General features: G+C 35.1%; 1 protein-coding gene and 1 long non-coding RNA gene across 2 annotated transcripts; one reads left to right on the top strand and one right to left on the bottom strand.

Moving 5' to 3' along the window:
• Positions 1–34,767: 34,767 nt before the first annotated feature.
• On the bottom strand, positions 34,768–36,273 carry LOC126976857 (uncharacterized). The gene is made up of 3 exons (XR_007731994.1): positions 36,124–36,273; positions 35,196–35,406; positions 34,768–35,025 (listed from the first exon to the last, which is right to left on the bottom strand). It is a non-coding gene; the product is annotated as an uncharacterized LOC126976857 (long non-coding RNA).
• An 8,971-nt stretch (positions 36,274–45,244) lies between these two features.
• LOC126976836 (NADH dehydrogenase [ubiquinone] flavoprotein 2, mitochondrial-like) lies at positions 45,245–57,927 on the top strand. Its single transcript, XM_050825460.1, has 6 exons — positions 45,245–45,377; positions 45,477–45,599; positions 54,055–54,242; positions 55,100–55,307; positions 57,093–57,169; positions 57,741–57,927. Exons 1-6 carry the CDS (start codon positions 45,324–45,326, stop codon positions 57,841–57,843), a joined length of 753 nt encoding a protein of 250 aa, XP_050681417.1. The 5' UTR covers positions 45,245–45,323; the 3' UTR covers positions 57,844–57,927.
• The last annotated feature ends 14,162 nt before the right edge of the window (positions 57,928–72,089 follow it).

Genomic DNA, 72,089 nt, shown 5'->3' with positions numbered 1-72,089 from the left:
TACATAATAAACTCAATAAATGGATGATATATTTGTTTCAGTACTACTTATCATACTATTGACTACTTTGGAAAGATCAATAAATAATTTTGAGTAAAAATTATTGAATTTCAATTATTTAAATGCTATCTGTTAAACATTGCTTGTTTTGTCTCTTCATATCATTAAAAGCTTTGATTAAAAAACAACATCTAAGCAAGAAAATCAAATGTGTAAATTTTAAGCCATTATAAATTATTAGACTTCTAGTAATTCCTCAAGAATATCAACCGGTATTTCAAGCAACAAGCCAAATATCAATAGTAATAGGATTATTTAATTCCGTTTTATTTATTACGTCACCTGCAATCCGCGTGAGATTAAGATGCCTGTTCCTGAATAGCTTTATGTCATGCTCCTTTGTTTCACCGTAGACTATCTATCATGAATATCCATAGACTTCTAGGCTATTACCCCGCTACCAGTATATCTTATATATAAAATTCTCGTGTCCCGGTGTTTGTTACCAAAATCCTCCGAAATCCTCCATCTCTTTTTCATACCCCTACATGATAAGGTTATACCCTTATATATTAGACCCAAAATATATTCTTTTATTTTTTATGACAACTTTTTTTATTTTTATTTTATTATATTTCAGCATTAAAAAATACATAAAACTTCAAATTTTCACCCGTCTACGATCAACACCTATTTTTTTATCGCGATTTTAATATTATTTTATTTCATCCACAGATTCGCAATAGAGTTGCAATATGTCAATCGAATATAATGATTATTGTAGCACGATACATTTTATATACGATATATTTGGAAGGTCTGAGTATCGGTGGTCATCAAATTTTTTTTTTAATTAATTTATATGGCAATACAACGTTTGCTGAGTCAGCTAGTATTGTATTGTAGCTATTATAGAAAATATGACGTAAGTCATTACAGATTTCCTAATAATTCGTACAAGTTGCTAAGATTTTAATTTGCAATTAAATATAATAAATCAGTGTTCAAGTCATATGGACAAAAAAAAATTGGATGAAAAAAATCCATAAAATGATTATAATTCGCTCTTAATTTACCAACTGTTTTAGAGCCAAATGGTATTACCCGCCGCAATGGTAAGCGTCGTGATGGAATGACGCTGGTAGCTTGGGCCCGTCCCAAAAAGTGTGATGTGATCAAAAGATCATCAAAGGCTGACTTACAAAGAAGTGCGTCCCATGCTTTTTTTGCATTTTAATTATGCAATTATATACATAATATACTCTTTTAAATTTGTCTGCAAATGGATTTGTACTGAATAACACGTCTTAGTTCTATCAAATATATTCGAATGCATCTCAAGTCTTAGTAAATAAACTTTGTCTCCTGATGAAGATCTTACACGATGAGCGTGCAAAAGTAACATGCCAAGTGGCTAGGAATAGCACTAAGAGGAAGGCAAAACTTAAAATACATTATATTCAACTAAATATAAAGTTCATTTTAACATAACAAGTTTAATTATAATAAAGTAAAACTACAAAGGAATGCATGACGTCACAACCCTAGAACGCGGTCAGCGCTCGCGACAAATACAAAGAACACTTTGCAGGGCAATTACACCATTTGTTCAAATGACTACAGTCGTCTTACAGATGAATAGAAAAACGAATGAGATGCTCGCTCTTTAATTCTATTAGTTTTTTTTTTTGTCTTTTAGTTGTGGCGTTAGTTAGACTTGTAATATCCTCAAATATATTTCATATTACTACTTGCCAGCAATATAAATATATTCTATGTAATATAAATTGATTAGACATAGGGAGGGACAAAAACATAACATTAAATTATTAAAACTTTCGTAAGACATTATTTACTTATTTAGTAATACGGCTTTACTCACGTTTTATTGGTGTGGGCACCGACTCGGGTACAAAATTTGTGTCTCGCAAGCTGCTGGAAGCCATAGAAATCGACCGTCGGCCTCATTTTAATACAGACAAGGGTTGGGCTCTGCCACCAACTTGGAAACGAGTGTTACAAAACGCATATCGCAATAAGACCCATAGTGCCGATGATCACGTAGTGGACATTGTGAGTACATTCTGTGCACCCGTGGACACCAATAGTGACACAGTGTCAGTGATACCGTGCTCGTCATCACTACAGGCGCCCCCCGCCTCGTCAAGTCAAGCACTACGAGCTCAAGTCCGCAGTAACAGATGGGACGTTATCGCGAACCCACTATACTCACCCTGATGAAGGACCTCCGAATGGTCCGAAACTAGTCGGACCACTTGTAAAACGTGAGTAAAGCCGTATTTACTAAATAAGTAAAAAACAAAACATATTGAAACTACACTTGGTAAACGTCATGAAGCTACATCAGTTCGTAAGGCTTTGACATAGAAAGAAGAACTGATAAGAAACTCCCAGCCCCTTTTACAAATCATTTAAGAACTTAGCCTATCTAATATCTAGAATATTATGATTACTCTGATAATACTTATTAAAGCATTGTCTACAGTTATAATAAGAAATTTATAAGAAAAGTGTGGGACACCACTAAAATTTTTGTCAGAACAGACACACCATTTGAATAAGAGTTAACTGAAAAATGTATTGTGTATTAACCAATATCATTCGTTTCAAGTTAGTGCAAAATTAATGAAACATTTAAAGAAGCTAAGAGTTCTGATGAGACCTTTTAGATTTACCTTCCGGCATCATTATCAAAATGTATCATATTCGATATGGTTTTATTAGAATGCATCAAAATTTGTTACTTAGATATAGACGCTTAACTATCCTGTCTAGAAGCAACTTGTGAAGTAATTATCTTTGAGTCAATTCCTTTAGTAGTCTCCTTTATCAGTTCCGCTTCAGCGATTGAGGATGTCTGTTTTGTTGTTATAAAAACGCTACATTCCATGTAATTCCTGAATCTCTGAGGTAACAAATATATTAAAATACAGAAAGTCCCGTATTATTTTGAAGCTCATTAAAGTATAAGGGTATAAAAAACAATATATAAAAAAGCATCATTAAAAAAATTGACACCCAAAAAAAATTATTTCAAATTAATTACACAGTTATAAGAAAAAGATTCTTCAAACGAAAAATCCTAAGCAAGGCTTTCGTTCAATATAAAATGGCTTGCAATATTATACTCCATACATTTTGTAAAAGATTTATACGACGGCGTTATTATTCACAATAGACCATTCAAAACTCGAACACTTTTATGAATAACCCTCTAAAATAATCGCTCGTAATTGTAAATTTTCCATTGTTATCTTTGTTTTTTAGTGAAACAAACATTATTTGTTGGACAATACAATAAATGAAAAATGCTGATCAATGCTTTTGCTCTTCAATAAATATAATCAATATTCCTAAATAATTGATTCAAATCTTAACATTTATTGTTATAATTGCCTGTTTCGTTGAAGGACTAACATTATGCTTGCACTTCGAAAAATTCCCATGTAAAAACATTCCTACAACATAGAAAATCTTTCCGGGCTTACCAACACGTAACTCATAGAACAAATTCAATTTCATAACAGACGCAGACAAATTTCTTTTAAATTTCCGTTCGCGCACGTTCCAATTCGTCTCAAATTATTTAAATTTCCCCTCATCTTGAGAATAAACGTTTTCAATCAACTTTTTTATAATAATATAAATGCTAAGCTACTCAGGATAATATAACATACTTGAAGCTGTAACATTTATAAAGTCTACGGTCAGTGTTGATAAGAGTTTTGAATTAAATGTTTACGCTAACTGCCAAAATAGTATTCAGATCCTTTGACCAACCAAAACAGAAGTTTTATGAGAACTATATTTGCTATCATCATCATCATCATCATCATCACCATCAGCCGGAAGATTTTTTTTTATGAAAATAAGGGACAAGACGAGCAGGATGTTCTGCTGATGGTAAATGATACGCACTACCCATAACAATGCAGTGCGGTTCAGGATTCTTGATAAACCCCAAAATTCTGAGCGACACTACAATAATTGCGCTCGTCACCTTGAGACATAAGATGTTAAGTCTCATTTGCCCAGTAATTTCACTAGCTACGGCGCCTTTCAGACCGAAACACAGTAATGTTTACACATACTGCTTCACGGCAGAAATAGGCGCCGTTGTGGTACCCATAATCTAGCCGGCTTCCTGTGCAAAGGAGCCTCCCACTGGTAAAGATGTCGATGGTTGGACAAAGGCCTACCCCAAAGATCTCAACGACGATCGTTCCTGCGCTGCCCTCATCCAACGTATTCCGGTTATCAGGACCAGATCATCGGTCCATCTTTTGAGGGGCCTTTCGTTATTAAATTATGCGCTGGCGGTGATGACACGCACAGTAGGACTGAAACTATTGTGTCACTATAGGTGCTCAATAAAGTGCTCACAAAGCCCACATTACAATCACTGACACTATTAGTCTTATTCCAAAATTCATTTAACAACACGAGTTACCAGCACCGATGTATGTATCGATGTATAGATGTATCTTAAGTAAAGCCGATTATAATAAATAATGTATTTTTTTATCATATTATTAGTTCATTGGCAAAGGTGGCAAGCACGACAAAAGTTAGACTGACATGTGTTGAAAAATGTTTACAAACCTTAGATTAAGAATTGGTCTCCGCTGCGCTCCAACTAGATACCGCAGGCGTGGTTGCAAAGTGCGGGAACTAATACTACGCCCATACGGGCGCACTCGAGCCAGTCTCGAACAATATGTGACGTTAACGTGCCACATGTTCTGTTAAACTTTACTAATAATCGAAACGGATAATGGGTATACTGTATCAAAAGCTGTAAAGTAATTTTTTTTTATTTACAAATTATTTATAAAAAGTAGTGTTTTTCTATACAAAAGTCAAATAAACTTTTTTCAATTAGGCTTAAATTAAGTGCTTTTGAATTCTCACTATAAATATTTCTATAAAATTACTGAATCGATAATGTTCGAAAAAAGTTGAGCTTCGGAGAGAAACATAGTTCAAAAAACTCAGCGGTTACTCCTTTCAATCAAATAGAGTATATTTTACAATTGCTGTAATATTATACAAAACAAATGAGTTTGTAATGTCCTGCTATTGCTGCATCCATTATATGAATCGTGTTTAAATTATATAAATTATTTCATAAAAACCAATAAATAATAAACTGTATAAATATAAATTTTAGTGTAGCATGCATCAACCTCTAGAGCTTGAATTCATTGTTTGTGTAAGGATGCTTCGTGAACATGATGATTATTATAACTGTCATAATTTGTAATTGCATCCAACAAATACAATGATTTATTAACTATAACAGTTCGACCTGGCACCACTGAAACTACTGGACAAATGAGACTTAACATCTCATGTCCCAAGGTGACGAGCACAATTGTAGTGCCATTCAGAATTTTTGGGTTTTTCAAGAATCCTGGGCGGCACTGCATTGTAATGGGCAGGGCGTATCAATTACCATAAGCTGAACGGAATGCTCGTCTCGTCACGTATTGCCATAAAAAAAACCCACAAGCCGCACCCGTATTCTAATCGATATTCGAGGTTCCGATTGAAAGCTCTATTAATATAAATTCGCGGGTAGAAGAAGAAGAAGGTATCTCCGAAGCTATTTTAATCATATAAGAACTTAGGTCGTATCTAAGATTTGTACAAATAGTTTTCCCGCTCTGAATGCGAACGTGCCAAGAATACAAATAGATAATAAAATAATAGAGAAAAGACCGAATACTTAAACCGTTGCAATTCAACAAATGTGCGATATAAACAATTGGTTCGGACAAGTACATTACTTCAGTAGTATCTCGTTATTGTAATCGAATCTAGCACGAAACTATAAAACATGTACGTAGGCTACGTACATGTTTTATATTTTACCAGATTATTTTTGGACTTTTATTAAGTTGTATTGGTATATTGGTATATCGCAAAGTACTATTTCTTATAATATAATTTTAAAATAAGTATCTAGTCGTTAAATTTTCACCGGGAGCAGTTGCGTTGCTCACGATGACGCGTAGGTAAACACGTCGTGTAAATTGCAAACGCATCACAACACTGTCGCCGCGATAGCCTTCACGCGATGACCCAGTTACTTGACTATGCAATATTGATAACGAAATGTCAACATTAATAGGGCGAAGTTCGTTATTGAATTATATTAAAGTAATGGATTCCAGACCAAAGAAAGATTCTCCGAACTCTAGATTAAGACTCACTACGAAAACGGAACATTTACTCTACAGACGTTTTACTGAAGAGAGAGACCAATGAGTAAAAATCCAGAGTCTTGTTAATAACTTACTTAGTTAAATAGAAATTCTTAAGCAGTAACTCAAATGTCTTGCTTAGACTAACAATAGCAATGCCATGGAGACTTCTGCTTTCCGCGTTCATTATAGCACGTATGAATAAGATATCCAGACAAACTGAATGGATTCTGAGAAACAAGGAAGAAGAAAAAATTGAACTACTCACCCGATCTACTCCAACGACGAAGAAAATAAAAACAATAAAGAAATACTAAAGAGAAACCACCTTCAATTATAGTGGCTAGTATTCAAAAACCAAGTAACCAAAACTTCATTGATTTTTTGCCAGTGAGTCAGACCATCGATAAATTTAGCATTAAGATGATATATGTTGATATAGATGCTTTACATCTGTATCTATTAATCTTTATTAATGCTTGCTGCGAACACTTGTACTTGGCATTCTTATGAAAAAAAACAACAGAAGCCAATAAGAGCTATGCGGAGAAGTTGCATTATAAATAGAAGCTAGCTAAAATAGCCAAGGAGCTACAGACAAAAGGATTTAATATGACTGAAGCAGTGAATAAGTTCAGTTGGAAAACGAAAGATCCACTAAAGATGTTCATTTGAAATTGAATTCTACAAATCATATAAAAGCATATTTTACGAATGCATTGATGAGGGTGTGTACCCTGACCTCATGAAATATAGCGTAGTTATACCTTTGTTTAAATCGGGCAGTTTGTTTGACCCTGCTGATTTCATGCCTACTTTGAGTCCTGTCTGTTTTTAGTGAAATTTTTAACTTTTGATTCAGTACCTTCAAATGCATTTTTGTAAATTATTGAACAATAATCAATTTGTTTTCACTAGGGGCTTATCAACAATTAATGCGAGTATTAGACTCATTGAACATATCTTTGACGCCTGGGAAGAGTCACAGGGTGAATTGGGCTTTTTTTTGTGATTTTTTCAAAGCATTTGACTGCATCTACCATGAAACTTTACTTACTTTACTCCTAAAATAAAAGCATTATGGAGTAAAAAATACAGCCATAAATTTGTTAAAATCATATTTAAGCGAAAGAGTTCAGATATTTAACGTAAGCGGCTATTGGTCTTCGGGCAAATCTGTAGGAATAGGTATTCGGCAGAGTTCTTAGATCAAGTGCATAGAATTTCCAATATCATAGAAAAACTTTAGAAAATAAAGAGTCTGCTCCATAGTATTTCTGGATGTGGCACAGGCTTTCGATAAAAATTGGCATGAAGGGCTTATTTATAAACTAAGAATGGCTTTACCAAAATCATTTGCAGATATTCTTGAATCTTTACTTATTAAATTAATTAATTAGCAATTGATATTTTAGGATTCGACAAGAAGATCTCTGTTCAGAAATTAAGGAGATAAAAGCTGGAGGTCCTTAAGGATGTCTATTAGTCTGGTCTATTAGGGCCTACTATACACAAATGACATTCCTGAAATAGAAAATAATGCTGTTGCAACCTTTGCTAATGATACTGATCTAATGGGCGTGGATAGTAACCATAAAGATGCAGCAGAGAAAGTTCAAATAGCAGTAAACACAGTACTTAAGTGGAATAAAAAATGGAGAATTAAATTTTATGAAAGTAAATCTATTCAAGTAAACTTTAGTAATAAGAAACCAGATTACGAGCCAATTTACATTAATAGGAAAATAGCACCATATGAAAATACAGATAATTATCTGAGCACTCTTGACACAATGCTCCGCTGGAAGGCTCACGTCAAGAAAAAAAGAGAACAATTAGAACTTCGTTTTAAAAATATATACTGCGTTTCTAGGACGACACTAAGATGTCAGTACAACATAAAGTTTTATTGCAAATGCAAGGCCTGTTAGATTGCTCTAGGGAATTTAATAATATTGTAAAAAAAAATAAAAAAACAAAAACATAATTTTAAAATATTTTCAGACAAATAGTAAAATCCTCTCCAATTACGAGTTTTTGTTTTAACACAAGACGATAACTTAATATACTCATAAGACTTATTATTAAGTTCTCTGATAACAGGTTATTATTGCAAAATTATTTTATTTAATTATTTACCATAAGAATAAGACAAAAGATATAGTTTATTATTTAAAAAAGTTATGAATTAAATTTATAAAATATATAACATTATAATTACTACCAAGAAAACTATATTATGCAGGCAAAGTAGGCAAAGACGAGGCAAAATTTGCAAATTATAGCACCATACATGCATGCACAAGATACATTTTTACTTCAGGGTTAATGTATCTCCGCACATAGTTTGTGTTTTGTACTAAAGTAAATTAGTGGGATTGTTACCCTATCTTAACTTTGGTATAGTAACTTCATTAGAATAAAGTAGAATCATCATACCTCTGATAGACGAACTTCATCGAACGAAATGCAATGCTAACACGGATTCGCCGTGCGGATGCACTCTAAACAGTAAATGGCCCGCGCCACTCTAAACAGTGTCCAAGACCTGTGACTGTGTGTGATAGTAGGGCTTTCCCCCAACTATCAGCAGCATCTTTTTCACTGCATCATCAATCACCTTCATTGATATATTTGCTTTTCTTTCCTCTCTAATATTTTAAGCCTGTCAGTGCAGCTTGAGTCATTTATAAAGCGAACTTACTACATGCAATTTTTGCTGGCCCGGATTCTATTAGTCTTACTCTCACTTCTACAACACATAAGTTAACTACGTAGTCGTCGTTACTAATCAAAATCAAAATAACTTTATTCATATAGGTCAAAGAAATGAGACTTATGCAAAGCTTCTCTTATTAACAGTCTATTGTTAGACGATATTTGATTTACATAATATCCTTCATGATCTGGATATCCAGCTTAATAAATTTCATTGCGCAATGGTACCTCTGGAGTTCGATATAAGATTTTATTCCAATTATTTTCCAATAAAAACACCATGTTATATTGAATCCATAACCAAAATTACAAATTATTTCACATATAGTATCATAATTTTCTTAGTTTAAATTTCTCGAGTTAAATAAATTATCACTCTTATTGTATCTATCAAAAAGAGTAAAGATTCGGAAAAAAACAATGTTACACTTAGGAATTGAACAAAGCTTTTGATACTCGTCTAACTCTTACCAATTACGGTGCGTGAGTTGAATTCCGATGATGGGATTAGACTATCAATGTCCGAACTTTGCGCTGGAACCCCTCAGCTTTCGTTGTTAATTTATAAAGCCTTTGCTTAGCTAAGCAATATAAGCTAAACAGGTAATATTGTGTGGGACTTAACGCTCGGCTTAAATAAGCAAAGGTTTGTATTCAAGAGACTATCACATAATTAAGAAAATCCAAATTGAAATGAGTGTAATTACTAATATTTTACAATAATTACGGTCTCGTTCTCACAAGTGAATTTATACTTTAAAAGTTTAATAAAATATTGCCTTAATAGCATAATAAAATTATGATTACTTATTTTTTATAAATTTACGTACTTAAAATTATTTTAAATTTTTTATACATTTAATATCATGTATTTTATTAGATACTAGCTCACCCGACAGACGTTGTTCTGTATATAATAAATAAAATAATGTTTTTTTAATGAATTTGTCGATAATATTTCATAACATCAAGAACTATTTCGTAAAGTATGCATCCTGTTGTTACAATGAAATTGTTTCACAGCAGAACTATCAAACCGTGCGTCAATATATTATTATCTCATCGAAAAAGTGTCCATGCAAAAAAAATATATGAAATAAGAATAAATGCTTTAGATTGTAAATCTCCCACAATGATAACAGCCACTTCGTCAATGGTGGGTGAAATAAACCTAGTTGTGTGTTCACCGGCGGGAGTTTTGTCAACTCGAATGACAATATTATGGCTGTTTGTTGTGACGAACTCGTTGCATTCTAAGCCTATATACTTCATTCACTCACTAAAGGGAGCAATTCTGACATAGAAATACGACTATTTTTTGATCTGTCTCTCTCTGGTCGTCATTGCGGTTACATAGGGTCATTCTAAACTATTCTTTCAATTTGATTTCTAAACGACGGGGGTCACATCAAAGGAAAAACAAAATTGTTGTTTTTATTTAATTTCATAGCATTTCAAGCATTTTAATATTTATTCACCTTTTAAACCTTCTTTGGACTTCCGGACAAATAATTCAAAACCAAAATTAGCCAAATCGGTCCAGCCGTTCTCGAGTTTTAGCGTGACTAACGAATAGAAATTCATTTATATAGATAGATTGCCTGTGCTTAGCTCTTAAATTTAAGTATGTATAGGTCTTTGCTTAAGCTTATGATAATGGTTTTGTGTATATCCACAGCACGTGTCGAATATTATTGTAAAGGGATGTCTTATAAAGGAGAATGTTTCTAAACATATTTGCCTGGCGAGGTATCAATGAGCGATGCCGCCTACATCTACATCGTGAATAAACGATCAGAGGTGTCATGATGCATACGAAATTTTTGCAAAGACAGAATACGAAATATCTAGCAAACAGAATCCGTAGTCGATGATAGTAGTTTATGTGACTGTACATAATGAAGGGCATTTAACATGAGTGATGGTTTCATGATAACATTATTATAACACATATCATAAGTCTCCATGATACATTCAGAAGCTCGTTATGCTTGCTTTATGTCTTCCGTGAAGCAGTAATGTGTAAGCACTGTGTTTCGGTCGGAAGGCCGCCGTAGCTAGTGAAATTACTGGGCAAATGAGACTTAACATGGTGACGACCTTGAGACATAAGATGTTAAGTCGCGCAGCTGTCGTGCCGCTCAGAATTTTTGGAGATTTTCAAGAATCCTGAACGGCACTGCATTGTAATGGGCAGGGCGTATCAATTACCATCAGCTGACCATTTTAAAAGAAGATATAATAAAAAAAACATCTTTTGATTTGATGTTTACCGAAACGACAAACATATTATAATTTAGTCCGTAATTTTTGGACCTTATTGTAAACTCTTAATAAATAATTAAACTTATGTTTTCGTTCTAGGTTTGACTAGGTACTATTTTAAAGGAGAAATGAATAAAACGACAACAAATGTTTATCACAATATATTGTATATGTAAAATCTCAATAATTGATTGTCAACTAGTTAAAATTACATTTTGTAATCCACTAATAATTTTTCAACTCAAACTTCTAAAGTAGGCCTAATACTAATTATAGGCTTGTAGACTTTAAAATGAAACATGATATTATATTGTAAGATAAGTTTTAAATTATTACTGTATAAATAAATGAATCAGATTATGAATAAACTGCGAAAAATACAAAGTTTTATAGTAGAGAAGGCCCCTCTTGCGACTAACTCTCCAACAAGTATTTAATTAAATCTCACTAGTCTCTGCAACTTTGTATACAATCTATTAAGCGGCGACCGCTTCGATGACATCTTTTAGCAATTATTATTTTATTTGCTAATCTTATCAATTTAAAATTTATTAAAGCAACACATATACAGGATGTAATGATTAAGTGTGACCAGATTCTGCAACTATTATAGATAATAAAAGACTTTAAACTGATATTGAAAGTACGTTATCTTACTAGTAAAATGTAAACAATATCTTTTTAAAAATAAAACTAGAAGTTTTAAAAATGTTGATATTAAATATTCCCTTCATTCAAATGAGATTTCGGCTACTCGCCTTGATTCATATTAGTAGATGGATATGGAATTTCTTATACGTATAAGAAGGGATATACTTTACTTTTAAATTGTAAGGCGCTAAGAAGTGCTTCTGTTTAGGGTTCAGATGAATCTATTTAACGGTACCCAAAGCACGTATTAATAATCATTTTGACTCAGGCAACGCTATCAAATAACTAATCAATGATCTAGCTCGAGGTGAGTTTTTAACAATAACATATAATGTGTTGGCAAATCACTAGGATTTGCCAACACTCATATTATTTGTGATTTCTTACTAAAATATTCACATTACTGTTAATTAATAAACTGTATCGTCCTTAGTAAATATTTTATATTTAAATGAAGTTGGTTGACTAGTGAGCGTACATATCTCCGGATGAAAACTAATTCTACTATTAATAGTTCTCAATGAATTGTGACATAATGTAGATAATATAATAATCAATTACTTGACTTGAGGTTTTCAATAATCGAAGTGTTACCTACCCATGTTCTTCAATGATTTTTAGAGTCTAAACCAAATAATCACATTTAAAACAGATTTTTTTTAAATCTTACCAATATACAGTAAATGTATTAGAGGTTTTTTTTATGACAGTAAGGAACGAGACGAGCAGAACGTTCAGCTGATGGTAATTGATATGCCCTGCCCACTACAATGCAATACCGCTAAGGATTCTTGTGAAATCCAAAAATTCTGAGCAGCACTACAATTGCGCTCGTCACCTGGAGACATACGATGTTAAGTCTCATTTGCCCAGTAATTTCACTAGCTACACGGCCCCCTTCAAGCCAAAACACAATAATGCTTACACATTACTGCTTTACTGCAGAAATAGGCGCCGTTGTGGTACCCATATTCTAGCCGGCACCTGTGCGAAGAGCCTCCCACTGGTAAATAAAATCTAACAAATCATCAAAACCATAATTTATTTATTTTATCACACATTTTCATTCCAATTTACCTAGACAACTGAACATCAAATAATAAAGGTGACCGGAAAAGCATGTATAAGATAAATTATTTCAACTTGACAAGTTTCCTTGAAAAAGGTAATTAATTAGAAGATTTTCGTTATGATAAATATTTTGTGCAGACTTCGCTTGCGGGCTAAAACAAGCGACAATCTGAAGTTCCCTCGAGGATAGTCAACGTTAATTAATCTCCGCATTTGTAGGTCTTTTGTAACTGGAACCTTTTAGCTTTGACCATATTTAGTTGTTTATATCAACATTTTCGTATTAAAACCTATAATTTTATATTCAAAAGCACTTTAAGTGTATGAATAAGAAAAATTGGGGTTCTCACTGACATAAATCTATTTAGATAAAATAATATTATAAAATATAGAAACCAGATTGGAAATATACTACTGTCTCGAAGCTACCGAACTCAAATTGGAATTTATATACTTTTTTGAAATCTTGAAAATAAGAGTGATTTTAGTGAATTTCTGATTGATTTCTTTATAGTCTTATGGAATTGGATACACTTCTGACTCTCTTTCGATAGTTTGATGATATGTGCAAGGAATATCGAACATGGCTTTAACTATTCTTCAAAACTCAGAAGCCAGAATTAATTAAACTGTTGTCAGAATTAAACCAGTTAGTGCTTTGAGTGATTGGTGGTGGTGGTGCCACCATTGATACAGTACAAAACGATGACTTTCTTAAACTTTGTATTATATTATCCATATTACGCTGTGTATGTTATCCTGATGCACCTAATAAAATTATATTTCAATCAGGAAACATGTTTCTTTTATAATAATACTGGATCACTTATCAATGAGTAATCATCCCAAAAGTAAACCCAACATCTTGACGACATTGTTTTAAGTAATTCTCTCGTCAGGTTAGCTATTCCTTCTCATATGTTTTGGCGTATCAGACAGTAAAGAGTCTCCCATTTTTTTTATTGTTTCAATAGAGTAGATGGTTCTATTCACACACCATCGCTTATTCGAATGTAAAAATTGCTTTATCGATAAAATTTCTTAAAGGAATACTATATCTTCTTATATACAAGATTCTCGTGTCCCGGTGTTTGTTAGCAAACTTCTACGAATTGGCTAAACCAATTTGTTTGAAAATTTGTGCGAATATCGGGCGAATATAGGTCTGAGAATCGGCCAACATCTATTTTTCATACCCCTAAATGATAAGGGTAGCCCACCCCTAAATACACTTTTTTAATTTTTTTGACAATTCTTTTTATTTTAATTTTATTATGATTCAGCCTACATCTTCAAATTTTCACTTTTCTATGATCAACCTCTGTTTTTCCGCTGTAGGGTTGTAAGATGGCAGTGGGATACAATAATAATAGTAAGATAAATTCTATGTTCGATATATATGGTAGGTCTGACAATCAGTCGTCATATATTTTTTATACCCCAAAAATTTCATTTATTGAATTTTTTTATTACTTTATATGGCACTACAAGGTTTGCTGGGTCAGCTAGTTTTTTCATATCAATTATCTTCTCTTTGGACTTCGCACATTTGTAGAATACTATCATTTAAAGACAACACAAGCTCTAATATGCATATATTATTCTACCAGACATTAATCTAAGTTTCCATCTAAGTGCAAAATCTAATTTCTACTTAGTAATATAATTAATAATAACTGCACTTTGATATTAATACAGTTGAAACAAGAGTGATTGAGTTGGAGCATCGTCAATAATTATTCAAAGATTAATATATTCTGAGAGTCTTATTATGAATAGTTTAAATGTAATATATTTTATACCATCGATATAAAAACTACTTATAACTTTTATTGAATATTTTAAAGGTACTTGCTTGTGCCAGATGTCAGTTCTTGTAAATTTAATTTAGAATTTTGTCGAAGACAACAGATTTAATGTGTCTAGGTTAAATTTCGTCTAAATCCTTTTGTGCATATTTTGATAATTGGTAGGAATAAAAATTGAATTTGTACTTTTATCTAGGTACATTTGATCATTGCAGGTTCACATTTTCAGGGAGAATAAACATGAAAAAACCTAATTTAAAAATACAGCTACAATTACTAGTATTTTAATGCTTTGAAAAGTATTTTATTTAATTAAATACTTAACTCGCGTATATCAAAGAAAATACCTTGCAAATTTTATTAATTAACTAAGTAGTAATTTAATAGCATTTAAGGAAATCCTTATGTAAATTAAAATTAATCACGTGAGTTCCATCCAAGTGCTTACAAGAGGTTTGTTTGCCGGGATAAAGTCGCGCAGCGATTGACTCAACGCGCGAGTGACGTAAGTATCTACTAAATAAAATTATCAAAATACTTGAAATACATATTTAATAATAGCGTTTGTTAATACGCTAAGTATGTAAAATATAAGTGTGAGTGTACTTATGTATGCACCCAAGAAGTTATACTTCTTTGTCCTAACGAAGCAAAAATCATTAAAATTATTAATTCCTCTTGCAGAATAGCACGTCTTCAGAAATAACAATTTTGTAGAAATCTTGCAAAGATGGCTTTGACAGTTAATTATTAAATTATGAATACAGCTGTATGGGCTTGAACCCTTTGTATGTCCTAATAATGGACGAACAAAAAACCAAAAAAAAAAAAAAAACGAATGACGCAAACGTCAGTAAAGTTTAGGAACGAACTTCAACCTGTTACTATTGTATTACATTTTTTCACAACGCGCCTAAAGAAATATAACTTTTTTTTGTAGGTGGATGAATGAGATCAACCTATTTGTTCTTTTTTATAGCAATCGGGCAAGAGATATGAATGGAAGTGATGAAGCAACCGCCCATGGTGTTCGCCAGAACCAGGGGGGGGGAGGTATTATTTGTAAGAGTTAACTTTAACCGCAAGTGCCGCGGTGATTTTAACTGGCGTGTATTGAGAGTTGATCAAGTACTTTATTATTTTACTTATCATCTTGCTTTTAGGCTTTACAAACTAGTAACGAAGGCTTTTAGTGCAAAGTTTGGACATTGGTAACATAATCCCGCCATTGGAATTCGTCTCACGCACTCTGATTATTCAGTTAGTTTAACATATATTGTTCATAGCTTGAGTGGTATTTGATTTTAACAGTAGGTAAATACGTTTTTTTTAGGTTGACTCGTGATCTATGGTACTGAATTTCTCCGATTAGACAGAACACGTTGCTTCGAAATCCTACATGTGATTTCATAATTTGTTCGGCTAATATTTATATTAATTAGTACCTGCAACAAAAAAATAAAAAGTGAGAATTCTATTAAAAAAAGAAAATAGTGTTTTTACATTATTTAATGTAAATGTCTCTGAACAAGTTCAAATCCTGTATTAAAGAAAAACTTGTAGAAATATCTTTTGACAATCTAAAAGATGATGTAAATGATTTTTCATTTACATACATAAAACCTAGATTTTTTTCATTCATTCAACAAAAAATTTTCTTCATCGCTAAGGTATTAAAATTACTTGTCTTTGTAATGCAAATATGAAATCCATGAATTCATTTTTTATTCATACATTTTTCTGCTCCAATACTTGCAGTGAGTTACTATCACATCACCCAATGAGTTCGAAGGTAGCTTTATTTTCTGACGTGAACGTAACTGGATCGTGCTTTAATCTTAGATCATTTACGGCCATTCCCTATATACTATCTACAGATAGAGATAAATGACAGCCTTCTACTGTCAGTAATTAGCTGTCAATAATCTGAAGCTGTTCCAATATACCCGATAAGTCATTCTTATCGCCTTATATTGGGACGCTTGAATTGCAATTTCCATAGAAACTTTTATCGCTGGTTAGCTATACGTCATCCCATTGACAGGCTGCGTTTAGGCTAAGGTGAGTTACTGTTGATAAGTGTATTGGGACAGAAAAGTCAACGATAGTTATGATTTTTATCTCAAGTATGCGACAATATATGCGACTGAATATTGGGGACGACCGTTATACGTCTAGATACACTATGACGGCTGTGAAAACGTCGAAAAAATAAGATTGACAGTTAACCTCTATTTACAAATAAGAGAATGCACAATACCTCTGGACAACTTATTCTGAAAGCTTCTTTTAAAGTTTGTACTTGATTTTATAAAACTTCAATTTTGAATAACATAAATCCACACTGACACAGGAATCTATTTCTATTTGATGACAAATGTTTTTGTACTGTTGTACATAGAATATAATCATATTTAAATAAATATTTCATTTTCCCCACGAGCAACACAATACAAATTCAACTTTAGGTACAGTAAATGGATACTGGACAATATTATAACAATGAATGTAATGCGTTAGACGGTGAAAAATGCTTTTTGAAATTTTTCATGAAATTAGAACGAAAGGTAAAAATGTAAACTTTTTGCGAAGTGATGGCTTAAAATACCATTGTTCCATAAAATAAATTACTCCTGCTATCGACGGACGAGTAAAAAAAGAAGGACTCCACACCGTGATATAAGCAATTGAAGCACCGTTATGCTAGTGTGTGCGCGGTTACGGGGGATACTAGTTACACAATTTTTTTCTTAAACAAATGATTTAAGTTTTCTTTAGTGTTGATTCCGCCAATATTTGTTTTTAAACAATTCGACACGTGTTTCGCCTCTACACGAGGCATCCTCAGGACGTATTGTCTCGCCAAAAACTTTTGGTGAACGTGTCGAATTGTTGAAAAACAAATATTGGCGAAATTAACACTAATGAAAACTTAAATCATTTGTATAATTATGGATTTCCGCAAAGTAACGCCTACTTCAATAAATTTTCAATTTTTTCTTCCTTAAATATTCATGTGGCCACAAATACTTATAAAGTATCATAATGGCCGCCTATCGGCCTGTAGTGTAAGTGTGTGCGTGGGGTGTATTTACACGTTAATCGACATGTTTTGGTGCTACACTGTTATGTAAGGTGACACGGAGTCCTTATTTTTTTTCTAGTCCGTGATGATATCTAATGAAATTTCATTGTTAAATTTCAAATGGTAAACGCATTCTTTGGGATCAGTATTAATATGTCGTGATAGCTTAAAAACAATGTAATAAGTGATGGTAAATAATTAATTTAACAATAACTGTTTTAGTAAAAAAAGTTATTTCAATTTCATATAAACGTATACGTATAATATTATTTTTTTGACATCTTCATGTAATTTGTTACTCTGTTATAAACTGTATAAATTCGTGTTTTTTTTTCTGATTATTTTGCAATTGTTTTTTCTCACATTATTGATATTTTAACTTACAAAGAAAGCATTTTAAGTTTTTTTTTTGTAATATCAACTAACTTGAAAAAAGTTTCTTGAAGCTTAGTGCTTATCGGCATTAAACAAGACATGCCCCAAGTTAATCCTTTAACTCTAGGTTAAAGAGAGTGACTCGATCAAAATGCTAGCTGTCTCAATTCACGGGGGAAAGTACACTGAATAAATAAATACATATAATGAAGGTTTTCAACCAGTGTGTGTTGCCAGTATAGACTTACGGTACGCAGACGTGTTCGCTAACTATTGGCCTGATGAAAAAGCTCATAGTCGCTAAGTGGGTAATGGCTATGCTCGCCAGTTTTTCTGCGAGATCGAATCAGGAATGAGGAGATCCGTAGGAGAACCAAAGTTACCGACATAGACCAAATGATTGCAAAACTGAAGTGACAGTGGGCAGGGCACATAGTTCGACAGACAGGTGGCCATTGGGACAGGCAGGTGCTGGGATAGTGACCACGTATCGGAAGAAACAGTATTGGTAGGCCCCCCACAGGATGGAATGACATTCATGGCCCATGAAATTGTCAAGATCGCCGGAATGCGTTGGATGAGATTAGCGCATAACCGATCATCGTGAACAATTTTGGGGAAGCCTTAGTCCAGCGGTGGACGTCTTCCGGCTGATATGATGATGATGAAGAAGTTTTATTAAAATTAGACAACGTCATAAAAAATAAATGAATTATGAACTTTTGGCACGACTGAGTACTTTAAAACAACGTATATAAAATTAAAAATTAATACTATTTGCGACGCCTATTTGATGCCATAACTTTTATGTTTAACATAGCGCCAACTTCAAAATCGAGTTCAGAATTTTCAGTAACATTTTCGCTATTAATAATAAAGCAAGTGTAAAGGAAACACAATTACTTTCGCAGAACTCTTATCCCAAATAACGACTGTTACTAATTTCTTTTTCCGATGTTAAAACAGTCATTTTTCATTTACGGCAACGCTTTGAACAAGAAATTTCGGTCTTCAACATAAAGTTTTGGCAATTTCCGTACTTGGTGACATTTTTTGTGACCCCTACTTTGTAGCCTGTCTTGAGAATAAAGTGTCGAGTTCTTGCCATTAGTTATTATTACAAAGCAAGCGATATGTTTTTTTTTATTTTATCCAAATTATTTTTTAAGTGTAAAGATAGAATTTAAATTTTGTCAATTTTTAGATAAATAAATAAAACTCTTGTGAATCATATCGTTTATCTATTATAACGGAATTTACCTTTATTTGTTTAAAAAAAATATATATTTTGTTGATGTTTTGTAAAAGACGAACTGCTAACTTTTTAAAAGTCACCACTATATTATAGAATCGTATTTATTATTGGTTTCCAACTAAAACTTGACACATTTATAATACCTTGCTTTTTATTTTCAAAATCCAAATACTGATGCACACACCCATATTTAATAACAAGAAAGCAACCGTGTAGACGTCAATCATTATTAAAACAGAGAGGCGAGATTATGATTGTCTAATTTGCTTAAAAATTAATTATTAATATTCAGGTCCACAGTCAACTTTTAATAGCTTTTATTATCAAAACAGCTTATTCTTTTCTTTCAATTTAATATTACTTCTTATACAATACTGCTTGCTATCAATTGAGAGACAATCTGCGATGAAATAGAAGTAAAAATTTTTGGAAATCAGTAATTTATAGAAAGCCTACCGAGGAATGTGTTCGTTAAGAACCAATAGAATCACTTAATTTAATAAGTCTCACACTAGTTCGTTTGTTTAACAGCTCTAGTAGAAATGGCTAAGCTGAACGAGATGTTCGTACAAAAGATATCCTTGCAATGACCACCTTCGTAGCGTATACATCATTCGCAGCGTTGGGCTTGCTCGCACATCTCATATGTAAACATTCATATTGTCTCACACGATCGATGCATACTGGCACTGCTCAACTTCCTCAGCATATCTATTGAAAATGCAGCCTTATGTGCTCACCTATACCCGAATGTTCTTATTTTGAACTCAAGTCATATCGATTAATTTCATAGTTTGGGGGTAGGTAATAGAAAGTTCCTAAAACACAACAACATCTATTAGCTCTGCTAGCGTCACTTACATCTCAATGATAAGGAAAGTGATACCATAGGTAAAGAAATTGATACTCTCAGTAAAACTTTTGGTCGACAAATTCGTATACGCTGCACTAAAAGTATCAGGAATGGAATATTTTCACTGTTCCTGTCATATTAATATCTTTTTAATTGAAAACTCCTTGGTTTTAAAAATCGAATACCATTTATTTATTTAAAAAAAGATTCTCGGTCTTGTCACAAGGTCTTGTCAAACTTGTTTAGTCGTTGAGAAAATGGAATTGACTCGAGAAAATTCTAGAGCGATGATTTATCTTTACTTTCGAAGTAGTTTAATACAAAAACAGTGTGTTGACCGGATGATTTCTGCATTTGGTGATGAAGCTCCATCCAAAACCACAATTTATCGGTAGTTTGCTGAATTTCAACGTGGACGTGTTAAGCTCAGTGATGATACCCGTCAAGGTCGTCCAAAAACTGCAGTCACCAAAGAAAATGTTGATGCTGTGCGTAAGCTGATGAAAATCGACATGTAACATACCGCGAAATTCAGGCAAATTTAGACATTGGCATGAGTCAAATACAAATAATCTTGCATGAACAATTAGGTGTAAAAATGTTGTTTTCCCGACGGATACCGCATTTGCTCTGTGAAGAGCAAAAAGCGGCTCGCGTTACTTGGTGCGTCAGAACTCTCGAAAGATGCCACGCAGGATCCTCAAATGCTGTATACAACATCGTATCAGGTGACGAATCCTGGATATACGCGTACGAACCCGAAACAAAAAACCAGTCACGAGTTTGGGTGTTCGAAAATGAGTTAAAGCCAACAAAAATTGTTAGTTCACGGAGTGTTGCGAAAAAAATTTGGCCACGTTTGTCGTCAAAACCGGCCATGTTGCAACTATTCCTCTTGAGGGACAAAGAACGGTTAATGCAGAATGGTATGCTAGCATTTGTTTGCCACAGGTCGTTTCTGAACTCCATAAAGAGAACTGCAACCGCCGCATCACCTCCATCACGACCTCGTTTTCTTGCTCTAAAAACTCTTTTGTCAGAAAAAATGTGTCAAATTTCGCGGAGAATACTTCGAAAAGCAATAAATACATTTTTAAATAGTAATGTTGTGTCACTTCCTTGATTCCCGAAATTTTCAGTGCCGCCCTCGTTAGTAACTAATGGAATTAATTAACTCATTTAAAAGTTGCATTCACAGATTTGGGACGACATGCACTGAATGGATATAGCATCATTTGACGGAAAGATAAAACAAGTTGTTTCGTAACTTGATAGCAAAGTTTGATGCAGAGAAATAATTGGCTATCAATAATTTCATGATAGCCGATGAAACCTATTGCCCAATGCGACGAAACTTTTCAAACAAAAGTTAAGTAAAAGCAAACTTATTCTTCCAGAGTCTAGGAAAATGGACGCAATGTACTCAAGAGAAAAAGTGGCTAGATGTGTTTAAAATAAGCTTTTATAACGGGACAAAGAATAGGCTAGAAATATATGTCTATATTGAAACGAAAGAGAACCAGGAAGAACCACAAAAAGGAATATCATTGGGAATAATCAATATGGAACTACGCTAATAGGACAAGAAACTTAAATTTCAAGTAAATCAATTATTATTTAGACAAGAAATTGTAGTAGATAAAGCTTAAAAATTTAAAAAAATTCTCATGTCTATTTTCGAGCTATTGTGTAAAATACTTATGATTAATTTTCACTATAGTGAGTAATAACGTATGCTTTTTAGACTTATGATACAAAATTGAGCTCTATTTCTTATTAATTTGTAATTCATAGAACTCTACCAAGCCACGGAATTACTTAATTTCCCCGAAGGCTTAAGAATATATAATCAATGGCATATGAAATACATACATGTATCATGTATGTATTCAAATTTGTTAATAATGATTTTTTAAATTACTTTAATGAATTCATAAACAATATATTGGTAAAAATAAAAAATGATAATGCAATTGTGATAATTTAAGTAAATTCATCAATCTATTTATTAATTCGTATATCATTGCATTACCCTTAATAAGTGTAATTGAGCTTCGTAATATTTAATTTGGGCGATACTCATCTCGGGTCTCGCATCACATCACTAAGATGGTATAATTAGATAAGAAGTTAATTTCCCTGTACGTGTAAAAGAATGCTTTAGAGGTCGTAGGTATTTAAAGGCATAAAAGGCATTTATTTTCTCAAAATTGATTCCTTTAGATTTCTTTTTGATGTCATTTCTTATACTACTAGATACTACTACCGCTTCGGAAACAAATGGCACTCTGAGAGAGAAGAAGCGGCGCAAGAAACTCTCCCAGCATTCTTTTTTTTTGCGCTCTTTTCAATAAAAATATACAATATTGTACAGTCATTTCTATCGCTATAAAATAATCACAATCTAGTCCCAGGCTGTCCGATCATTTAGATATTCAGCAGTGGAGTAATAGGATTTACGACAGAGCCATTTTTTTATAAAACATTTAAATTTATTTATAGATAATGCCTGAACAGTGGCTGGGACTTTATTGTAGAAGTGTATACATTTACCCTTAAAGCTATTATGTATCTTATGAAGCCTACTAGAATTAGTTACAAGCAATCCCTTATTTCTAGTGTTATAATAATGGAAATCACTATTAAGAGCAAAAGGGTGACGGTTTTTGTGAACATATATTAAATTTTCATAAATGTACTGACAATGAACAGTCATAATATTTATTTCTTTAAAATTTTTCTTTGAGAGACTGTCTATAACCAAGCTGATATATAGCACGTACAGCTCTCTTTTGCAGTGCCAACACTATATCAATGTCAGCAGCATGACCCCATAGTAATATACCGTACGTCATGATGCTGTGAAAATAACTAAAGTACACTAATCTAGCGGTCGCAACATTCGTGTACTCTCTAATTTTTCTAACTGCATATGCCGCAGAGCTGAGTCTATCTGCTAGATGGGTAATATGTGGACCCCACTGAAGCTTTTTATCTAACGTGATACCCAAGAAGACCGTAGTGTCCACAAGTTCCAATCTCTGGTCATTTATAAGTACGTTGGTTTGTACCTCCGCTGTGTTTGGTGTAATGAACCGTAAACACTTTGTTTTTTTACTGTTTAAGTGCAGATTATTCGTCTCAAACCAACGCACTATCTTTGAGAGTGCATTGCTTACCTCGTCATCAATATCCGCACGTCGCTTCACTTTAATATATATAAGAAACAAGAAAGGACCGAGAATAGAACCCTGTGGAACGACTATTTCCACAGGTATACCCGAAGACCGTTTGCCATTTACATCGACTATCTGAACTCTTTCGCTTAAATATGATTTTAACAGATTTAGAGCTCTATTTTTCACTCCATAATGCTTTAGTTTTAGGAGTAAAGTTTCATGGTGGACGCAGTCAAATGCTTTTGACAAATCACAAAAAATGCCCAATGCATCCTGTGACTCTTCCCAGACGTCAAAGATGTGCTCAATGAGTCTAGTACCCGCATTAATTGTTGGTAAGCCCCTAGTGAAACCAAACTGATTTTTGTTCATTAATTTACAAAAATGCATTTGTAGCTGTTGAAGCAATAGTTTTTCAAAAATTTTACTAAAAACAGGCAGCACTGAAATAGGTCTGAAATTAGCAGGGTCAAAAGAACTGCCCAATTTAAACAAAGCTATAACTTTGCTGTATTTCATGAGGTCAGGGAACACACCCTTATCTATGCATTCATTAAATATTATTGCTAATTCAGGTGCTATAATGTCAAGATGTATTTTACAATATTAGTCGAATGGCCCCATAGGTCTTTTGTATTTTTTAGGTTAATTAATTTGAAGATTTTTATTATATCGCTACCTGTAACATACTTTAATTTCAAATCAGTGGAAGATACTGGTACGTGTAATTTAAGCATATCATATGCTGCTTTTGGCGAAGAGTTAAGGTCTTTGGTCGTGACAATCGGGATTTCGGAGAAGTATTTATCAAATTCATTTGCAATTTCTATTTCCGAATTTATAACGCGATTATTAATAAAATTAAACAGATAGAGGTGTTACGGCAATTCGATCTACCAGTTTCATTGTTAATTACACTCCAAGTCGCTATTACTTTATTATTACTGTTTTTAATTTTATCTGCAATGAAACGTGTTTTCGCTTCATGACAAACTACTTTAAGGAGCTCGGAGTATTTTTTTACATATATTTTAAATTCTTCACTATTATTGTAATGTTTCTCATAATAAAGGTCATATAAGCGTTTACGACTTTTGTGGATACCCATTGTTGCCCAATCATTAAAACTATGTTTGTTGTTTACTGTCACCGTTACTGGAGTAAAAATCCTGTCAATTTCCTCACAGAAGGAGTTGAAGACTAAGTTATAGTGAAAATTAGCAGTTTCACCACAGTGTAAAAATACGATACGATAGTATTTACCAAATTATTTCTAAACCTCTCAAGACGACTACCCGTAACTGGTATAATCGTCACCTTTTTTGGTCTGACATTGTCCAATCTTGTATTTACTTTTATAAGTTGCCCACTATGGTCGGACTGAAGATTATTAATTATGAGTTTACTAGTAATAGTTACATCTGTAAAAATATTATCTAAACAGGTTGCTGTTGTAGAAGTGATTCTAGTAGGTTCCCAAAATACATAGAACAAATTAAAATGTTGAAATAAATTTTTAAGGCTAGTAGTAGGCAATTGGCCGAAGGTTCAAGCAAGTTTATATTAAAATCTCCACACACTATAATTGACTTGCTAGTTTTGCAAAATTTTGATAGTACCTCCTCCATTCTATGTTGGAATTGTTCATATGATACACTTACAATAATAAATTGCTCTAGTTCTATACAAGCTATCTCAATTAGTTGTTCTATAGAGAGATTAACAATATCTCTTCTAGTTTACATTTTAATCTATTATTAATAATAATTAGGGAACCTCCATGTATTGCCCTACTTCTACAAAACGAACTGACTACTTTATGTTCTCTAAAACTAAACTGGAGCTGATGACTCTCACGCCAATGTTCTGTAATACATAATATAATCTATATAACAGCAGCTCAAAAACAGTTCAATTTCTAATTCCTTACTTGAGATACCTTGTATATTCTGGTGAACAATATTTATGAACTTTATATTATGATTATCTATAGCAGTAACATTTATATTTGGTGAATGTTGCCTATTTTGTATGATATTGCAAGAGTTGTCCTCCCTTGTCAAATAACTTAATTTAAATTAATTGAAGAAAAATCTTCATTGTTATATTTTTGTACATTAGTACTAATACATTCCCCAATAGAGGCTTGTATGTCGATTATTTTACAATTTTGCCCAATAGAGGCATGTTTATTAAATAATACTACAGAGGAAGTAGTTTGTTGACTAAGACTATAAGCTACTAAAGTAGCCAGCTGTCGCTTAACTCTAAATGGTAGGTATAGGTTACCATTGGTTATTTTCAGTTTAAAATTAATGAATTTAAAATTTTCATTGTTGTGGAATGTCGCATTATACAAAGTTGTATTTAATTTAAATATTTTTCTATTTTGCTCCTGTGTCAAATCCGAGGAGTATGGAAATGTACACATCATCACTTTAGATTTTGTGTTATTGGAAATATTAATTAATTTTTCTATATTTTTAATCAGGTCCTTATTTCTAATATTATGAGAGTTATTACCAAACATTATACCTATGATCGTTTTTTCTTTTAGATTTATTTTTGGTATGGAATTTATGAGGTTATTGAAAGTTATATTGGGTTTACATATATTTATCAACTCACAATTCTTTGCAACTGCATTATTTAATAAAGGTTCAAACCCTTGGCCAATTTTTGTCTGAAAATAATATAAACCTACTTGATGCACTTGTATACCATACTTTGACTAGTTTTTAATGGGGATACACTTAGGTCTTGATAATTTTCTTATTAATGTTTATTAGTTGTGCTGGAGCAGTGGCACATATTATTATTATTATTATTGTTTATAAAGGATTCAAAGCGTTCCATGTTTTCATTGCCTAATTAAATTAAGCAATCAGCCTGCTTTATATGTTCTGATATTTGCTCCTGCACCGAATTATATTTTTGAGTAATGTTTTGCAACATTGTTTCTAGAGAAGATATTTTATTATTTAATATATCTGTACAAATTTTATGTATTGCATGGGACTCTCTTAATTCTTTATTATATTTTTGTAATTTTTTCAGCAACTCTTGGTTTTTTGACCTAATTTTACAAAATTTTTGGCCTAGGAATTGGTTATTAAGGAGTTTGCTACTTTTTGCTATAAACCTTTTGATTTTTAAATATTTCTTTATCTTTTTATGGGAATTTGTTGTAATATAATTCTTATTATTAGTGGAGCTTTCATTTGTTAAATCTACAGTCACCATGCTTTGTTTTTGAAGCAATTCAGACTCAAGTATGTTTATTCGACTTAAAGCCCATTCATATTCAGAACTACATTTGTCAAATGAATTAATGATTTTATGTAAGCTGTCCCTTTCTAAGGTGAAATCTAAACATTTTTGGTGCATGTCTGGCAGCTCGGACTTAAGAGAAGAGTTTGTTTTAAATACTTTTTGAATCTCTAATTCACACTCTTCCCGTTCATTTAAAAGTGTTTGACAAAGATCCTTTGACTTCTTTAGCTGCTTAGCAGCACAGCTCAGCTTGTTTTCCATTTCTTTCATGGTAGCCTTCCGGGTTTGCATAGTGAGGCTTGAAGTCTTGGGAACTTGTAGGCAGTAGTTAAGTAACTGTCAAAATATAAAGCTATGTATAATCTTGTTATATTTATTTATTGGGCTTGAAGTCTTGGGAACTTGTAGGCAGTAGTTAAGTAACTGTCAAAATATAAAGCTATGTATAATCTTGTTATATTTATTTATTGGGCTTGAAGTCTTGGGAACTTGTAGGCAGTAGTTAAGTAACCGTCAAAATATAAAGCTATGTATAATCTTGTTATAATAGTGTGTGAGAAGAGGATACAGGTTTACAGAATCTAGAAATTAACTCCAAAAGTGCAGAACTCATTGGTTTACTATGGTTAATTGCCAATTCGATTAGTTACTATGAGAAGTTAATTATATTTTTCCTTGCTATTATTAGTATGTATAGTGTAAGAAGGATGATGGTGAATATTGTATGCGGCAGTTGATGTTGTGGTCTTCAGCTCAGCTTCCACGTTTTTGTCAAGTTGAGAGAGACAAACAGGGCCAATGTAGTGAGTATGAACGTAACTCACAACTGTGAGTAGTGTAAAAGTGTTATAAATTGTATATAGCTACGAAACGAACAACGCACTACAACGCTAACAACTATTAGTTGTAAGTAAACAGAACAAAATACTTCCCTCGTTTTTGTTTTTTGAATTTTGTAATATGACAGTTGGGCTGGTACAACTTAGTATTACATTATCTTCTTGAGATTATTGCGATATTCCACACTCATTTTATATAATTTATAACTTTAATGTACACAATAGCAAATCAAGATTTATTTATTTTCAATATTTCTAATTATTTAAAATAAAATTAAAATCAGCTGTTAATTTTACGTCTCAGTGCCAGGGTTGCCAACCTAGCAAAAAAATGCATTTACTTTAGTTACTTTACATTATTTGCTCATGTTTTAATAATATATTATAATAATGTACTTATTTAAACTTTTAACCAAAAAGCATAGACTTCTAACATAATCATAGTCGTATTTTTTTATGACAATAAGGGACGAAACTAGTAAGAAGTTCAGCTGTTGGTAATTGATACGCCCTGCCCATAACAATACAATGCCGTTCAGGCTTCTTGAAAGTAACATTCAACAAAGTTTACATTCTTTGCAAATATTTTAATACAGTATTATAATAATGTACTTATTTAAACCTTTGACCATAAAGCACAATCGTCAAACATAATCTTAGTCGTATTTACATTAGCAACTTTACATTCTTGCGGCAAACTATTACTGTTCTATACATTGAAATCTTCCAAAAACCAAAAAGCGCAGACTTCAAACATGCATATAATAATATAATGGAAATAAAAAGGCTGAAAATTGCTTTCTACAAATTTTAAGTTGATGTAGACTACATTAATTATAAAAATTACGACATTTAGTCATAAAGAACCTTCGATATCAGTCACACCTAACGATTACATCCTAATACCCGTAGTGCCGATGCGAAATATGTTTCACGTAGTAATTACCACCAACTTCCAAATATCTTAGCTATTTACCCTTTTGAAATCGATATCCGTTTTTGTAAAATTTAATCATTATATTATAATATTTTGATTTATTTTCATTTTAATATTAATGGAACTATAATTCAGATTTTTTGCTTGAGGGGTAGGTAAAGAAAAAGAATAACGGTAATATCAAAAAAATCGATTCTTCAAATATAACTCGTATTTTAAAGTAAACTCGTTTCCATATCCTGAAGTAAAAATATTGTTTTTCTCAGAATAAGAGCGCCATAAACAACAGTAATTTCTTGCCTCATTGACAATCGTTCCTGCTGACTCGTCGGTTCAGAGCGAGGGCTCAACTTCGCTGTGTTAACCATTTATCACGCCAGAGACCAGAAAAAAAATTACAGGTTTAGTGACCCGTTACTTTTCCATTTGTTGAGTGTTCAAGCTCATCTCATCCGTGTAAAACACCAACTTTGCCCACAATCCACTTTGATATTATCGCCATTACTTTTGCAGTAATACATCACGTGCCTATAACACCATAGCACAATTTTATTGAATATTCAAATTTAAACAGTTTTATTCAAGATAGGATATGATATCACTAATTGAAAGTCTAATACTACCCATTAGAAAGTATGCCTCAGACCTGAGCGGGCTTCTTTTTTTTCATAAAAATATGGTTAAGTCCAATATCGTACAATAATTGTATATTACGCACCTTGGGAGAAAAGTAAGTCATTTTCACCCGCAGAATATTGACGAGCCGAAGGCGAAGGTGACAATCGCGGGTGTCAATGTCCTACTTATCTCACGTGGTGCATATACGATTGTTTAGTCCCTGGTACGAGGGAGAAAAGTGGTCGATTCTCTTCCGGCTTTTTTTTTTTTGAGAGGAGGAAATACGGTTACGTATTTACGCCCCGGAAAGGGGCGTAATATGTCGGACTCGAGTGTCCGCGTAAGCGGACACCCCATACCGACTAAAACCTCCTCTGTGCTGTTAGCAGCCCTGGCTTTCACAGCGAAGTAGGACGTGGGCCGTGGAGGCCGCAAAGACTACGCAACAACAGTCGCGGGGCATCTCCTAAGGAGACTCGAACCTCAGACCGGCTGTATGCTTGTGGGAAGGAGAGAGAATGAAAATGAAGATGAAATGAAGATGAAAGATGAGAAGGTGATAAGAACACACTCGCCGGCGAGTGTGGTGATGTTTTGTGTAATGTATGTAAGTGTGTATGTATATGTGTTTGTATGTATGTACGTAGTGTATATGTTTGTGTGCATGTATGTTTGTGTTTATGTCTGTTTGTGGAGTGTGTTTGTGATTGTGTAAGTGGTGTATGTCAGTCCGTCAGTCAGTCCGTGTGTGAGTGAGTGTAGTGAAGCGATTACAGGACGAGGACTAACGTCTCGTCGGGTATCAAAACAATGTGTGGTGTATCTAGGGTGCGGGCCGCTGGCCATCGTCAGAGCGACGAGTGCCAGTGGATTGCGGTGGTTGACCGCGCCTACGCCTGCGAAGGCGGTGTGTGCGTGTCTGTGTCGGTTCTCTTCCGGCAAGACGAGGGATTAAAAGAGAGCTTTTCATCGAGGTGGGAAAGTAAGTTATTATTTAATAGCCTGAGGGCGGTCGCTCCATTCCCAATCTGTGGTATCATTAAGAAAGTCATTTATGTTGTAGCGATCTTTAACTACACCTATATGTTTAGTAAGTGATAATATTTCATTTGTTTAAATGATTTTTTGTATTTAATATGTTTGGTGATTTCTGAAATTATTTATTATGTAAAGAAGGATTGTTGTATATATCAAACACAAACATCAAGTTAATTCCTACAAAACAATTTACATTTAAGAAACTATTCAAAAAGATCATAAATTTAAGAATATTGTCAAGTTTTATTTAAATGGAATCATTGGTATTAATGTAAATACTTTCAATTTAACATGTAAATAAAATATAAATAGCCATTATTATTCTACTACAGTAATATTTTACACCTTACTCTGGTTTGAACTATATATATGCATATATGTTTTTTAATTAATTTAATAGGTTATTAAACTAGTTAACTGTAACTTTATTATTATTTAAAAGTAGTAGTCGCTTCTGTAGCGTAGGCCTCTCCTAAATCCTTATAAACATCGGTTTCCCAGGCCGTCCGCATCCAATGGGATCCACATCTGTTGTTGAAGATGTCTCCATCTTACATGGTCTCCCTGTTTTCCTCTCGTGGTAACCACTCTGTTATTATGTAAATACAATTTCTTAAATTTTATATTGTAAAAATATTTTTATACTTTTTATAATGTAAATACTAACAATTACATAATTAAAACTGTAATGAACGAATGTATTTTTAAAACAAATCTAAATATATTTTTAAAATACATCCCATCGTAGATTGTTTTTTTTTGTGTCTGTTTATCTTTCCGTATTGGTTATGCTTATTACAGGAATTAGTTAAGAGACAATTTAAAAGAACTTAAGTTATGTTCATAATTTTTATCTTTATTTATAAAAATAAGATTCTGTCTGTCTATTACTGTCTACTATCTGTTTTTAAAACCTACTTTGAATAAATATTTGAATTTTAATAACTTCATGATTCGTCAAATCATATTTTTTTTTTAAATTACAGCGATGGTTTTGCGTATTTACTAAGTTATAATGTTCTTAATTGTAATTTTTGTTCATTTACTTATTCAATGTATTTGATTATAAAATGGGTTAAATCCCTTTAAAAATGAACTCTATATTACTATTATGATAACTAAGACATTATAGCTTTGGCGTGCTTACGCAAAATATTGATTTACGCGACAAATACCAGGCGTTCTCATAAGAAATTCACCCCTGACGCTGGCGTTAGAAACCCCTCTTGAATTATAACATCAGAATAAACTTTTGTGTCGAGATTAATGGCATGAGCTGTGCATACCCAAACTGTGCCAATATGTCTTGATAATTTCTTAGTTATATCTGAAATTTACACGAAAAGGAATGCGCTATTTTGAAAGTACGTATTTTCGTACGAACACTACGTGGACGGCCAGATCTTTGTCTGTCACAAACATAGGAGGTCTCATTGTACCTATTAATAGCCCGGTACACAAACCGGTTTTAGGAATTGCATTTGGCTCCATACTTACTTTTACATACATACTCTTTATCACCCCACTCCATTTTAATTTCGCAAAATATTGTACAATGTATTGGCGCCAAAATGAGAAAACTTAATGAACAATCATATAAAAATGACAGATTCCAAATTCAAATGAAATATTTTGTTTATTTTAATTGTAACAGTATTTATGGCCAGACTAAGTAGAATTTCAGTTATCAGACTCGATCCTTTTACCACTCTGTGAGAGTACATGTATATTCCTAATGATAATTCGCATAGTATCTTATTGATTTACATTTTCTGTAAACCTTAGTAATTTTTGAGGTCTTTTTTCCGATTGAATTTCTTCTTATTGATTTTGTTTAAGTGTTGGTAAATAGTAATATAATGTTTAATTATGGCGTTCATAATAGTGTTACTTTTAATACAAAATATTTAAACAATATATGACAAGACGTTTCATAAGAGTCTACAAAGTGTCAACTGTCACTAACGTCATATGTCAGTTGCCACTGTCGTTCACTCTGACACAACACCGAGCGCTACCGTAACAAGGACCGCAGTACGCCAGCCTAGCGAAAAGCCTCTCTAAGAAAAAAGCGATTCACTCGATTGTATGAAACGTGCAGTAATTGATAGAGTGACAGATGATGGCTATAATCTTGAAAATAACCGAGTTATCCAACTAGGTTTTAAGCAACTGTTCGCTTTCAATTTTATCTGGATTATACTTCGTAGCCAATCGCCATACTGTACTTACTACTATTTCAAACTTACGCCAACTCACTGCTTGTTTCATACTAAACTAAATATCCGTTTTTACATAGGCAGTCCCGCTTCTTATTACGTAGTATTTACTCTTTGCAGTACGCTTTGAGTCGGCGATCAGTTCACATCGAATCAGTGCGCTATGTGTTTAGTGGAGTGTCCATCCATTCGGTGTCCTTAATTATCCAACTATCAAGCCCAAGCTGTTTTTTTTCTGTTTAATAATTGATTATAGACTGTTAATTATTCGTTCCCTTGTGTTTTATTCTCCCCACCCGACTACCTACGCCGGTCTAAGATTGAAGATGGAGCTACTGATGCTGGGACAAACGCTGATTTCTGTACATATTTTTATTTGATTAATTATTAGCTCCAAGGCAGCATTTATTCTAGAATCAGCCACTTTAATGTAAATTTAGTTATTTTCTTAACATAACAAAACGAAAGGATAATAATATAATCGCAATAAGTTATGTTATTATTCAAATTCAATAAATCTGCTTATACTCAATAACTTAGGCTGTGAATCCGAGTAGATTCCTTTGAAGCTCTTTGTATGTGGAGAGGAAAATAGCTCAACCTTACTTTCGTATTATACACATTTTGATATCTGAATCTGTATCATCAAAACAAATGTCAATATATACCGACAATTTGTATTTAATATTTCATCATTAGCATGTTAAGAGGTTTCTACAATAATTAGCTATCTTTTCAATTTAATTTATTTGACGCTAGCCTAAAAGGATTGATGGACGAGGTACTTCGGGGTTTTTAATTGTGTTTATAGTGTGCTTCCCGGGGCATAAAAAGAATAGGGAAGTCCCAGGCCCAAGGGTATCGAAAGAGGACACTTAGTACATATACTAGTAGGAGGCTTCTTTGCACAGGATGCCGGCTAGATAATGGGTACCACATTGGCGCCTTTGTCTGCCGTGAAGCAGTAATGTGTAAGCATTATTGTGTTTCGGTCTGAAGGGCGCCGTAACAAGTGAAATTACTGGGCAAATGAGACTTAACACCTTATGTCTAAAGGTGACGAGAGCCATTGTAGTGCCGCTCAGAATTTTTGGGATCTTCAAGAACCCTGAGCGACACTGCATTGTAATGGGCAGGGCGTATCAATTGCCATCAGCTGAACGTCCTGCTCATCTCGTCCCTTATTTTCATAAAAAAAATCCTTCTATATTTCCCTATCTTTGCTCAATCGAAGACATACAGTAAACCTTTGTAATCCCGACAGTATCACACAGGCACATTAGCCATGTTTTTGGTATACATAATAACATGTAATATTCATAAACGTTCGTCGTTCTCTTAAAATTCATATTAATTATTCAATAGATGTAAAATACACGTACTGCTATCGTGCACTATCTTTGATACGGATGGGATTAAGTACAGCGGCAGTGTCGTGCCTATATTAGCTATATGTATTTAAAATACAGTATCTGAAGGCGAAAGTTTTCAACCAGTGTGTGTTGCCAGTGATGACTTACAATACGCAGACATGGTGGCTAACTATGGGGCTTATGAGAAAGCTCATGGTCGCTCAGATATCAATGAAGAGGGCTGGAGTTTCCCCGCGAGATCGAATCAGAAATGAGGAGATCCGTAGGAACCGAACCAAAGTCACTGACATAGCCCAAATGATTGTGAAACTGAAGTAGCAGTGGGCAGGGCACAAAGTTCGACGGACAGATAGCCGTTGGGGCCGTAAAAGTCCTCGAATGGCGACCACGTACCGAAAGACGCAGAGTTGGTAGGCCCCCCACAATATGGACCGACGATCTGGTCAAGATGGCCGGAATACGTTTGATGAGGGCAGCACAGAACCGATCGTTGTGGAAATCTTTGGGGGAGGCCTTTGTCCAGCAGTGGACGTCTTCCGGCTGATGATGTGATTTATAATACAGGTGTGTGAAATTGTTTTAATCATTTTCTGGGTCACCACATTTGTTGGGTGATCCAAGTAAGGGTCATTTTTGGTGGATGTTTCCACGTTTAAATTCGGCACACCGACGTGCAACTGAAGCATACGGCGGGGCATTTGTACATTATGTAACACCAGGAACAGACATAAACTTATTATGCCTACTACTTGGATAAGTCGGGTTACTAAATATTTTGTGGGGCGATGGATGTGCATATACAACAAGATCTCAGAAAATGTTAAAAAAATGTATTTCGTATTTCAAAAGAATTGTTAAGAAACGTTTGTGCGGTAAAGGTTTTTATAACATAAATGACTTTCTTAATAACCCAGACTGGGAAAGAAGCGACCGCCCTCAGGCTATGAAAAAATAAATGTTATTGAATTTTGATATAACATTTTAATGTTTTTTTATGTAAAAAAGAACCCACTGAGTTTCTTCCATCCGTTCTTCTTAGGTCTGAGGCATACTTTTTCGAATGAGTTGTAGTTTTGCATTTCAACTGCATTCAATTATTAATAAAAATATTTGAATTTGAATTTAAAAGTATAAAATGTAATTCTTGATTAACTTGTCCCAAATTTATAATTTGTAATCACAGTTATTTAGTAACCACGTGAATTATATTTAATCCATCTTCGATAACATGCTCCAGCAATCTGAACACAAAAGAGTTAAATTATATATTTTTTGTTAACCTTATCAATATTTCAGCTTTAGCTGCCAGAAGGTATATAGATTTTTAGTTTCAAACAATTTGTAACTCATTCATGTAATTTCTATACAAAATATATTGGTTTCAGGTTAATATGACATAAGTAAAACCAACCTGTTTTACTATAAAAAATCTTCGAAGCTTTTAGACATTCATATGTATTTGTGGAAAATATACGGTTCTGTTATATGATGTGCAATTAGCTCCTGGATGTATAAGAACAACTCCAACATAGACGCTTGAGTACCTTTTAACCTTATACATGTATGTTGGTCTGGTTGTACAGAAGTCCCAAAGGTAGCCGCCTTAAGCTTAGAGCTGGTCTCTGTAAAAAAAAACATAAAGACTACACATTCCAAAGTTTTGCTGCTCACGTCAAAATCTGAAATCACATCCCCACCATGTGGATGCGTGTTGATTCTCCACAGTTAGATTTTCAAGGAATCTTCTTTCACGTATAACTATTCTTCTTATCCTCTGCCAAATAGATGGTCGGATGGACAGTTCAAGTAAGAAAATCTTAAAATGATAAACAGTTCTCAGTATTCGTATCAGGTAACAAAACTTATTTAAACGACCAACTTTTCCAATTTGCAGGTCAGAATAAATCGTTCAATATTTTAATTTAAAAATTGACCTAATAATATGAACTAAACTCTGCAACTTTTAGGAGTGTCTGCCAACAACTTTAAAATATTCAGATAACTTTGTTAATACGATGAGATTATTTCAATTTGATGGATGTGCTAGTATATTATAGGAACTGGTTATTGGTGGCAGAAAATAGTACCTAATGTATATTACTTTTTATTTGACATCGAGGTTTAAAAGTGATTTGTAACATTTATTTTAAATGGAGTATGATTCATTGAACTTTGTATTAATTATTTTAGTTTGTCTTCATGTGGTTGTCCATAACAAAGATATGGCATGGTGCATAATGCGATGGTTCAAATTACTTAACTGAGAGAATATTGGTATTTATACTATGGCTCTAACTAACACATAAATATATCTAACATTAAATTGTGATTTGAATTACCTTAGATGACAATAATGTAGAAATTCTTGATCAACACAAGAGAGACAAAAAGTGACGGGGAATGTAAGAAGTTTCTGTGTGTATAGACTCTAATGTTACTCATTCATATTTGCTTCCGAAAGAGTCAACTAACTCAAGGATTATATGATTAAGGTCGTACACGTCACGGCGTCGGCTCGATCACTTCCGCACTTTTTTTACAGAGAAGGGGACAAGTATGTCCCCTTCTCAAGTGTCAAAAGCCTACGGGTCACCTGATGTTAAGTGATCACCGCCGCTTACAAGCTCCTGCAACATCAGAGGAACTACATGAGTGTTGCGGGCCCTTAAGGTGTACAAGCTTTTATAAAGGTACACATTCCCAGTGGAAGGCTCCTTTGCACAGGATGCCGGCTAGATTATGGGGACCACAACGGCGCCTATTCATGCCGTGCAGCAGTAATGTGTAAGCATTATTATTGAAGGATTGGCGAACAGACTTAGTTCTGCAGCATACGCGGTTAAAAAGATTAGACAATTAACTGACATAGATACGGCGCGACTAGTATACTTTAGTTATTTCCATAGTATTATATCCTATGGTATATTGCTATGGGGCAACGCTGCCGATATTAGTACAATATTTGTGCTGCAGAAGAGGGCTATTCGCACTATTTATAACCTAGGTCCTAGAGAATCATTGAGAGCAAAATTCAAAGAAATTAACATCTTGACTGTTGCTTCTCAATATATTCTTGATAATGTAATGTATGTTCATAGGCACATAAGTGAATTTGCCAGAAACTGTCATAACCATAATGTTAACACCAGGAACAGACATAAACTGATGATGCCTACTACTCGGCTAAGTCGAGTTAGTAAGTCTTTTGTGGGGCGATGTAGGTATATGCTTTTACAACAAGATCCCAGAAAATGTTCAAAACAAAAGTATTACGTTATTCAAAAGAATTGTTAAAAACGTTTGTGTGGTGAAGGTTACTATAACATAAATGACTTTCTTAATGCTACCACAGATTGGGAATGGAGCGACTGCCCTCAGGCTATTAAATAATAAGTTTAATTGCACAATGTTACTTTGTAAATGTTACTTTAATTGTACAACATATTTTTGATGGAAAAAAAAGCCCGCTGAGTTTGTTGCGATCATTCTTCTCAGGCCTGAGGCATTCATTTTGGAATGGGTGGTAGATTTTTTGACTTTCAATAAGTGATTTCACATCCTATTTTGAATAAAAATATTTGAATTTGAATTTGAATTGTGTTTCGGTCTAAAGGGCGCCGTAGCTAGTGAAATTACTGGGCAAACGTCGAGACTTAACATCTTATGTCTCAAGGAGACAGGGTGCAATTAACTAACTAGTGGCGTGTCGTGCGAAGGTGGAATTCTGCGTCAGGAATCAGGTGAAATAGCTCTTCGGAACACTCCCCGTGATAAATGCGGTAAAAGACACACAATGAAACGACGTCTCTACGCAACGCCAAATGATCCAGCCGTTCACAGAGCACCGGGTCCCCGACAATTCGAGCTGCTCTGTGTTGCAGGCGGTCAAATAGATCGAGCTGATACTGGGGTACGCCAGACCAGATATACTTAGGAGAGAAGTGTGCTTACATTTTTTTAAGCACACTTTTCCCGTTCCACTATCAGACTGCGACTGATATGTACTTATATGTATATAGAACATCATTGCTTATTTTCATTAAATTTATTAAAGGGAAGACTTACCTCTAATCAATAACCACGTGAATAATAATTTATGTAGCTACTTATTGTTCCATTCATTAATTTCAACGTGAACTGTAAATCGAGGGGAAGATTGTCTTTACAGGAAATCCTTCAAGCAAATCCTCCCTAACGAAGTGTTTGCCTCTTACAAACACCAAAATATTTACTTTCCTGTTATGTTAAGATCAACAATGAGATTCTTCAAACTACACCTACATACACTATACAAGAATGATTTATTTAATCAAGTTTTTTCAATAGATATAATATTTAAACTAAATCCATTCTTGCACATTTAATATCTTGTCCAATATATTGTATTGTCATCTTATATACAAAATTCTCGTGTCCCGGTGCTTGTTACCAAACTCCTCCGAAACGGCTAAACCAATTTGTTTGAAAATTTGTGTGTATATCGGTTAGGTCTGAGAATCGGCCAACATCGATTTTTCATACCCCTAAATGATAAGGGTGACCCCATCCCTCAATAGTTTTTTTTTGACCGAATTTTTGAACTTCAAATTTTCACCCTTCTACGATCAACCCGTTTTTTAATTGCGATTGTTATATTATTATGTTACATCCACAGATCCAAAATAGAGTTTAAAAATTTTAGTACGATAAATTTTCAGGCATAGCTTTGGTACTTGTTACACTTATTACCAGTGGCTCCTTTGCACCGGATGCCAGCTAGATAATTGGGTACCAAGTACAACAACGGCGCCTATTTCTGCCTCGGAGCAGTAATGTGTAAGTATTGCTGTGTTACGGTCAGAAGGGCACCATAGCTAGTGTAATTACTGGGCAAATGAGAATTAACAACTTATGTCTCAAGGTGACGAGCGCAGTTGTAGTGCTGCTCAGAATTTATGGGTTTTTTTCATAATCCTGAGCGGAACTGCATTGTAATTGGCAGGGCGTATAAATTACCAACAGCTGATCGTCCTGCTCATCTCGTCCCTTATATTCATAAAAAAAAACTAAATAATGTATATGGCAAACGATTGCCGGGTCAGCTAATAAGATTATGTAACTTGTGTTTTGGGTTGCGTGTTTGTATTTTTGAAATATAAGAATAATAAACTGTTACAAGTTGACGAACGAACCATTTTTTTGTACATTTACCAAATAATATCAATCTCATATCTCCAGAGTATTGTAGAGCTTGTCACGTAGTGGTTCGTGCTCAGATGAATTGAACAGAAGCTGTTGACTGATCCCGTGACGGACGCGATATTAAATATTAATTAAAACACAGCCCGTAGCGACTTAACTGAACGATTATGGTTGATATATAAACGTAGTAACAGATGTTCTTGTAATCTATCACATTTTTGTTTATGCAAGTACTAATACACGACAGAAATTCATATTCAAATATTTTCACTCAAAATAGGATTATATCACTTATTGAAAGTCAAAAACTCACCCAATACAAATCCATTCGAAAAGGTATGCTTCAGACCTGAGAAGAACGGGCGCAAGAAACTCAGCGGGCTTCTTATTTTCATAAAAATATGGTTCCGATATTATATCGTACAATAAAACGTATTATTTAATAGTCGCTCAATTCCCAATCTGTGGTATCATTAAGAAAGTCATTTATGTTATAGTAACGTTTACCACACAAACAATATTTTAACAATACTTTTGAATTTCGTAAGACATTTCTTTTGAAAATTTTCTGGAATCTTGTTATAAAAGCATATATCCCCACTGAAGACTTACTAACTCGACTTAGCCTAGTAGTCGGGATTATAAGTTTATGTCAGTTCCTGGTGTTAACATCATGTTTATCACAGTTTCTATCAAATTCACGCCTATGTATATACATAACATTATCAAGAATACAGTTTGCTTTCAAAGATTCTTTATATATACACATAAGTAATTTATCAAAGAAGAATTAAAAAGTTGATGTTTTATTTCAAATGTTATTTCTAAGTTACGTAATCGTTCCGTATAAGCGCATTGTAAAAATACATTTGTAATAGCTTGTGAGTAGATAATTTTAAAACCAGCCACACGTATAACGCAGGTTTTATTAACGTAAGGAATAAAGATTGAGAATTAATATTAATATCTGGATGAACTAGATTATGTTGAACATCCCTTGGCGTTCGATGACAAGATTATGTTATATTAATTTATTATCGTCATCTATTACATAGTAGTATTAATTCACCACTTACATTTAACATGATACAAACCACAATCGGTAAATGAAAGTATATTATTATAATATTTTTGAAATCGTTTATATTTTATTATGATAGTAACCATACAGATAATTTATCATTGCACCGTTAGAGAAATAAAGTTAGGAGTTAAAATACCAATACATTAAAAGTAGCAATGTCTTTGTATCCAATATTAAACAAGCAAATTTGCCAATTCATCATATAAAAGTTAAGCTCTGTTCAAACTGATTGCCAGGAAATACTGAAATTGCAGAAAAAGATCCCCCGATGGTCAGACCATTTGGGACCATGAAGATTTATCTTTTAACCAAGACCTTACCGAGACACATGTTTATCTTCTTTTACGAATGACAACGATAATATTTTTTTTTCAATAATAGTTTGGTACAATATACAACTTATTACTGTCATTAGGAGGCAAATTTTTATATAATATTAAATAGCTATTTTGTCAACAGAAAAAAAAACCATCGAGAATGTGTAATCAAAGTTATAGAGGTAAAAATGAAACAAATAAAAAGTTTTTGTGAATAATTTTATTATAAGGAGTAATAAAAAATGATAAGGATTAATACAGTATTTGTGTAAATAGCTTTTCAATCCACTAAATATTATTTTGTTATAATTCAAAGGGCTTAGACAGTTTTTTCGTTGAAAGCTCCCAGACGGCTTATTTTTTCCGACACCTCCAACAAACATCGTTAATTTATACAGAAACTGGCTGACCCAGCAAACGTTGTATTGCCATATAAAGTAATAAAAAAAATTCAATAATTTAAATTTTTGGGGTACATAAAATAGATGACGACCGATTCTCTGACCTACCAAATATATCGTACATAAAATTTATCGTACTTCAATAATCATTATATTCGACTGCCATCTTGCAACACTATTGCGTATCTGTGGATGAATGAAATACAGTAATATTAAATCGTGATACAAAAATAGGTGTTGATCGTAGACGGGTGAAAATTTAAAGTTGTATGTATTTTTTAATGCCATATCATAATAAAATAAAAACGACGACTTTGTTTTATAACATGTAGTGATGGTTACAAAAACTTCCCGGCTCAGACTGATTAATTGCGCTCGTAGTGCGTGAAAGGGGGGGGGGGGGGCGAGGTACGTCGGTGTTGATGACGCGCACGCATCCGTAGTGTGAGACGGGGCGTAACAGCAAGCTAACTATACTCACCCTATGAAATGAAATTTTATTCGCAAGAAAGATTGTAGTTCAGATGTTAATAATATTATTAATAATCCAATATGTTTAGTCAATTGACATGCAAAATATGTTATAGAGTTGTTTAAGTACCAACACGATACTGTTATACTGAAACATGTCGGATTTCACAATTCTATCATTAATATTAATAAAATTACAATTTAAAGATATTATTATATAAGATGTAAATAATTTAATAATTTATTTAGTACTTATGTATAATATCAACAAATTTAATGTCACAAAAGTATATAATTTACATAATATTATTATCAAATAGTCTAATTCATAATAATAATTCATTTTGTATTGAAAAATTCATTTAAACTATACAAGCACTTATTTATTAACCACTGATGCAGTCTACTTTTAAAATCATCAGTAAATCTTTCAATTCATCAGGCAATTTATTACCTAGTTAACCTATTTTTACTAGTCGGTACCAACACCATTGAATCATGAGTAAGCCGATTTAAATATATAAAGTTAATAATGTCTCACGAAAGTTTTAATAATTTGATTAAAATTAACGTAGAATATAGTTTCTAAGCAAAAACTGTAAATCAAATATCCTGACGCTAATATTTTGGAAGCTTGTTTTGATTAAGATGCGCAATGAAAGTTCTTTGAAACCAGCGGACGGGTAATTGACGTTAAAATGTTATTGGATCGAGTCACCTCCAATAACAGCTGCAGGTTTAATAAATTTTATTAGTGAACTTGATTGTGTTTTAATTTGAAAAAAATATATCAACTGTGTTATTACAAAAATAAAATTAAACATAGCTGAAACACGTGTTTTGTTATACAGTGACTTAACTATAACAACGTCAGTGACCTAACAATATCGACTTCTAAAATGGAGTGTATCATATTCTTTTACAAAACAGCGCTTAGCTTGTGTTAAACTGAATCGTCGTTACCCACAACATACATTGAAGTGTTCAGAAACAAAAGGAACAGAATGCAATTTTTGTCAGCTGTCATCTATCTGTCATCATATTGTAATATAAATCTTCATTGAATATAATCAATCCGATAGACACATCTTAGATGAGCTACGACTCGTGTTTCAATACAAGCAATGTTTAAAAACTGTTTAAAGCTAAATAACAGAAAGACTAAGATTTGTAATAGAACTTATTCAAAACAAGTGTTCAACACGTGTTTACTTTTTTGTAATAACCCAGATAGTGTTAACCCCGACAGTAATTTGCAAAAAAGTTACCCTACGAACGCTTAAAAATCACTTTTTTTATGAATTGTGTAAAAATAATTATTTATTTATTTTTTATTGACAGTGTTCTTTTTGTAGCATTAATATGCATATTATGTCTGTCAGATACAAATTATTGTGACGAAAAACGGGATCTTGATTTTTAGACGAGAGTAGAGCATACCTACGCTCACTCTTAAAAGGCATAAACTGCATTTATTTTCTGAAAATTGATTCCTTTAGAATTATTTTTTATGTCATTTCTAATATACTAGATACTACTACCGCTTCGGAAACAAATGGCACTCTGAGAGAGAAGAAGCGGCGCAACAAACTCTCCCAGCATTCTTTTTTGCGCTCTTTTTAATAAAAATATACAATATTGTACTGTCATTGCTATTGCTATACAATAATCATAATCTAGCCCCATGCTGTCCGATCACTTAGATATTCAGCTGTGGAGTAATAGGATTTTCGACAGAGCCATTTTTTTATGTAAAGGAATACAATTCATGTAGTAATTTCATCCCATTCGTTTCAGCTGATTTTGAGATACGCAAAATATTATACGTATAGTAATACTTAAAAAGAGACACAACCTGAGAGTTGAACATAGCATTCAAGATTCTATGACGGTACGTGACTCGAACGGTTACCTCAGTTGGTTAGAGCACCGGCACGGAACGCCGGAGGGTTAGAGTCCCGCATCGTTCATAAAATGTTGTTTTTCAAATTTTATTTGAATATCTTAAAACTTGCTACCCTATACCTTAAATGAAAATATCTCGATAAAATTCTCGCGATTTTGTTGTGGGTTGAAATGGGAGGTGACGCTAACGCAATTATTCCCTCAGCATGGTTTTTTAACCGCAGCAGGGATGGTTTTTGGAATAATTACTATCCTATGTCCTTTGTAGGGTCTTGAAACTGGTCTCGAAAATATTCCGACAAAACTTCGTTTAAATCGGTTAAATTAAATGCATTAAAAAGCGCCTCATAAAAGTATTTTTATCAAACCATATTTGCTTAGCTCTCGGCAATGTGGCAAAGATTCACGCTATTTTAAAAGCTTAACTCATTTTACTGTGATTTTAAGGAATGGATTACGGAGTTTAGTTTTGCATCTAAATTTGTTGATATAACACAGTTTATATTTAACTATCCGTTTATTACTCATATTTGTCTTAAAATACCCTTGTCTTTTCATCAGTTTTTAACCAACAACTTTTAAGCGTTATAATATTGGTCCAGATATCTATATCATATTATTTTAATTAATAGTAGTATATTCGAGGGAATAGCAGAGGGAAAGTAAGGATAGACGTTAAAATATTGACTGAAATATATAAAAAAGAACAAATCACTATATGGCCATATCAATATAAAGAACTATTATAAACAAAAATTAATAACATAACATTATAACTCAACATTTTGTATAGTTTGAAATAGTAGCATTTACAGTATGGCGATTGGCGACGAAGTATAATCCGGCTAAGTTTGAAAGCAAACAGTTGCTAAAAACGTAGTGGATTTTGGCTATCTCCATTTTTTTAACCGACTTCAAAAAAGGAGGAAGTTCTCAACTCGTCGGACATTTTTTATGTTTGTTATCTCAAAACTTCCGACTGGGTTTCCTCTTGTGTACTTCCATTGGAATTTGGTCCAGATCTGACAATGGCATCCATGAGAAAACCATAAAAGTCTTAAATTTGCTATACGTATGTGAGTGATAAATTTACGAATAACTCAATATCGCGCCAACCAATTTCGATGATTCTTTTTTTGTTGGAAAGATATACTTCAAAAGTAGTTTGATGAGTGTTTGGTTAAGTTCTGATAACGGAATCCATGACAAAGTAACGGAACTCTTCAATTCTTAGTAGCAAATTAACGATACTCGGCTGAAACTTTTTTATGCTATTATTATTATATTTAAGTCATCTACCATAACATAGCTATGTATATCAAGTAATTGTCGTAGTCGAATATGGGACTCCTTAAAGACTTACAGTAATTGCAAAGCGTTTACATTCATTGCCGCATTGAAAAATTTAGTATATAGACAAATTGTTAGTAAGAGTATTTTAAATTCACTTAAAATAAAAAAAAAAATTAACAAAACAACTGACTTCAAAACCACTATTCCAAAATAATAGATATAATAATCCCTAAAAAGTATAAAATTATTGCGTATTTTTATACAATCTAATTAATTAATTTAATTTAACATCATACATAGTTATAGGTGAGATGTGCTTGAGTCGTGAGGAGACGAGAGCGAGTCGCGGCAGAAGGACAAGGATTCCAAAAATAACAAGAATCGTAACTAGAACTAGTGTTTTTGAAGTCAGTTGTTTTTTTGTTAAATATGTTTTTATTTTTAAATTTTTTAGAAGATTATAGCCATCATCTGTCAATCTATCAATGACTGCATGTTTCATACAATCGAGTCGCTTTTTTCTTAGAGAGTTTCGCTAGGCTGCAAACTACTAACTTGCTACTAACTATCGTATATTTACATTTGAGAAACAGTCATAAAAAATTTGGGGATGAATCATAATGGCAGTACTTACAGAAAGAACTTCACATTATTTCATATCATCGCGTTGAAATTCTACAATATTTTAACACTATTTTACAATATTTTGACACAAATCATTTATTCCTTTAAGGTTATATTGAATAAAGACTTCATGGTTAGGTGTTTCAAGATAAATATGTATGTCATTACTTGACTGACATTTAGAAATAAATCGGATAATATTTCGCTATTTGTTAAATATTATTACAGGCTTTTCAAAGTTAGTTGATTACAGATTTATTTTAATGGCTACAACGCTACTAAGTACATGTAAATCCTTTTCTAAACTTGGCACCTACGTAAGTATTATATTAAAATAGCACTAACATTTTATTTTTTTATTTAGTTTGTATTTTCAGTCTAGCAAATAGGTACAACTAAAATTATTCTTCTTTCAGGTTCCTCATACAATACGAAACTTGTCGACCACTAGACTTCTTAAAAGTGAACTTGTGGTTCATCGTGATAGTCCGGATAATAATGCCAGCACGCCTTTTGAATTCACCGAAGCTAACATGTCGGTAATGCATCAATTTGCTTACATTCAGATTTTTTTAACATTGATAGTCTGTTATGAGGTTAAGACTTAGTGTCCCATAGCTTGAGGGGGGGAACCAGGAGAAGGGCAAGTGGGCGAGGCGGGTACACCCTCCCCTCACTAATTTGGTGAGGAAAGAAAGGGAAAGAGGGGAAAACTCCTACAGTTCGGTTTTGGTAGTTGTTTTAACTGTTCTAAAATAGCCTAACCTAACAAATTTTTATAACTTGTAATTGTTAGAACTTCCATCCGTGATTACATTGCTACTATTCTTATTATAAGTTAATGCACAGTTTTCAAGTACATAACGAAAAAAAAATTGATCCCCAAAACGCGAAGGCACGCAAATAAAACGAACGCGGGCGGCGGGTGGCTAAAAACTGTAAATTGTAAATGTAAAACAGTGAAATGAAACGTGGAAATAGTCTGGAACAGACTAGACGGCTTCATCAATAATTTATTTTTAGACTAAAAAGGCTAGAGCCCAGACTTGACGGCCTGTTAAAAAAGTGTGTGTGTGTAATCTTTACGCGCGATTGAAGTAAAACTTAATTTTAATTAACTTATAGAATAATTAACAGATATATACATATATCCTTTTTTTGCTTATCTGAAAGCTCATAGACAAAATATGTTATTTTCGTTTGCCCTTGCTTGTCCCACCTATTCTAGGACATCCAGTTTATACTATATATTGTTGCGTAGCAACCCTTCGAAGTATATGACGAGAGTTGTCAAACTTCAAGACATTGTTAATTTCAACAGCTCCGTCAGCAATACTCGTAGCTCAGCGGAAAAGTGTTTACTTTAGACGCTGTAGACCCGGGTTCGATACACCTACCAGTGTATGGATTTTTTTTGGGTTTTGTAAAGTTAAAGGAAATTTCTAGTATGTTCAGAATCAAATCGAACAGAAAAAAAAGGATGGAAAATGTGTAAGCAGGATAAAAATAGTTAAAAGAATTTACTAGTACAATTTAAATTTAAAGATGGAATTGGAGGATCATTTTGAAAATAGAACGGATCCGGGGGTATATAAGCCGTACTAAGCGTGGCCTACGGCAGTTCTAGTTCTGACTCGAAAGTGTAAAGAAGAAGAAGATGAAGAAAAGAAGAAGCAGTGAAAAGTGGAAGTGTTCCAAGAAGAAGAAGATAGAAGAGACTTAGTGTTCGGTGCGGTGTGACGCGTTGAAGGTACCGCCGCCCACAAGAGGAACAGCGGCAGACCGGCGAAGCGCAAGTTCAGAAAAAGTGAACGCAAATAAAGACTCGTTCCTATAAGCGGAGTATTATTTCCAATCCCTGACCCACTCCCGAGTCAATTGGTGTCAGAAGTGGGATTGGAATGATGCCATTAGTGCCCAGGAACGAGAAAGGAGTGACCACGCGAGCGGGAGCAGCTGCAGCGGCAGAGGACGAGTCAGAAACATCCAGCTCTGGACTCAGTGCGACCGTTTCAGCACCGCAGGCTCCTGCCGTAGACATCAGCGCGCTCATGCAGCAGATGGCCGCCATGATGCAAGAGCAAGCGCGCCGACAGGAGGAGCAGCTGCGGGCCTTGCAAGAGGAACAAGCGCGCCGACAGAGGGAGCAAGCGCGCCGACAGGAGGAGCAAGCGCGCCGACAGGAGGAGCAAGCCCGCCGACAGGAGGAGCAGCTGCTGGGCTTGAAAGAGGAGCAAGCGCGCCAACAGGAGGAACAAGCACGCCGACAGGAGGAGCAGCTGCGAGGCATGAAGGCCTCTCCAAAGACATTTTATCCGTTGTGCAGAAAAACTCCACCCGTATTGACGCTGTGGAAAAAGAGATCGCCCGGATTGACAGTGTGGAAAAGAAGATGGACAAAGTTGAAGAGAACTTTCAACGGAAGATGGGAGAGATGGAAGTTACCATTAATCAGCTCAGTGGGAGGGTCGTGTGTCCTTTAGCCAACACAGGAGTTTCGTGCGGAACCACATCGAGCAGAAATTTAAAAGTACCTCCCTACGACGGCAAGTCTTCCTGGGCTGCCTTTAAGCTACAATTGGAGACGGTCAGAAGAGCCTGCGGTTGGAGTGACCAAGAAGCGCTCTCTGCCCTCACACTAGCGCTCCGTGGCGAAGCACTCTCCGTATTGGAAGCACTCGGCGCTGGGAAGGAGGAAGTGACCTACACAGACCTTATTGACGCGTTGGAGGCACGCTATGGTGATAAACACCTCGAACATGCGTACCGGGCGCAACTTAAGGACCGCAGTCAAAGGGCCAGCGAAACTCTACAGCAGTGGTCCGTGGAAGCCGAGAAACTAGTGCGTAAAGCATATCAGTCGTCGCCAGCTGCAATAGAAGAAATGCTGCTCCAAGTTTTCATCGATGGAATACGGGACGCCGAAGTTAGAGCAGCCGTACGATTGAGTCATCATACCAGCTTGAAGAAAGCGGTGGCACATGCGTTGGAAGTGGAAGCGGTTCGCCACGATTCTCGGGCGTTGAGACTCCGCAAAATTGTACCAGCAGATTCCAGCCGAAGGCAAGCATATAACCCAGTATGCTATGGTTGTGGGGAGCGAGGACACATTAGGAGCACTTGCCCCAGGCGTGTGAGCATAACGCAAAGTAGGAAGGATGCGGCGGTCTCAACATCACCGCTGGAGCAGCAGGAAAACTAGAAAAGGCCAGGGCAGTGGGGTGGGCGCTGGCCGGTAGAACCAAAGCCCCAAGGATCTTCGTTAAGCAGACATGTGACGGAAACACTTTAGTTATAGAAGGAATGATAAATGGAAAATCTTGCCGTTTCACTTTGGATACGGGAGCCTCACGTACAGTCGTTAGCCAAAGAGGACTAGAGAGCATCGGAAGACGACATATGCGAGAAAATGTAAACTTAACACTCACAACAGCTACCGGCCAGCGCATACCAGTCCAGGGCGAGAAGGTCGTGGCCATGAAAATCGGGGATACGTTGTACTGGCAAAAGGTGGTAATCGCGGATATCACAGATGACTGCATCATTGGGTTGGATTTTCTTCGAAATCATCAGTGTACCATTGACATGAAAAATGGTGTATTGAAGCATGGAGGTGAAGAAATTCCAATAAAAGGCGGAACTATTGGGAAAGTGTTGTGCTTAAGAGACACTACTTTAAATCCGAGATCGCAGACCCTAGTCCCGGTAGTCCTGCCAAGGGATGACAAAGGAAGACCTTGTAAATGCGCTATAATAGAAAGAGAGACATCGGACACGACATGGATCCCAGCCAGGACTGTTGTGGGTAAATCCCAGATTGCGATGGTTCCCGTGTTTAATCCTCATGAGGACAAGCAAATCATTAGGAAGGGAACAGTGATCGGAGCTTGTGAGGAGATAGCTTGGTTAAGAAAGTGTGAAGAAGGGAGGAAGACCGGAGCTGCAAACCAGGATATGAACATACAGAAACTTCTGGATGGCTGTAAGGACAATCTTACCAAGCTACAGTTAATAAAAGCGAGAAATTTCCTGCTACGCTACTCCGGGATTTTCTCAAAGAACGACGGGGACATCGGAAGAACTGGTTTGGTGAAACACAAGATCGACACAGGAGACACTGTTCCGATACGGCAAAGACCAAGACGTATTCCGTTTGTACGCGAACAAGAAGTGGAATACATGATTCGGGATATGAAAGAAAATGGTGTGATAGAACCGTCGTCGAGTCCATGGTGTTCTCCAGTGGTTCTGGTGAAGAAGAAGGATGGATCAACTAGATTTTGTGTGGACTATCGGCGTCTGATTGATGTTACTAAGAAGGTCAGTTATCCATTGCCAAGAATCCATGACACCTTAGATTCACTTTGTGGCATGACGTGGTTCACTACTCTGGATTTGAAAAGTCGTTACTGGCAAGTTGATCTGGACCCTAAAGACAAGGAGAAGACGGCTTTTTCAACGGGAAAAGGGTTATGGCAGTTCAAAACAATGCCCTTCGGATTATGCAACGCCCCAGCTACTTTCGAAAGGTTGATGGAGTATGTGCTGGCAGGTATGTTGGGAGAAACCTGCCTTGTCTACTTGGATGACATAATCATTATGGGACGAAGTTTTGAAGATCATCTTAAGAAGCTCGAAAAAGTCTTCGCAAAACTGCAGGGTGCCAACTTGAAGTCGAGTCCAAAGGAATGTTCCTTCTTTCAACGTCAGGTGAATTACTTGGGGCACGTTATCTCGGAGCAAGGCGTTGCGACGGATCCTGCCAAGAAAAATGCTGTCAAGGACTGGCCGACGCCGACAGAAAAGACACATGTGAGAGCATTCCTTGGACTTTGCTCTTATTATCGACGCTTTGTGAAAGGGTTTTCCGATGTTGCTAAGCCCTTACATCGACTGACGGAGGAGTAAAGAGCCTTTTCCTGGGATGAAGACTGCGAAAAAGCTTTCTTAGAGTTGAAGAAACGACTATGTGAATCACCTATCCTCGTATATCCTGACACGGAGGGAAGATTCATAGTAGATACTGATGCTAGCAATTGTGGAATTGGTGGAGTGTTATCTCAGAAGAGGGGAGATCAAGAAGTTGTAATTGCATACTTTAGCAAATCTTTATCGAAGCCGGAGAGAAACTACTGTGTAACTCGTAGGGAGTTACTTGCCATGGTAAAGACATTAAAAAAAAGTCATTGCCATTTTAAAAAGTACTTGTTGGGTCGCAAATTACTCGTAAGGACTGATCATGCCGCCTTGGTTACTAGAATTCAAGAATCCGGAAGGACAAGTGGCCAGATGGATTGAGCAACTTCAAGAGTATGACTTTGAAATCGAACATCGAGGAGGAAAAACTCATGGAAACGCAGATGCTTTATCTAGAAGACCTTGTCCGGTGGAATGCAAACATTGCATTCGTCAGGAGGAGAAAGAAAATCCAATAATCCGACTGATCAGAACAGATTCGATCGATGGGAACTGGAGCAACGATGCAATGAGGAGAGCTCAGGAAGATGATAAGGATCTACAACCACTTTTACATTGGCTAGCAAGTGGATCACTCAAACCAAAATGGTCTGAAGTGGCTAGACACAGTACGGCTACCAAGAGTCTCTGGGCACAATGGAATAGTTTGGTGATGCATGACGGGTTGCTCTGCCGGAAATGGGAAACCCCGCAAGGAAAGAATTGCCATCTGCAACTGGTCGTTCCCAGGGAGAAGGTGAACGAGATCCTGAGAGCTTATCACGATGGTTCTTCAGGTGGACATTTAGGAATAAGAAGAACTCTCATGAAAATTAAAGAACGATTTTACTGGTTGCATTGCCGTGATGATGTGGAAGACTGGTGCCGTAAATGCAAGAGTTGTGCAGCTGTCAAAGGACCTCAAACCCGGAGCAGAGGAGCTATGAAGTTGTATAATGTTGGGGCTCCGTGGGAGAGAGTAGCTCTGGATATAGCCGGACCGTTTCCAGTCACCAAAGCTGGAAGCCGTTACATAATGGTGATGATGGATTATTTCACGAAGTGGCCGGAAGCATTTGCTCTACCGAATCAAGAAGCAGTTACCGTTGCGACGAAGCTGGTGTATGAAGTTTTCTGCAGATTCGGTGTGCCTTTGGAGTTGCACAGTGACCAAGGGCGGAACTTCGAGTCACAAGTATTTCAAGAAGTTTGCAAGATCTTGGGAATCCATAAGACCAGAACCACGCCATATCATCCACAGTCGGACGGGATGGTGGAGAGGTTTAACCAAACATTGGAGCGACATCTGGCAAAAGTAGTGGACAGTCATCAGGATAACTGGGATGAGTACATTCCACTGTTTCTTATGTCGTATATAAGCGCAATACACGAGACAACAACGGTGACTCCTGCGTACGCCAATTTTGGAAGGGAATTGAAATTGCCAGCTGATTTACTCTCAGGCTGTCCACCGGATACTCCGAAAAGTATAACAGAATATGTGGATGAGTTACGGAAAAAAATGGTTGACATCTACGAGGAAATTAGAACAAATGGGCTTAAGGCAAGTGAACGGATGAAGACCAGCTACGATCGAAGAGCTAATATTCCTAGTTTTGAAGAGGGAACCCTGATTTGGTTACACAATCCTGTAAGGCGAAAGGGGAAGTCTCCGAAGCTCCAACCAAGTTGGGAGGGACCATATAAAGTAATCACAAGGATAAATGATGTGACTCTCAGGATCCAGAGTACCCCTCGAAGTCCCCCGAAAATCGTACATGTCGATCGGGTGGCTAAGTACTACGGAAGCAACGATGATCGGGACGATCATGTCTTGGGAGGGGGCAGTGTTGCGTAGCAACCCTTCGAAGTATATGACGAGAGTTGTCAAACTTCAACACATTGTTAATTTCAACAGCTCCGTCAGCAATACTCGTAGCTCAGCGGAAAAGTGTTTACTTTAGACGCTGTAGACCCGGGTTCGATACACCTACCAGTGTATGGATTTTTTTGGGTTTTGTGAAGTTAAAGAAAATTTCTAGTAAGTTCAGGATCAAATCGAACAGAAAAAAAAGGATGGAAAATGTGTAAGCAGGATAAAAATAGTTAAAAGAATTTTCTAGTACAATTTAAATTTAAAGATGGAATGGGAGGATCATTTTGAAAATAGAACGGATCCTGGGGTATATAAGCCGCACTAAGCGTGGCCTACGGCAGTTCTAGTTATGACTCTAAAGTGTAAAGAAGAAAAGAAGAAGCAGTGAAAAGTGGAAGTGTTCCAAGAAGAAGAAGATAGAAGAGACTTAGTGTTCAGTGCGGTGTGACGCGTTGAAGGTAACGCCGCCCACAAGAGGAACAGCGGCAGACCGGCGAAGCGCAAGTTCAGAAAAAGTGAACGCAAATAAAGACTCATTCCTATGAGCAGAGTATTATTTCCAATCCCTGATCCACTCCCGTGTCAATATATTATATATACTTTAAAAGTTGAAAGACAAGAAGAATTAATTTATGCCATTACTAATATACTTACATTATTTAAAGCCGTGTTTTAATAAATAATTGAATAAAATTAATAAGAAATTGAAGATTAAATTATTATTATAACACATATTAATATAACGTTGTTATTGAATACTAGCTGACCTGAAAAACGAATCTATTACAAAAGATTTCATTGAGATCAGTCGAATAGTTTAGGAGTTATTAGAGAACATACAAACAAACATGCTCTTATATATATATATATATATATATATATATATATATATATATATATATATATATATATATATATAGATTAACGAATATGGCTGTATGAGCTCGAACCTTTTTGTCAAGGGACACCCGGATGGAACGAAGTTCCTTTCGATTAATTAGTGAAGGAATTGTAGTAAAATTTTATATATATTAATTTTAAATTTTATTTTTTAAATTAATTATTAAATATATATATATATATATATATATATATATATATATATATATATATATATAATATATAATATATTATATATATTATTTATATTAATTATTATAAGAAAATTATTAATATTATATTATTTAATATTTATAATATTATTTTATAACATTTCTTATAATTAATATATATATTAATAATTTAATTATAAATTTAATATTAAATAAATTAATAATATTATTATTAATATAATAATAAAAAATATTATTATTATTTAATATCCATTTATAACAGACAGACAGAGAAACATGCGCACGCCGCACAGCTTACAATAGCTTACTATAGCAAAAAGTGTCGTGACAACTTTTCGTAAGAATTTTTTCCGTCTAGCCCCCATTCACAACGCGCGATAAGGAACTTCGTTCCAATTAACGAATGTCGCATAAGTCAGACTGAGAACTTTTATTACAAAAGTAGTCTTAAATAAACAAATACACTTGGAGATTTTCAAGCAAGCAAGCAATTTGAAACAATTTTTTTAAACCATTAAATTATAATGGTTAAAAATTGTTTCGGTTGACTTTTGAAAAATATGCTGAGTTACCCCCAGGTCACGCCTAAGGAAGTTCTAATTTTTTCTATGATTTTTTGTTTATTTCTTTAATGCAATGTTTATTCTTTCGTAGTTACTAGTTGCGTGAATATTCCTGTGTTCTGTTTCGTATTCAGCTTTTAGCCTTGCAAAGCTATGCCAGCGATCATGTAGCGTTTTATTTCCATGATATACCCATTTTCGGTTAGAATGTTTAACGTAATTTTCTAGAAAATGGTGCATTACCTTGTAATAAGAGTTTAATCATTATAATCGTGGACTAAAGCTCTATCAACTTCAATATTTTTACCTCCTAATTCGTGCTACGGAATACTAAGTTCAACTCTGTTATGATTCTTAGCAAAAAATATCTTTTTATTTTCTTTTGATGTTCAATGTACATTACATTTACTATTTAAATTAAAAGATAATGCAACAAGCTTTTCATACAACCTTTTCTATGATAACAATTTATGTAATATAGTTTTGTAACCTTTAGAGCGACAGCTAATTATACTTTATATGTTAGAGGATATGTGCGTTGATTAAAAACTATCCTGAGGTTTGCCAGCGATCAGCCTTATTTGGAGCATTGGACATTGTTCAAAGACAAATCGGCTGGGTTCCTATATCAGCTATGCACAAGGTCGCCGAGGTGCTTCGTATACCACGAATGAGAGTATACGAGTGGGCAACGTTTTATACGATGTATAAAAGGTAAAGTTTTCATTTATTACTCAGTCTGGCCATAAATACTGTTACAATTAAAAATAAACAAAATATAAAAAAAAATATTGAAGTAGGCGTTACTATGCGGAAATCCACTATTATCCAAATTCGACACGTGTTTCGCCTCTACACGAGGCATCCTCAGGACGCGTTGACTCGCCAAAATCTAGCAGTCTCCTGCCAGTCTCGTGTCGAATTGAAAACTCAAATCATTTGGATAAACAAAATATTACATTTGAAACTGGAATGTGATGGATTTTTTAAAGACTGAGCGGAAAGAACACTCAAAAAAACTAATAACATTCGCAGAATTATGGATTTAGCAAAATAACGACTAATTAAAACAGTTTTATCGTACCTAATTAATATGTTGCCTAAAATGCAGTGTTTTGATCTAAAAATTACTTCAAATTTCATCGATATTCCGATTTATTCCAGTAATATTAATATCACATTTTAAAATGGTTTATGTTTACTTTAATTATCTAACAAACTTTCAATGAATATCAACTTAGATATTTAATAAAATTAATATGGGCCGACAGAAATATAGATAATATTTTCACAGATATAATCTGCCACTAACATCAAAAAATACTTTCAAGATTAAAATAATTCCAAGTGATAGGTTAATGAGCTTACAAAATAATTCTGTGAAAAAAAAAATGTAGAATAAGAGAAAACGAGAGTGCTTTAGAACGAAAATAAATTACGAAATAATCAAAAAATCACCGTTCGCGTAACGCTAGCGTTTGAACGTAATTCTCTTGTCACGCATTCTCCAGCTTACTCCGCAAGTCAAACGTGTGTAAAGAACTTTTACTTCCAAAAGATTTAATTTTCAGGCGATACAGAGGCAAGTATAACATTAAGGTTTGTGTAACGACACCATGTATGCTTCTCGGCTCTGACGTCATTCTCCGTGCGGTAGAACAGGCCACATGCTGCTACACTGGGAAACTGTCTCCAGATGGAATGTTCGGAGTGGACACGGTGCAGTGCCAGGGCGCATGCGCGAACGCTCCTTTGATGGTTGTCGACGATGATTACTACGTGAGTGAAGCTGGAGTCTTGCCAACGTATAAATAATAGTTGTAGCTTCTGTTGCTCGAGGTATACTAGCTACGTTGCAACATAATTACTATAGAGATAATAACTATTAATAATAAAGCGAGTCTTACCTTATTTTGGACATAGTTCCAACTTTCAAAGCAACGAGTATAAAATAGTGCATTTTATGTAGGATGATAAGTTCTATTATTTTATTTTAGTTATCTATCATCCCAAGTAGTATAATTATTAACAATTTGTTATGTTTTAAAGTGATAACTCTCACTTCTGGCATTAATTACACAAATAACATTTGAAAACAAAACAAAATGCGGTGCTCTTGCGTTCCGTGCGAGCGCTCTTCCAACTGAGCCAACCGTCCGAGTGACGTATCGTTGATAAAATCTTGTATGCTTTGTTCAACTCTCAAGTTGTGGTTTCATCTGTCGAACTCTTGTGATTCTTCTGGTGTTACAAGAGAGCATGGGCTGCGGTGATCACTATAAATTGTCACACAGTGATCAGGTGACCAGTATAAATTCTTCTCTTCCATAAAAATGTCCTTATAATTATACTAGCCGTTCTGGCCCGCTTCGAATCGCCGAATTTTAAATGGAAATAGATTCAACAATAAAAAACAAGTAGCCACAAACCATCTAGGATAAATTTCGCATCGAATGGTTGTACATTCATGTCGATAAGATTAGTGGTTTAGGCGTGAAAGAGCCTCAAACAAAGACCATTTTCATTAGATGTATACTATAAAGATGTGATTTGTGACTTGCGATTTATTATGTATCTTTTAGCGCAACAGACTAAAATTTATATTAATCGTTGCAGTTGACGAGTCGATGAGTACATCTAACGCAAAGGAAATCTATATTTTTTTTAAATAAGGGACGAGACTTGCTGCAGGACGATCAGTTGATGGTAATAATGAATGGGAGGCTCCATTGCACAAGATACTGACTAGATTATGGGCACCATAACGGCGCCTATTTCTGCCGTGATGCAGTAATGTGTAAACATTATTATCTTTTGGTCTGACGAGCGCAATTATTGTTGTGCCGTTCAGATTTTTTTGGTTTTTCAAGAATTCTGAGTGGCACTGCATTGTAATGGGCAGAACGTATCAATTACCATCAGCTGAAAGTCCTGCTCGTCTCGTCCCTTATTATCATAAAAAATATACTAGTTTTCGACATAAAAACTTGAAGCAAGTCTTAAGACTTCACGTTGATCTTGCGTTTGTCTGTGGGCATATTAAAAAATATGTGTATGAGAAAAGAGAGAATTCACAAAATATCCTAAAACTTCTGAAATTATTCGTTAGCCTGCTTCCAATTTGTCAAACATTGTTCGGATAAAGCCCAGGTGAGATGAGCGGACATCTTGAAATTGAACAACGTATAACTTATCGTTTGATTGTATAGGTACAGTGGGATCGGTAGTCAGGGCAGTCAAGCCGATATTTATTTGTCGCGTTTACGAATGCACCAAAGGTCAGGTTTTGTTTATATGCTATATTATTAGAAAGCACTGGAAATATTCAGAGCATATGTACTAACATAAAATCTAATAGCAATATATTTAAGCGGAAAAAACGTATGAAGTTAACTTAATCCGCGTAGATGTATATGGCAATCTGACCAATAAATCAAATAAATCGAGAGCCTCAAACAAAGACCATTTTCATTAAATATATATTATAAAGATGTGATTTGTGACTTGCGATTTATTATGTATCTTTTAGCGCAACAGACTAGAATATAATATTAATTGTTGCAGGAGGATGTCACAGTTTGCGACGTATACAGAATAATTGAAACACTAAAGTGTGGAGGTATTCCTCCAGCCGGACCACAGTAAGTCTTAGGCTGAGATCTATAGAACGTACTCAGACTTTACTTACTTAAAATATAGCTTAGTTTTTCGTGAGTAAACTTAAGTACACTCTATAGATATCAGCCTTATACTGCCAATAACCAAACAATAATCTTATAAAACCTTAACTTATTATTACTTATTTACACGCTAAGCGAAATATATAATTCATTGTATTTTAATACATTGGATAGGTAAAAAAATATTTATTTATATATTTATTACACTTTTTTGACAACACTTGACCAAATGTAACTTAACTACTAACTTTATACTAACTATACATAATAACATCATATGGTGCAAATGGCGGCCTTATCACTATTTAGTGCTCTCTTCCAGGCAACCATTTGTAATGCAATAAAAGAAAAAGACAGTACATTATGCGACTCAAACACGCCTAAATACTTATCCATCGGAAACAAAACAAATATAAAATGTTTGAGTTGGAATTCCACGGACTTCTAGCTCATTAGATAGAGTCACTAATCACTGACCAATAGGGGTCATTTTTGGGAAAAGAAAACCGGATAATTATATGTTTCCATACAGAAGTGGGAGATGTGCCGCGGAACCAATATCAGGACAAACGACATTGCTAGAATGTCCTCCGCCACCGGGATTTGGCATTCAGGCATCGCTATGTATGGGATAACCGCCTGCCACTTGCTGAGATTAAATATTTTGGTACACCATAAAATGGTCTAAGTGCAGTAATAAAAGTAAATATTGTATCACATAGATGTCGTTTCCTTGCTCATATCCCCGATGATATTACCGGCTAGCATCATTCAAATTGGACCACAAAATGACATACCAACATACCTGTGCCAGGCTCAGTTCATACTCGTATTATCACTGCTTATATCAAGACATACAAAAGCAAGAATCTTATTTAACTGACTTCATGCTTAGTGCATTTTGTCCAAAATTTGTGATGTAGCGTATTCCTTCTACTGATTAATAAAATATTTACTAAAAGATCTTGTTTTATTGGGAATATTATTTCTTGCAAAGCTAACATAGAGATAATGGGGATTGGGTACGTTTTCAATTAGTAGACACGGACCCATCTGTTTTGATCATATTTGAAAAATTACTCGCTGTATCTCGATGTATATAAATTTCGATTGGTGGTAAATTACTAAGCATAAAAAAGGTAATCGGCCAAGAACAGTTAGTCCACGTACATCATTTGATTAAGGGAGATACAAGCTCCTACCATACCTTATTTAAAATATGATTTGAAAGCTTTAAAAATATTTTAACCTTGAGATTTCAAAGTGGAAACAAATCAGAGGCCTACAGTTGTAGAAAAAATAATATTTCATTTGCAACGGACCAACAAACATCTCATCAATAACTAAGTATTATATCATCATCATCAGCCGGAAGACGTCTACTGCTGCACAAAGGCCTCCCCCAAAGATTTCCACGACGATCGGTCCTGCGCTGCCCACATCCAACGTATTTCAGCGATCTTGACTAGATCTTCAGTCCTTCTTGTGCCTACCAACACTGCGTCTTCCGGTACGTAGTCGCCATTCGATCACTTAACTGCCTAAATGGCCATCTGTCCGTCGAACTATGTGCCCTGCCCACTGCCACTTTAGTTTCGCAATCATTTGGACTCTATTATTATTTTATAAGTATTATATATTAATCACATATTATTTTCAAACTGTTACTCATCCTGAGGAATGTGATCCTTATTAGGTACTTTGTCAAGTGTCGGTGAAATGATCGCCAGGATAAAGACATATGGTCGATAAAGGGAAGCTACGAAGCCTCTTCCCCTCCCTTCCTAAGACATAAATCTCACCAGTTTAGTATCTTAAAATTATTTAGTCCGTAAGCAAAATTTCTATTTTCATGAAGTTTTTCGGTGATTCTAAGAGATCGAATGTTCAAAGTAGCTTTATGAAAACCGTTTGTTATCTCTTTTGTGTGATTTTTCAAAAGTTCTTGAGTTGATTATTATTGATGTTTTTCTTAATCTTAGTAACTTCCTTCTTCTTCCATTCGCTTATCACAAAAAAAATAGAATAAGCCTTGGCTTGCCTTTCTAAGACGAAAAAATTTTCTCCTTATGGGTATATATTGAACAGCTGGTATCCCTCAGCAAGCCCACAGTGACAACACAGCCCGCTTGTAAACAACAATAGCGATGCCCAAAAGCGTTTTAATTCTTGCATATTGTTTTAGTTTCGATTCAAACGCAACGCTATCGCTGCAAAAGTTGTTTGTCATTGTCTATGGAAGAGGTAGAAAAACGTGCGCACGGGTCATCAGATGTTTAGTGGTCACCACATATTCATATGTTTACAAAATATGGTTTTACGTCAATTAGAATAAAAGTAGTTTAAAAAAAAAATAAAAAACATGCTTTGGTTGAAAAATATAATGGTTGAAATTTAAAATGAACATTTCTACCTTATCGATGAAAAAATTATATAAAATTTAACAAAAATATTATTTTGCAAATTGAAAAATGAAATACTTATTTCAAATTAATGTATTGTCGTCGGAACTGATAAATCTACGAAGTTTGAACGAAAGCTCTCCGTTATAAGTGGGTCAAAATCGCGCCTAAATGAGACGGTTAAAAACGAATATACATACAGGTGAAGCTTATAAAAAGCGTGTAAAAATAATGATGCAAATTTTTTGTCAGTTTCTGAAAATATGTGTTTTCTGACATGTTTGTAGAAGATTCTTGGTCGTTGATCTCTGCGGAAATATGCGTTCCGAATGACCTGTATAAAAATGCCACATTTCAAGTGTAGGATTTGATTTGTAATAAATAAAAAACGTATACTGCTAATGGCGAACTGAACCTTAACTTATATAATTACACGTAGTTAGCCAAAAATCACTCTCCGCAACTCTTGTGCTTGATTGAGTTTTCTCCACCGCCTCGCTTCACATAATTGGTAACTTAACTTTTACTCAAAAAGTATCGTAAAATGTGTAATTATTTATTTTTTTCCATCACATAATTTTTTTCCGTGAATAAGTGTAATTTTAATAACTAGAAACCGACTTCAAAAACTAAAAAGTATAAAATTACAATAAAGATTTAATTTATTATTACATCTCTTATAAGCAAACCTTACATCATTAACATTAATAAAATACTATTATATGTGCTACCTATTCGCGTTAGTCCTTTAGTCGCGAGCGTCTCGTCGGTTACATCAGACGATAACGCTGACGACTTCATAAACGACCTTTAGGTCGTCAGCAGAAAGAAGAAGAGCGGCCGCGAATCGCCTTCTCACACACACACGCCCGCCAAGAAAGCCGCAACGAAGACCGGCTCCACATCCGCGTTCACTTCCGCGTCAACTTCCGTGTCCACTTCCGTGTCCGTGCCATCCGCAAAACCGCACCAACCGCCACCTATCATATCATAGGAGACAGAGGTCGCTTGATGGCGGTGAAAAATAAAATTCCGAAGACGCTCTCCTTCCAGGCGAGAGCGTACCAGTCTCTCATCAAAAAAAAAGTTAGCGGACCACCACGTCTTAACCTCTCTCCTCAGAGAGATGATTGTGGGTTTCCGCTCCTACGTTCTGCCTGAGGAGAAGCACCTGAGGGTCGTCATAAGGAATGTCCCTACGGAATTAGTTGAGGCCGAACTACTGGCGCAAAGAACAGGGTTACCTGGCTCATGAGGTGCACCGTATGTGCTGAACCATCACCAAAAAACCATTCGATATGGTCTTAGTCATCCTTAACCTCACCAAAGAGGAAAAGATTAAATCTAATAAGATCAAAACTATTGCTTGCTAGCGGCGGAATCTCACAATTGGCTTCTTATGACTGAACTGTATTCCTATTCTCACTTTGTTGTATCACGTAACCGTTTTTTTTATTGGCCACAGTAGTAGGTTTACTATTTACATTGAGTCTTTTGTTGAATTTTCTCAATTCTGGAAGACAAAATAAATTATGGGTGTCAAATGAGGTGTGGTTCACTCATCAGCAATCACTTAAAGAAAACACCGGTGAATTCCTATTGTGAAATTTCATATAGATAATTCGACCAGGATTTTTTTGTTAATTATGAATGAAAGAGTAAATAATTGAATGTATTTAAATATAATATATTTTTTTCTTATGAAAATAAGGGACGAGACGAGCAGCACGTTCAGCTGATGGTAATTGATACGCCCTACCCATTACAATGCAGTGCCGCTCAGGGTTCTTGAAAAACCCAAAAATTCTGAGCGGCACTACAATATAAAATTAAAATATTTAAAAAAATTAAAGACGTCATCAAATACAGAATTTAAAAAAAATATTTAAATATTGGATATTATTTCAATGGTTTATTTCTTAATTTTAAAGTATTGTAATTATTAATAATTTAGTTAGTAGGCACGAGTTTCAACGAATAATATCTTGCATAAAAACACTGAACGTAGTAAACAATGTGGTGAAAATTAATTCCGCAGCTTTTCTTATCAGAGTAAACAGAATTACACTCAGGGTAAAAACAGAAAAATTTAACTAATTTCGTTCTTAGCAGCTTAGTGTGGTGATGCTGGTTTTACGCGTTTTTTTAACGTGATTTAACTTAAGTAAATAACAGGACACAAAAAAACTTAAAATAGTATTTTTTTTTCTAAATATAGTGTATTTGATCGAACTTGTATTATCACAACCACAAACTGGAAAATTTATTCGATAGACTTTTTTGCAGATTGCACATTTCAGTTTTAGTTCACGACTGTTTTGTTTCAACTGAAAATTGTCATTATTTAAGTAAAATTTTTGAGATAATTTGAAATGAAAATTGTATATTGAAGCAATAATAATAATTAATATACTGGTTTAACTCATCAAATCAGTTTATTTATAAAACCCTTTTTAACGCACTAACTTAAATATTTGAAGCTTTTGAATAACAATCTCAACTAGACAATTAATATGTTTTCTTTCTTATTTTATTGTTAAGTAAAAGACACATTGTTCTTCATATTGTGTTGTGTCATTTTTTTTATGGAATAGGAGGACAAATGAGCGTACGGGTCACCTGTTGTTAAGTGATCACCGCCGCCCACAATCTTGCAACACCAGAGGAATCACAGGAGCGTTGCCGGCCTTTATGGAAGGTGTACGTGCTTTTTTTGAAGCACGCGTGTTTTTTTTTTTATTAATTTCACCACTATTATTTTTCAGTCGAGCGTGTATCAAGAATTTAATCCTGTTATTTAAAAAAATATAGATCTTAATATCCGAAACAGTCTTTACACAACTGCTTTGTGATCGATAATAGCAAAGAATCGTAAAAAAAGAAAGGTATCAAACTACGTCATAGTACGTAATAAATTAAATTATATTAATTTACATCAATTATATTATTAGTAAATTTTCAATGTACATCGCTTATTTTTAAATCTGATGAAACGTCAAAGAAAGAGTTTTTTTATAATTTGGTGATGATTTGAAGACGGTTTTAAGCAAATCATCAATTGCATAACAATAAAACATTGATATTTCAAAATTCGATCTGATGTGTAAAGATCTGAAGACAATATTATTTATGTAGCCATACTACTTTTAAATACAACACTTTTAAAGGATTAAAACGCGTGTAGTTGTAACGGTTTTACATTAGATTTTTGCGTAAAAGTTAAATTTTTATTTAAGTTAACCCGACGTTTCAAGACTATTCCAGATCACGTTTTTAGGTGGTTGAAGTTGAAGTGTTTTATTTAAATGAGTAACACACGCGTTAATCAAGGAATACTGTAGTCATATTACTTATAACATATACTGCAATATTTAATTAAAATTAAGAAACAACTTACATGAAGTCTAGGGCATAGCTTTAAAGCTGTAACAAACAACTTTGCGTTAGGTTAGTTCTAAGGATATCTAAACAGTAGTTAGGTGCTCGTAACTGTTGGTTAAAAGGTGAAAAGTGGAGCATGTTCACATTACCATGACCGCCTTATTACATTTTACGGTTACTTTAACAAAGCCCTCAACGTGCCTTATCTCTGGCGCCACAAGACCCTCATAACCTCATACCTCAAGTACATATTGTAACATATTACTCGCGAACGAGGTGAAAACTTCATACCTTAATATTAGACAAAGTTCGCACCAACTTAGCATAAATAAAATAAAATAGTATAAATAATATTAAATAATAATTTTGATACATTAATAAATTTTTTCTTTGGGAATTTTTATTAGTTTGAATTAGCTCCAAAATAAGGCGTTAAGTTTTCCCCTAACCATGAAATTAATATGTATTTATAAACTAGCTAACTCGACGGAAGTTGTTCTTTTCACAACAAAAAATTAAATGAGTGTGTGGAATTTTGTAACATCCGTTTCGTAAAATTCTTATCTGACCTATACTCGGTGAAAGACAACTCTAGAGAATCCCTTAGAAATCACTTTAACATTCATTGGGATTCTAACAATAGCATCCATTATACAGCCATTGTAAAATACTCTATTTGATTAAAAATAGTGGCCGTCGAGTTTCTTGTATGTTCTTCTCACGAGCTCAACTTATGGTTAATTCAGTAATTTAATAGAAATATTTATAGTGACGACTCAAAAGCGTTTAGTTTATGCCTAATTGAATACAGTTTATTTAACTTTGACTTTTAAAGCAATATTACTACCCATAGATATCGTGATGAGTCAATATATAGCGTGTTTAACTTGTATTACCTTAAAAATTTTGATATATATCAAAACACATATTGGCGTAAGTAATTTCCCGTTAATGCTTCCCTTGCTTATCTATTATTTAAAGCCGTTAAAAGCATTTTAAGATTATACCTAGAAACATTAAGACGTGTTCATAATATATAGATTAGCCTGGCCGTTCTGTTACAAATAAAAATAAATTATTTGATGACGATGTAAGATATCTTAAACCTTATAATATTATGTATTTATTTAATGAAGTCTTAGCAATAAATAAAAAATAATTGTATTCGAAATGAGTAACTAAACTTTAGTAAACTGTCTGGCCACGTTTCTATGTAATTTACGCACGGCTTTTAAGGGAAAAACAGTTATTACTTCTTTTAGAGAGTTCTTAAACGACTCAGCTACGCCTGTCGTTTAGAGCGGGTATATCTTTTGAGGCTACTCACCATAATTTTAAGTCCAAGGACAAGGGGTTCAAATTTGGGCCAGACGAAGGCGTTGACTTATTTATTATTAATAATTAAGTATTATTTTATTATTTTTAATACTTTTGTACAATTTTATATATCTTTTGTACCCTTTATTTCCCAGCCTAGACGCTAATTAGGCACATTTACTAAAACCACTTTTAATATAATATTGACACTAATATAATATAATTTTACACAAATTATCTTGCTCCAAACTAAGCATATCCTGTACAGTCAATGGGTGTTGCCATATTTTTGAATACGATGGGTGACGTTTTCTTTTTGACGTTGACTGTACTATGGGTATATACCCAATTGTATTAGATATATCCTTATATATATAAGGATATATTTAATACAATATACTTACTTAAAAAAAAGAAAAAAAGAGACATGGAAGGTTAAAATTACTCAGGTATTATTCAAACGTTCAGGATTTAAATTAATATATACAGAGCTAAGCTGTCCTCAAAATAGAGTTTATCTCACAGTGCCACTATAATCCACCAACCAAACCTTGTAACTTTGGTTAAGTCAAAAAGGAAACCTTCAAGAAATTTTCATTTAGAGGATTAAATAAATCAGGGACAGCTAGGGGTTAGTTAATATGTACTCATAATCTCTAATAGTAATATTTTCTTAACAGTGTCATTTTGTGGGAACGCCATTAGTCCCAAAAATCTTAATCAAATTTAATGATAATCAAATATTAAAATAGTAATTTCATTTTATTACTTAAGTTTATGTTTGCAGCTATTGAAAATTAATAATAGACAAATGTTTAAAAATGCATTATAATCCAAAACATCGTGGAACATTTACAGTGCAACCTGTTTGAAATAATTTATATGTTCTATTGTTATTTCAGGATTTCGTGCATAAACGAATTTGTAATATACAATCACCTATTTGTTTTTGTTAGATTATATTAAACCAATAACTGTAGTTACAGTTACTTTAGTTATTACCTAAGTACCTTCTCTTCATATTATGTTATCCTTTTAACCTAAATTGTAATACAAAACTTTAATTTCATATTGTCACCCATTGTGTGTTATTACCATAATATATTTGAGATATATATATAATTAATATGGTCTTTGTTTGAGGCTATTTCGCGCCTAAACCACTGATCGTGCCGACATGAAACTACCACCATTCGATGAGAAATTTATCCTAGATGGTGTATGGCTACTTATTTATAAATAAATAAATTAATTAATTCTTTGGGTGTAAATAGTTTTAATGTATCAATGTTATCGGCCATTTCTGGCATGCAAAATTATTATTAATAAAATTCTAGTTATTATTATAATGGATTAGCAAACTCTATATTTTAAGCACTTAGGTTAATTTAAATTTTTAATTATTATTTTTAAATGTCATTATTTAAAGACTAGAATTAATATATATTTTAAAGTCAACATTTCATTTATGGAATAAAAACATTTATCTATAAGCCATGTAAAAAGATCCTTTTTAAATCGTTGGACGGGTAATACGCGTAAGCGTGGAGGGAGTTTATTAAATATTTTTATACACATGACATAGCTACATTTTCCGTAGGATGCATTATGAAATTTGTGTGCAATCACCAGTCTGTCACCGTTTCTTGTATTTCTCGGATAAATATCTCTTGCTTTTGTAAATAAATGGTCATGTTGTTTGACAAAGATTCATATTTCGTATATATACATACAGGGAAATGGAAGAATACGTAATTCTTTAAACAGTGGTTCACATGAATCTAAGTAAAAAGCTCCTGTCATAGCTCTTAAGCATCTCTTTTGGGCTATGAAAGCCCTATTAGCCTCGCTAGAGTTTCCCCACAAGATGAGTCCATATCGAAGTACTGATGCGACATAACCATGATAAGCTGCCAGGACTGTACTTGGTAAAGCCGTTTTACGCAATCTATATAACACATAAACATATCTATCAATTTTTGGCATACCATGTCTACATGCTCTTTCCATTTTAGATTTTTATCTAGAAGTACTCCTAAAAATTTAACATGCAGAGCTTCTTCTATTTGGGTATTTGTATAATTTATCTTAAGGCGGTTAGAGAGGTTTGTTATTAGAGCGGTTACTTAAACTAAATTGCATAAATGAGGTTTTTTAATATTAACTTGAAGATTATTATCCTCTAGCCAATTTACCACTGTATTAATTTCATTATTAATTTCACTTTCATAAATATCAATCACATTTTTATGATTACATGTCATAATTATTGATATGTCATCGGCGAATAAATAACAGTGATTTTTTTATTGTTTAAATTTATTTCCTTTTAAAATTCGCCCAGCGAAGCGGGCGGGAACGGCTAGTCTATATATAATGAAAATGGTCTTTGTTTGAGGCTCTTTCACGCCTAAATCACTGATCGTATCGACATGAAACTACTTCCATTCGTTGCGAACTTTTTTTTATTGTATAATTTATTTCCTTTTAAAGCGGGCGGTGTAATATATATAACTATCTAATATATTTAACTAGGTATAAACAAAATTTTTATTATATTACATGATATTATTTAGATGCGTTCTCAAACAATTATTATGCCTGAAAAAGACGGCTAAGTATTTTATTAGTTTTTAAGATTTATGTAAACAGTTAGACACACTGCAAATTAATATCTTGTATCTTGTATTTTGACATTAATTAGTTCGAATCTTGTCAACCTAGACCGTAATTTGAGGAACGCGTCAGCTTTTCGTGTCGTCGTTTCCGTAATCATATTAAATAGTAATCAACTCCTTCTCATGACAGAGTGACTGTATGGAGTGTTAGCTGTAGAGCTGATTGATCGTGACTGGTATTTTAAATTAATATTATCAAGATAAATTATTTGATTTTTGATGTATGCTTAATATTAATTTATCTATAGAAAGTCAGCAGAAAACGCGAATCCCAGATGTGCAAGATCATACACCTTCACTGTTGGACCTTCTGTTGACCTCACATCCGGACGGCTACCTAGTTTCTGTTGACCCTCCTCTGGGATCGTCGGACCACTGCCTGATCCGGAGCACCGTGCCGATCACGCGCCCAACACGGCCCCGCTTCTTAGGCTGTCGCCGCGTGTGGCACTATAGGTCAGCAGAGTGGGACGAGATACGGTGCTTTTTTGCATCCTACCCGTGAAGGCAGATCTGTTTTTCCGCTGGGAGATCCAGATGCCGCTACTGATGCTGTTGCTGATGTGGTACTGCAAGGTATGGAACTCTTCATTTCATCCTCCTCTGTGCCTATCGGTGGCAGGTCCCAACCATGGTTTGACCGCTCCTGCAAAATGGCCTCTCGCCGAAAGCAGGAGTGCTATCAGGCTTGGGTCAATGCGGTGGTATCTAAGGATGTGAATTCCAGCTAACTTAAAAAATACTTCAATCATGCCTCCAGGTCCTTCAAAAGAGTTATTGCTGACGCGAAGTCGAAGCACATTGGCAGAATTGGCGAGAGACTTGCACGCCTTCCCTCGGGAACTCGTGCGTTCTGGTCGCTCGCCAAGGCTGTCCAAGGAAACTTCTGCCAGCCAGCCATTCCGCCACTGCACGGGGATGATGACTCGCTGGCCCATGACGCGAAAGAGAAAGCTGATCTCCTGGGCTCCCTCTTCGCGTCCAACTCGACTCTGGATGACCAAGGTGCACCACCACCGCATATTCCGCGGTGCGATTCATATATGCCGGAGGTAAAAGTCCGGCATGGTGCCGTGCTTAAGGCGCTTCTCACCTTGGACATTCACAAATCGAGCGGGCCCGATGGCATTCCCCCGATAGTGCTGCGCACATGTGCTCCGGAACTGGCGCCGGTCCTTACCCATCTTTTCCGGCTCTCCTACTCATCAGGCGTAGTCCCGAAATTATGGAAGGCGGCTTTAGTGCACCCGATCCCTAAGAAAGGTGTACGCTCAGATCCGTCCAACTACCGCCCCATTGGCATAACCTCCATTTTCTCCAAAGTAATGGAGTCGATCATCAACCGCCAGCTCTTGGGATACCTAGAGGGGCGCCAGCTGATCAGCGACTGCCAGTACGGTTACCGTCAGGGTCGCTCAGCTGGTGATCTTCTTGCGTACCTCACCCATAAAGGGGCGCAAGCGGTTGAGTCGAAGGGAGAGCCGTGGCGGTGAGTTTGGACATAGCGAAGGCCTTTGATCGGGTGTGGCATAAAGCGTTTATAGCGAAACTGCCATCCTATGGGCTTCCCGAGAAGTTGTGCAAATGGGTCACTAGCTTTTTGGCTGATCGGAGAATCAAGGTTGTTATCAACGGTGCATGCTCCGACTTAAAACCCATAAACTCTGGTGTCCCGCAAGGCTGTGTGCTATCCCCTACGCTGTTTCTTCTGCATATCAATGATATGCTGCAAATCAGCAATATTCATTGCTATGCGGACGACAGCACGGGGTATGCTTCCTACACCGGCCGTGCCAACATGTCCCGGGATAGCGTCGACGAGAACCGGATCAAACTTGTGTCTGAAATCGAGACTATGCTTTGCAAAGTCTCGGAATGGGGCCGACAAAATTTAGTCCAATTCAACCCCAAGAAGACACAAGTATGTGCGTTCACCACTAAAAAGTCTCCCTTTGTCGTATCCCCTCGATTCGAGATCACTACTCTAACTGCCACAGCCTGTATTGGCATACTTGGCGTCGATATATCGAGCGACGTTCAGTTCCGTGGTCACTTGGAAGAGAAGGCCAAACTGGCCTCTAAAAAGCTTGGTGTACTCAGTAAGGCGAGACAGTACTTCACTAAAAGCCACCGCCTGCAACTTTATAAGGCGCAATTTCGGCCTCACATGGAGTATTGTTCTCACCTCTGGGCGGGTGCTCCCCAGTACCAGCTTCTGCCATTTGACCGCATACAACGAAGAGCGGCTCGAATCATCGACGATCAAGTCATCTCCAATCGGCTTGATTCTCTAGCATTGCGTAGAGATGTGGGTTCTCCCTGCATCTTCTACCGCATTTATCACGGGGAGTTTTTTTTTTATGGAATAGTAGGACAAACGAGCGTACGGGTCACCTGTTGTTAAGTGATCACCGCCGCCCATACTCTCTTGCAACACCAGAGGAATCACAGGAGCGTTGCCGGCCTTTAAGGAAGGTGTACGCGCTTTTTTTGAAGGTACCCATGTCGTATCGTCCCGGAAACACCGCACAAGGAAGTTCATTCCACAGCTTTGTAGTACGTGGAAGAAAGCTCCTTGTAAACCGCACTGTGGAGGACCGCCACACATCCAGATGATGAGGATGATATCCTAACTTGTGGCGTGTCGTGCGAAGGTGGAATTCGGCGGCAGGAATTAGGTATACCAAGAGCTGACGGCTAATTATGCTCTCCATGATTTTGGAGAGCAGGGAGGTAATAGCAATAGGCCTGTAGTTTGCCGGATCCGAACTGTCTCCTTTTTTTTGGATCGGATGGACAAGGGCAGACTTCCATGAGTCAGGGACTACGCCTTTGGAATAAGAGTGCCGGAATAAACGCGTTAGCACCGGCGTCAACTCAGTGGCACACATTCTAAGCACGATTGGAGAAATGCCATCCGGCCCGCTCGACTTCCTGACGTCCAACGAAAACAGAGCTCGCCTAACAGTTTTCTGTCTGAACTGTACTTCAGGCATAGAGCTCTGACACCGCGGGATGGTCGGCGGTGTTTTTCCGTTGTCGTCAAGAGTCGAGTTGGAGGCGAAAAGAGCGCACAGGTGATCGGCTTTCTCTTTTGCCGTATGGGCCAGGGTGTCATTCCTCATGTGCAACGGCGGCATAGACGGCTGGCTGAAGTTACCAAGAGCAGCTTTCGACAACGACCAGAACTTGCGTGTTCCGGTCGGGTAACTGGAAAGCTGCTCGCCGATTTTGACGACGTGTTTTGACTTTGCACGGGCGATTTGCCGCTTAAAAAATCTGGAAGCACGGTTGTATTTCCTCTTTAGAACTATGCAGTTCGGATCCTTTGTGCCCAGCGCCGCAACCCAAGTTCGATACGCCTGTTTTTTGCAGTCAGATGCTGCTTTAACTGACGCATCGAACCAGGGCTGTGATCTGCCACCGATCGGTACTACAGAGCTTGGTATAAAAATATCCATGCCCTGTAGTATCACATCGGCTACTGCAACGGCGCAGGCACTAGGATCATCCGAAGGGAAACAAACCCTGCTCCAAGGGTAGGATGCAAAAAAGGAACGCATCCTATCCCAATCTGCTGACTTGTAGTGCCAAACGCGGCGGGTCACTGGTGGTCTGCGACGTGGGCGTCGTATAGGCACTACACTCCTGACCAGGCAATGGTCGGAGTGCTCAGAGGAGCTGTTCGGGTTGATTCCAGCGGCTGAATTTCACCATCGGACATTACGTGCAAAGTACCATCCGCATCACGTAGACGTCTGGCATTCCACAACCGCGCGTTTTCTTCGAAATTTCTTGCCTCGCACAGCCGCTTTGTGGAATCAACTACCGGTAGCGGTCTTCCCGAATAGATACGACTTAGGGACCTTCAAGAAAAAAGCATACTCCCACCTTAAAGGCCGGCAACGCATTTCTTGACACACCTGTTGTTGCGGATGTCCATGGGTGGTTGCCTCACCTCTCCCCATCCCGTGAGCCTCTTGCCCGTTTGCCCCCTATCATATAAAAAAAAAAATTCAATTCGAAAATGTTGGATACATATAAAAGGCTATATTTTGAGAAGCGAAGAGCAGGGTGCTTTCAGAAGAATTATAATTAATTCATATTTATAGATGGTTGCAGGGTTTATACTATTAATATAACTGAATTGTTAAACTACATGAAAACTGTTTTACATCTCATCTCGTCTCATTTCATTCTTCAAAGTTTTAAGTGTCGGAACAAGCCGCGGTTCTAATTGCAGTAAAAGGAACTGGAGCGAATCAACTTTGGATAAAAAATATTGCCTTTAAGTAAAGATAATTATCTATTGAATATTTGAGAGAATAATTAACGAGCATTCCATATTGATTCAAACTTATGTATACTAAATACTATTGCGATCATTTGACCCAGTCATGATATTCTTTCAGATATTATTAGTTATTTGGGCATTGAACAGACTGATTCCACTATTAAAGTTATTGTAAACGAACCGTACTTATATGGTGGTCGATTTTATGTAGTTAGGTTAGTTTTGTAATTTCATTATTTTCAGATTTATGATAACAAATCATATTTTTTTAAATTCTTAGATTGCTAGGAATTAAGTTAAAATATAATTCTGCTTTATTGCGTTACATGACAAAATATGAGGCATAAATATTTTTTTTTAAGTTATTAAGTCAAAACAAGGAGAATGCATCGGTTGACTCTAGAGTGCCTAATGGCCGTTTTTGACCAATATACTATCTACAGTAATTAGCTGACAATAATCTGAAGCTATCCCAATATACCCGATAGGTCATTCTTATCACCTTATATTGGGACGCGTGAATTGCAATTTCCATACAAACTTCTATCGCTGGTAAGCTATGCGTCGTCCCATTGACACACAGCGTGTACGGAAAAGGTAAGTTACCTATCTTCGATAAGTTTATTGGGACAGAAAACTCAACGATAGTTACGATTTTTATCTCAAGTAAGAGATAGACTGAATATTGGGAACAGCCGTAAGTAAACTTCTTATAATGTCAGTCAAATTTATTATTTTTTGTATGATCTTTAAATTGTGCGTATGACTTTTGAAATTCAGATCACTAAAGATAAATGTGTACATATTAT

This window comes from Leptidea sinapis, chromosome 42, assembly GCF_905404315.1.
Source record: "Leptidea sinapis chromosome 42, ilLepSina1.1, whole genome shotgun sequence".
Taxonomy (NCBI): Eukaryota; Metazoa; Arthropoda; class Insecta; order Lepidoptera; family Pieridae; genus Leptidea; species Leptidea sinapis.
Note: the sequence above shows the minus strand (reverse complement) of the source record. Positions and strands in the feature narration are given on the sequence as shown.

What these genes read in the sequence shown, in the direction of transcription:
- LOC126976836 (XM_050825460.1), top strand. Translation starts at nt 45,324, where the DNA reads ATGGCTACAACGCTACTAAGTACATGTAAATCCTTTTCTAAACTTGGC. An exon ending in TTTCTAAACTTGGCACCTAC is followed by an intron (nt 45,378 to 45,476) that starts GTAAGTATTATA and finishes TTCTTCTTTCAG; the next exon opens with GTTCCTCATACAATACGAAA. An exon ending in TTTTATACGATGTATAAAAG is followed by an intron (nt 54,243 to 55,099) that starts GTAAAGTTTTCA and finishes TTTAATTTTCAG; the next exon opens with GCGATACAGAGGCAAGTATA.